Source organism: Mastigoproctus giganteus, chromosome 10 (genome assembly GCF_048544385.1).
Source record: "Mastigoproctus giganteus isolate SK-2022 chromosome 10, ASM4854438v1, whole genome shotgun sequence".
NCBI classification, from domain to species: Eukaryota; Metazoa; Arthropoda; class Arachnida; order Uropygi; family Thelyphonidae; genus Mastigoproctus; species Mastigoproctus giganteus.
This window is the reverse complement of record NC_143584.1, coordinates 13,677,175-13,749,263: the sequence shown is the minus strand read 5'-3', so window position 1 is coordinate 13,749,263 and position 72,089 is coordinate 13,677,175. Positions and strand designations below refer to the sequence as shown.

The 72,089-nt window shown below is 35.6% G+C and overlaps 7 protein-coding genes and 1 pseudogene across 7 annotated transcripts; 1 reads left to right on the top strand and 7 right to left on the bottom strand.

Annotated features, from left to right (window-relative positions):
* Positions 1-816: 816 nt before the first annotated feature.
* On the bottom strand, positions 817-1,227 carry LOC150078755 (histone H3.3 type 1-like). The gene has a single exon (XM_090382606.1). It carries the CDS (start codon positions 1,225-1,227, stop codon positions 817-819), a length of 411 nt encoding a protein of 136 aa, XP_090238732.1.
* Positions 1,228-8,602: 7,375 nt separating this feature from the next.
* Positions 8,603-9,013, bottom strand: LOC150078754 (histone H3.3 type 1-like). Its single transcript, XM_090383505.1, has one exon. It carries the CDS (start codon positions 9,011-9,013, stop codon positions 8,603-8,605), a length of 411 nt encoding a protein of 136 aa, XP_090239631.1.
* Positions 9,014-13,509: 4,496 nt separating this feature from the next.
* On the bottom strand, positions 13,510-13,920 carry LOC150078753 (histone H3.3 type 1-like; annotated as a pseudogene).
* Positions 13,921-20,710: 6,790 nt separating this feature from the next.
* On the bottom strand, positions 20,711-21,121 carry LOC150078752 (histone H3.3 type 1-like). The gene has a single exon (XM_090382563.1). The coding sequence runs from the start codon at positions 21,119-21,121 to the stop codon at positions 20,711-20,713; it is 411 nt and encodes a 136-aa protein (XP_090238689.1).
* Positions 21,122-31,839: 10,718 nt separating this feature from the next.
* On the bottom strand, positions 31,840-32,250 carry LOC150078751 (histone H3.3 type 1-like). Its single transcript, XM_090382666.1, has one exon. The coding sequence runs from the start codon at positions 32,248-32,250 to the stop codon at positions 31,840-31,842; it is 411 nt and encodes a 136-aa protein (XP_090238792.1).
* Positions 32,251-39,383: 7,133 nt separating this feature from the next.
* LOC150078750 (histone H3.3C-like) lies at positions 39,384-39,719 on the top strand. Its single transcript, XM_090382321.1, has one exon. It carries the CDS (start codon positions 39,384-39,386, stop codon positions 39,717-39,719), a length of 336 nt encoding a protein of 111 aa, XP_090238447.1.
* A 4,459-nt stretch (positions 39,720-44,178) lies between these two features.
* Positions 44,179-44,490, bottom strand: LOC150078749 (uncharacterized). Its single transcript, XM_090382320.1, has one exon. The coding sequence runs from the start codon at positions 44,488-44,490 to the stop codon at positions 44,179-44,181; it is 312 nt and encodes a 103-aa protein (XP_090238446.1).
* Positions 44,491-58,961: 14,471 nt separating this feature from the next.
* Positions 58,962-59,372, bottom strand: LOC150078748 (histone H3.3 type 1-like). Its single transcript, XM_090383581.1, has one exon. It carries the CDS (start codon positions 59,370-59,372, stop codon positions 58,962-58,964), a length of 411 nt encoding a protein of 136 aa, XP_090239707.1.
* Positions 59,373-72,089: the final 12,717 nt, after the last annotated feature.

Genomic DNA, 72,089 nt, shown 5'->3' with positions numbered 1-72,089 from the left:
CCAGCGATGCATGATTGTCCATGTAATGATGTTTTCAGAAACACATACAAGACTCTCTCGTTATAGTGGATATTCTCTGCTCCGTATAAACTGAAATTTGGGTACCTCCCCACGGAAATAACACTTACCACATTCACCAGAAGATTTCCTCCCTGACCATCTATTCACTGGACATTACTGATCGTGATATAATGAAAAATTGTGGATAAAAAACCCTTTAAACACTGTATACGGATATAACTCATATCAGACTGAAGAAGGATGGTTAAAGAACAGAAGTGCATCCGTCGAAATGGTGCGCGATTGGTCAACTTCCATCTATTGTTGTAGGAATAGATATTTTAATTCAATTGAATGAAGAACTATACAAATTATTGGAGCGAATGTTTAGTTGAAATTATTTTTTTTTGGCTGATGCTGTATAAGCAAATGATGCATTAAAGATATTTCTTGCATAATTTCTATTATTATTTATTGGTAATAGTGCTGGCATCATTTTCTCATAAGTAAAACTAATAAAATAGACGTATGATTTCTGGGGCGGTTTTCTTTCGCCGAAATCCATAATTTCATATTTAATATTCACTGGTTAAAAAAACCTCTAAAAATATTCAGATAGTCTTAAATTTTTTATAAATTGTAACTTAAATATATACTCTAATTGAAAAAGATTATAAAATATTTAGAAATATCAATGGTATGCTCAAATAGAGAAAGAATAGAAAATAAATGCAGAAATTTTATTTAGAAACGTACGTTCAGGCAATCCCTCTATCATAATATGGTGGCCCTGAAGAGGGCCGTTTTTGTTTTCGTTTAAGCACGTTCTCCTCGAATCCGTCTAGCCAGATGAATATCTTTAGGCGTGATGGTTACCCTCTTGCCATGGATTGCACACAAGTTGGTGTCTTCGAACAACCCCACTAAGTAAGCTTCGCTGGCTTCTTGTAGGGCATCGATGGCAGCACACTGGAAGCGAAGATCAGTTTTGTATTGCTGGGCAATCTCACGAACGAGGCGCTGAAATTGTACCTTTTTGATTAGAAGATCCGTTGATTTCTGGTAACGAAGAATTTCTCGAAGAGTAACGGTCCCTGGTAGGTGACGATGGGGTTTTTTCACTCCAGCTGTAGTAGGGGCACTATTGCGATCAGCTTTCGTCGCTATCTCCTTCCTTGGGGCCTTTCCTCCTGTGGATATACGTGCGGTTTGCTTAATACGAGCCATAGCGATGGAATAGTCCTGCAACTGCTGAAAACCAAGTGAACTGAAGATAGCAAATTCAGATCTATTTATACGCGATAAACAAGTGAACTCTTCCAAAGCCTGGTGGGAAGATTGAGTGGTAATTGGCTAATAGTTCTGCAGTCCATTAACCAATCAACAGTCCAGTAAGTACTCTAGAACCAACGTTTTCCACGTGGCACCCTACACGTTTGAACGAGAGTTTTCGCAATACGTGTCATATTTGTTAAACATTACTCTCAATGGATTATATTTTTATACAATAGTTATATATTATTAAAAATATTTACAATTTTATACAATCCTATTATACCATAGGAATATATTTTTAATTCTGATAATAAAATTATTTATTTTATTCTGCAAGTTAAGAGGAAAACAAATTCTTTACTTCGAATTCTTTATTTGTTTTATTTTGTCGAGCAATTCATTTTATCATTTGAAATACTTTTTTTATCCGTTAAATCCGTATATCTATGAATTATCCTAAAAATATATCCAATTCACACAGTAGCAATTGAAGTGCATCATAAACATAACGTTTCATCCGGTATTATTTCTGTTATTAGAATTTATAAATTAACCAACCCACTTTCATCCTCATATCGAGGACATTTCTTTTTACAATGAGTTTCACTGTATTTGATAATGTTTAAAAGAAGAATTTGAAATGCCCTTTGTGACAACGAGCCTACCAGTGGGTTTGAATGCAGCTACATTGTACAACTCTGTGTGCCTTCCTACTTTTTTAGATGATTGGAAAGGAATTCAATTTCCCCAACGCAATTTACGAAAGCAGTTCTTTTACCTGCTAAAGTGCCTTTGCAAGAAACATAATCCATGGGTATACCAGCGTTGCAAGGTATTCCTTTTACTAACGTTTAAAGAAATACATACAAAGCTCTAGTTATATTGGAAATTCTCTGTTCTGTATAAGGTGAGAGAAATAGGGGATGATGAACTTTTAGTCTCTCCATGCAAATGACACTTTCCATCTTCACCAGGAGATTTCCTCGGTGCCCATACACGAACTGAATATCTACTGCTTGCAACATAATGAAAACCTGCGGATAAAACAGAAAACACTTCAAGTTTAAATACTTCATGAAAAAATCTGAAATCCTGCAGAAGTTTGCTGAATGGGAGCGTGGAACCGTGACGTGTGTATGTAATTCTCTAAGAAACGATGCAACTTTTTTGAACATAAAAATTGTCAGTGAGAGAAAAGAAACTGTGATCTCTTGAAAAAAAGAAAACAATTTTCCCGATGCTCAGTTCGGTGTGTCCGATGAGCTTTCTATGCTCTGCAATCTCTCATTTTGGAAATAAAATACATTGAACAGGTTTGTCTTTGTTCGTTTCTATCTGTTCGGAGTCGAATTTAATTCTAATGTGAATTGTACGCATGTGCTTTTGTGAAAAACGCTGAATGTCATCAAACGAAATCATTAGAGAACTGCTAGGAGATCTGATTGAGGTGTTTCAGCAAACTGAGTGATTAAGGGATTCTTTCTCTTGGTAAGACTGCGCGTTTGACATAAATATAACATAAGTTTGTCCTAAATTAAAACTGAGGGAGGATGATTGAACAACCGATGTGCGGACGTTTGCCTACAGTCAACGGGTGGTTGACTGCACAGCAAACCCATCTGTTGTTGTGGAAATGGATATTTGGAATAAATGCAATTGAAGGAACGGATACGTGAAATGATTTTTTTTTTTTTTTTTTTTTTTTTTGCTGATGCTGTATAATCTTTCTTTCCAGAAATACTGATAAGATTGACGTCATCATTGTTGCAAATGTTTTGAAGATTTATGGGAAAGTTTTCTTATTTCAAAATTCATAATTATAAATTCCACATACCTTTATTTATTATCAATCATTAAGAAAGATTTTATATAAAAAGTAAGCTTCGCTGGCTTCTTGCAGAGCACCGATGGCAGCACTCTGGAAGCGAAGATCAGTTTTGTATTGCTGGGCAATCTCACGAACCAGGGGTTCAAATGGAACCTTTCTGATTAGAAGATCCGTTGACTCAAAAACAGTTTTGGTGATGTATAATATAACCATTATCCCATCTTAATATAACAGGTTTGTGCTATTTTAATGGTTGGGAAATACATTTGATAATGTATTATACAACTATTATCCTTTAATTAAGATGAAGTATTTTAGTGTTTTTCCAAAATTACAAATAATTTCATTCTTTAAAGAGAGTGTTGTTTGTTATAATCCTGTGTGACAAAATGAAAATGAAATCATTTTAAATGTACAGGAACATCGTCTTTCCTCAATATTTGTCATTTTAACAGAGAATGTCTCTTAAATTTTCAGCTGAGAATGAATTTTCTTTTCTTTCTAAATTGTGAATTATGCTAATTCACAATTCAGGCCTGATCCTTGCACGGTTGGAATGCTCAGATGTTTTTTGGAAAAGACGAAGAAACTTAAGTGATAAACAATTCCCTGGAAGTTTTCAATTCTGGATTTTGGATACTCTCGAATCTAGTGAGTACTTTTCGGAATTCTGTGGAATGATCAACGGATTCGCCGTCATACATGCTGAAGATACATTCACGGGTATCGCATACTTAAAAGAAAATTTGGAGCTGAAGAAGTCTTAAATTGTTTTGCCCGTATATGCGTTTCTGGCGTTTAAAGAAGAGTTTGCAGCAATAATGGGATTATTCGGTGACGAAGGATTGCCCCTATCTTTTTCACCGAAGGAATGGACTGAACTGCTAACAACACTACAAAACGAACATGGTACAAATAACCAAACTGAAGGTTGGAACCATACATTTACGAATTTGTGGGAATAAATGCATGCCCCAAGCACATGGGCGCTAAAAGTTAGAGTGAAACAAGAGCTTGCCTCCGGCAGAACAAAAATACAACAATTGGGAATGCCTGTGACCAAGAGAAAAGGAGTAATTTGGGAAAATTATAAGTCCCATTTAAACTCTTGTGGGAAAAATAGGTAAATAAAGGGAGAGACATACAATATTTCTTGTAAGCCATCAGTCGCCCAACCACTATAGATGTATTGTGAGGTTTGGATTTTGAGGTAATAATATTATGTTCGAAGTTTGTGCACTGGATAAACTGTATGCATATCTTTAGTCATGATGGTTACCCTCTTGGCATGGATTGCCCATAAGCTGGTGACCTCGAAGAACCGCACTAAGTAAGCTTCGCTGGCTTCTTGTAGGGCACCTATGGCAGCACTCTGGAAGCGAAGATCAGTTTTGTATTCCTTGGCTATCTCACGGAGACCCTGAAATGGAACCTTTCTGATTAGAAGGTCCGTTGACTTCTGGTAACGACGAATTTCTTGAAGGGCAACAGTCCCTGGCCTGTAACAATGGGGCTTCTTCACTCCACCCACAAAAAGGGCACTCTTGCGAGCAGCTTTTGCGGCTATTTCCTTCCTCGGTGACTCTCCTACTGTAGATTTGCGAGCAGTTTGCTTAATTCAGCCATAGCGATAGAAACTCTCATAGAACTTATGGAAAGCAAGTGAATTGAGGATGGCAAAATGCAATGCTTTTATAGGCGGCGAAGAGTAAACTTCCTTCCAAACTTGGTGAATGATGATTGCCTGCAGTCAGCTACTCTTATTGTAATATCTAATCTTCGTTTACAAGCTCTTAAAATAGTCTAGAATGAGAGTTCTCAAAGTTACGTCATAATTGGCCTCGTCCAGGTTTCCAAACAGTTTATCCAGTGCATAATTAATCTTATTTTTATCAATCACAACATTCTCAACTTATGGAGTTACTGTGTATGACAGAAAAATTATATTTTGAATTCTATTACAATAAAATTGTTATTATATTTATTCTGGGAATTTATTAATTTTTCTAAAAATTATTCTTTACATTATAACTTTCTTGCTGTAGAAAGTTACATTTAATGGGAAGATATAGAGATTTTCCTCGTGCTTAACGACTATAAACGTATTGGTCAACATATTTTTGGTGTTCATTTTACCTACCAGATTGCTTTTTTGATTAACAAAAGCCTGACTTTCAGGCGGGGTTTGCTAGAATTATTAAGAGAGCACACCTCTGAAGTCCCTAAGAGATTTCAATCTGAAATCCTTTCCTTTATATTCTTATTGATTGTAGGTAATCAAACATCGATGTGATGCTTCAGAAGTAGGTAGTTCCTAATAATTTAATGAAATATTAGACAACTTTTAAAGGGACAAAGGATGCGGTTTTTTTGCTTAAAATAGTTATGTTAAAGAAAAATCACAAACTGCTCATTCACTTCTCCAAAGTCTCTCGAATTTTGCTTTATTTTTCTCAGTTTCAATTAGCCGTCAATTAAATTTGCATTCTATGATATAATATTAATTTGCATAAATAGACTGTAGCAGCATGCATAGCAGCAGCACTGAATCAAGGCAGCTACTTTATATCGCGTCAGCAATGAAAAAATCCAAAACATTTCTACATCCCTTCTATAATTTTTCACATCCTCCAGTAAAGAAAGGCGTTTTGAGACCGAAAACAGAAAGGGACGTCGGGGGAATGCGCTGTTAATAATAACAGCCCAACTTCCTGAAATTCAGAAAGAGAAACGTAAACAAATCCCTAAAATGAGCACCATTTTCTTAATTCCAAAGGGATCAAATTTTGGGCGAACGTTTGGCAGAGGGAAACGTGCATAAAACTGTTGAAGAATTTGATGAATGTAGAGCAGCTGTATTTGAAATGACGAAGCAAAAAGCTATATAAGATGATTGGAAAGATTTCTAACTTTAAGAGCAAATATCATTGAGAATTTTGTCTTACATCGCACCAAGTTTATGTTTCTGATACACCAAAAGAAATCGCACTATCCTCTCTTGTGCCAATTGAGAAAAAAGGAAGACCGTAGCAACAACGACTTAGGCAGCAATATATTGGAAGTCTTTCTATCCTGCCGAAATACAGCCACTGAGGATGTTGGTTTGTTCATTTGTGATATTCTGAATGAACAGGTTCAATCCACTGTTTTCCAATAAACATTACCACACTTCATGATGATAATTCTCCCATACACTCAGCCAGTTGTGTCAAATCGTGGTTTGCGAATGATAAAATTGGAGCTAAGCGTTTCCCATGATCTTCCAGTAACAATTGGATCCGTATTAATTTGCTTGTCGTGTTCATTTGAGGGGTTGGTGCACTTTTTCTATTGACAAAAATACCTGTGCTATAATTATGAACAGAAAATGCCCGTGAAATGTTTATTCAGAAAACTAACCTTTGTGTCATTTATAAGGGATGGACAACTACATTTTGGTTTTTTTCCTTTGCTGACGCGATATGAACTCGTTCCTTGACTCATTTTCTACGATTAACATATTTAACACGAAACCAAATTCTTTACTTCGAATTCTTTCTTTGTTTTCTTTTGTCCAGAAATTCATTTTATCTTTTAGAATACTTGTTTTATCCTTTAAATCCGTATTCCTATGAATTATCCTAGAAATATATCCAATGCACACAGTAGCAATTGGAGTGCATCAGAAATATAACGTTTCATCCTGTATTACCTCTGTTATTAGAATTTATAAATTACCCAACCCACTTTCATCCTCATATCGAAGACATTTCTTTTTACAATGAGTTTGAAGGTATTTGATAATGTTTCAACAAACATGTGTAAAAAAGAAGAATTTGATATGCCCTTTGTGACAACGAAGCATACATTTCGGTTTTAAAGTAGCTACATCGTGCGTACCCCTCTGTGTGTCTTTCTACTTTTTTAGATGGTTAGAAAGTAATTTAGTTTCCACCATGGAATTTACGAAAACAGTTGTTTTACATGAAGTCTGCCTTTGAAAAATACATGAGTATATCAGCGTTGCAAGTTAGCTTATGTACTAATGTTTCCAGAAACACATACAAAGCTCTAGCTATGGTGAAACGTGTCTGATCCATATATGGTGAAAGAAATAAAGGATGATGAACTTTTAGTCTCTCCATGAAAATGACACTTTCCACCTTCACCAGGAGATTTCCTCGGTGACCATCTACTGCTTGCAACATAATGAAACCCTACGGATAAAACGGAAAACAATTCAAGTTAAAATTTTTACATCCGATGAACTTTTCACATTTTTTGGTAAACTTGGAGAATATAATTAGAAAAATTTTCAAATTTCCACATGGGTACCAACTTTCTTTGTTCATTGAGAACATTAATCTTCACACACATTTTCATACTCAAAGAGAACTTCTCTTTTCCATTTTAACATGAAAATATCTGAAATCTTGCCGACGTTTGCTGAATCGGAGCGTGGAACCATGACATGTGTATGTAATTCTCTATAGAAACGATGCAACGTTTCTGAACATAAAAATTGTCAGTGAGGGAAAAGAAACTGTCATCTCTTGAAAAAAAGAAAACAATTTTCCGCGATACTCAGTTCGGTGTGTCCGATGAACTTGCCATTCTGTTCACTCTCTCATATTGGGAATAAAATACATTGAAATGGTTTATCTTTTTTCGTTTCTATCTTTTCGGAGTGGAGTTTAATTTTAATGTGCATTGTATGCACGTGTTTTTGTGAAAAACGCTTAATATCACCTAACTAAATAATTAGACAACTGCTAGGAGATCTGGTTGAAGGGTTTCAGCAAACTCAATGATTATGGGATTATTTCTCTTGGTCAGACTTTCCGGTTGACATAAAAATAACAAGTTTGTCATAAATTCAAACTGAGGAAGGATGGTTGCACAATCGAGGTGTGGAAGTTTGCCTATAGTCAACGGCTGGTTGACTGCAGGGAAAACCCAGCTGTTATTCTGTAAATGGATAACTGGAATAAATGCAATGGAGGGAACGGGTAGTTGAAACTGATGCTGTATAATCTTTCTTTGCAGTAATATTAATAAGATTGACGTCATCAATATTTTAAAGATTTTGAAGATTTATGGGAAAGGTTTCTTATATCGAAATCCATAATTATAACTTCCACATTCTTTTATTTATTAACACACATTAAGAAATATTTTGTATAAAAATTTGCGTTTTATACCATTATGTTTAATTGTAGTTACCCTGAGATGATCGCGAGTTTATACAGACTGGTTTCGAATATTTTTGTCAAATATTTCATTCTCATTCTCAAAATATCCTATTTAACAATTTTTGTAATATATTCACTGCGTCGTTCCTTCTTAAAAAACTACTTTTTGCCTGTTTTGCAATTGAAATATGTTATTAAATATTAAGAAATATCAAAGAGAGTAAGAATAAAAGAACCGATTAGAATATAAATATTATATAGAAACGTACGTTCAGATAATCTCTTTATCAGGATATGGTGGCCCTGAAAAGGGCCATTTTTTCTTGGTTTAAGCACATTCTCCTCGAATCCGTCTAGCCAGATGAATATCTTTAGGCGCGATGGTTACCCTCTTGCCATGGATTGCACACAAGTTGGTGTCTTCGAACAACCCCACTAAGTAAGCTTCGCTGGCTTCTTGTAGGGCATCGATGGCAGCACACTGGAAGCGAAGATCAGGTTTGTATTGCTGGGCAATTTCACAAACGAGGCGCTGAAATTGAACCTTTTTAATTAGAAGATCCGTTGATTTCTGGTAACGAAGAATTTCTAGAAGAGTAACGGGCCCTGGTCGGTAACGATGGGGTTTCTTCACTCCATCTGTAGTAGGGGCACTCTTGCCAGCAGCTTTCGTCGCTATCTCCTTCCTTGGGGCCTTTCCTCCTGTGGACATACGTGCGGTTTGCTTAGTACGAGCCATAACGATGTAACAGTCCTGGAACTTCTAAAACCAAAGTGAATTGAAGGTAGCAAATTCAGATCTATTTATAAACAAGTCAACTCTTCCAAAGCTTGATGGGAAGATTAAACGCCGTGAGTGCTGATTGGTCAATACTACTGTAGCCAGTCGGGACTCCAGGGAGTACCGCATGACATCATACAAGCTTGTTGCACATTATGTAAACTGGATTATATGTTTGTGACAGTACTCTACAACGAGATTTTTCATGTGATATTTGTTAGACATTGGATAATTATTCTCTGTGACCGTTACATTATATTTTTAATTCTGAAAATAAATAATTTTTATTTTATTCTGAAAAATTATTTTGTTCTGCAAGTTGCCTGATTTTTATGTTAATTTTATCTTCTAACTTTTTTGAAGATATATGTGACATGAACATACAAATATTTTCCCCGTGGTTAACTGAATACTATGCGGATGAATCTGTGCGTTCATTTTGAGGATTATTTTTTGTTTGACTGAAAAAAAGCCTGAATTTCAGGCTTTTTATGTAAGTGCGACTTACATATTACCATCTTATGAAATACGTTTCACCTGATATGGATTATAAATTCAAAAACGGTTTTGATCATGTATTATATATAATCATTATCCCACCTTAATCTTACAGGTTTGTGTTATTTTAATGGTTGTAAAATACATTTGATAATGTATTATGTTATACAACTATTATCCTTTAATTAAAATGAAATATTTTACTATTCTTCAAAAATTAGAAATATTTTCATTCTTTAAAAATATTGTTTTTGATAATCCTGCAAGACGTATTGAAAAAGAAATCATTTTAAATGTACAGGAACATCGTCATTCCTCCATATATGTCGTTTTAAGATTTTACTTCTTAAAAATTTTTGCTTATTTTAATTTCATGGTGTCCGATTTTTGAATTAGTTTTTTAAACGGAATAGAAGATAATTCAAAGAAAGTAAATCGAAAAGAATAAATGATTAATTATAATGGAATTTTAGGTGTTAAGGAATTTGATTAATGATAAAAATACGTGCACGTTTAAGGAATCCCTTTATCGTGAATTTATGGCCCTAAAAAGGGCCCGTTTATTTTAATGCAGGTATCTTCGTTGTGTTTAAACATGGTCTCCGCGAATACGTCTCGCCAACTGGATAGCTTCAGGCTTGACCCTTGCACGGGTGGAATGCTTAGAAGTTTTTTGGAAAAGACGAATAAACTTCAACACTCTGGTAAGTGATAAACAATACCCTGGAAAGTTTCAATTCTGGATGTAGGATACTGTCGAATTAGCCGAAGTGCAGCAGCACTTGTTCTGAAACGATGAGGAGAGCTTTTTGGAACAGCTGTGGCTAATAGTTTTTCGGGTCTTCTTTCTTGGACGTCTCCTTCTTTAGGTCTAATAGAGGTGCGTTTAATACGAGCCATGATAATTTCAATACAACAGAAATTCTGGAAAAGAAGTGAAGGTGGACAGTTCTCTGGCTATTTATAAGAAAGCCACTCTAAACTGTCTTTGAAATCTGGAAAAATCATATGAGCACATATTAACTCTCTTTCACCAAAATGGGCATTATCATAATCATTAAATTTTTACTGTTCGATAAAGTAAATTTTCCCTGAAATAAAGTAGAAACTGGTTCAAGGAAGCTAGTTTATATTGCGTCAGCAATGTAAAAATCCAAATCATTTCTACATCCCTTTTTTAATTCCAAAGGGATGAAATTTTGGGGGAACGTTTGGCAGAGGGAAAGGTGCCTAAAACTGTTGATTTCTTTCAAGAATCTACAGCAGCTGTATTTGAAATGACGAAGCAAAAACCTATATAAGATGATTGGAAAGATTTCTTACTTTAAGAGCAAATATCATTCAGAATGTTGTCTTATATCGCATAAAGTTTATGATTCACAAATACAAAAAGAAATCGCATCATTCTCTCTAGTGCCAATTGAGAAAAAAAGGTAGACCATAGCAACAACGGTTTAGGCAGCAATATATTGGTAGGTTTTCTATTATACCATCATGTCGTCCGGGAGAAAGACACTCACTGAGGATGTTGGTTTGTTCATTCTTGATATTCTGAATGAACAGATTCAACCCATTGTTTACCAATAAACAATACCACACTTGATGATGATATTCTCCAATACACTCAGCTCGATCTGTCAAGTCTTGGTTTGCGAATGATAAAATTGGAGCTAAGCGTTTCCCATGATCTCCCTGTTGGTAACGATTGAATCCGTATTAATCTGCATGTCGTGTTCATTTGAGGGGATGAGTTTGCTTTTTTGATAGACAAAAATGCCTTGGTTATAATTATGAACAGAAAATGGCCGTGAAATGTTTATTCAGAAAACTAACTTTTCTGTTATTCACTGAAGGATTGGTAAATTTTAGAAGAGATGGACAACTACATTTTGGTTTTTTTTCCTTTGCTGACGCGATATGCACTAGTTCCCCGACTCATTTTCTGCTATTAACATATTTAAGAGGAAAACAAATTCTCTACTTCGAATTTTTTATTTGTTTTCTTTTGTCCAGGAATTCATTTTATCCTTTAGAATACTAATCCGTATATCTATCAATTATCCTAGAAATATATCCAATTCACACAGTAGCAATTGCAGTGCATCACAAACATAACGTTTTATCCTGTGTTACTTCTGTTATTAGAATTTACAAATTACCCAACCCGCTTTCATCCTCATATCGAAGACATTTCTTTTTACAAGGAGTTTCAAGTTATTTGATAATGTTTTAACAACCACGTGTAAAAAAGAAGAATTTGAAATGCCCTTTGTGACAATGAGCATATATTTTGTTTTTAAAGTAGCTACAACGTACAACTCTCTGTACCTTTCTACTTTGTTAGATCATTAGAAGGAATTTAGTTTCAACCACGCAATTTACGAAAACAGTTCTTTTACAAGCAGATTGCCCTTGCAAAATACATGGAATAAGAGCGTTCCAAGGTAGCCCATGTACTAATGTTTCCAGAAACAAATACAAAGCTCTAGCTATGGTGAAACTTCTCGGTTCCATATATGGTGAAAGAAACAGAGAATGATGAACTTTTAATCTCTCAATGGAAATGACTCTTTCCAACTTCACCAGGAGATTTCCTAGGTGCCCATCTACTGCTTGCAACATAATGAAAACACGGATAAAACAAGGAACACTTCAAGTTAAAATTTTTACATCGGATGATTCTTTGAAATTTTTTGGTAAACTTGGAATATATAATTAGAATAATTTTCAAATTTCCACCTGTGTAGCCACTTCTTTCCTACATTCAAAACATTAAACTTCACACACATTTCCATACTCAAAGAATTATAACACAACAGATTATTTCTCTTTTCCATTTTAACATGAAAAAATCTGAAATCTTGCCGACATTTGCTCGATCGGTGCGTGGAACCATCGCATTTGTATGTAATTCTCTACAGAAACGATGCAACTTTTCTGAACATAAAAATTGTCAATGAGAGAAAAGAAACTGTCATGTCTTAAAAAAAAGAAAACAATTTTCCCCGATGCTCAGTTCGGTGTGTCTGATGAGCTTGCTATGCTCTGCACTCTCTCATTTTGGGAATAAAATACATTGAAAAGGTTTATCTTTTTTCGTTTCTATCTTTACGGAGTGGAATTTAATTTCAATGTGTATTTTATGAATGTGTTTTTGTGAAAAACGCTGAATATCACCTAACTAAATCAATCGACAACTGCTAGGAAATCTGGTTGAGGTGTTTCAGCAAACTCAATGATAATGGGATTCTTTCTCTTGGTCAGACTCCCCGGTTGATATAATTATAACATAATTTTGTCATAAATTCGAACTGAGGATGGATGGTTGCACAACCGATGTGTGGAAGTTTGTCTACAGTCAACGGCTGGTTGAGTGCAGGGAAAACACAGCTGTTGTTCTGTAAACGGATATTTTTAATAAATGCAATGGAGGGAACAGATAGTTGAATTGTTTTTTTGCTGATGCTGTATAATCTTTCTTTCCAGTAATACTAATAAGATCGACGTCATAAATATTTTAAAGGTTTTGAAGATTTATGGGAAAGGTTTCTTATATCGAAATCCATAATTATCACTTCCACATACTTTTATTTATTAAAGATTTTGTATAGAAATTTGCGTTTTATACCATTATGTTTAATTATAGTAAGCATGTGATGATCGCGAGTTTATACAGACTGGTTTCCACAATGTTTGTCAAATATTTCATTCTCATTCTCAAAATGTCCTATTCGACATTTTTTGTAATCTATTTAATATATTCACTGCGCGGTTTCGTCTTAAAAAACTAGTTTTTGCCTTTTTTGCAATTGAAATGTGTTATTAAATATTAAGAAATATCAAAGAGAGTAAAAATAAAAGAACCGATTAAAATATAAATGTTATTTAGAAACGTACGTTCAGATAATCCCTTTATCAGAATATGGTTGCCCTGAAAAGGACCATTTTTCCTTCGTTTAAGCACGTTCTCCTCGAATCCGTCTAGCCAGATGAATATCTTTTGGCGTGATGGTTACCCTCTTACCATGGATTGCACACATGTTGGTGTCTTCGAACAACCCCACTAAGTAAGCTTCGCTGGCTTCTTGTAGGGCATCGATGGCAGCACACTGGAAGCGAAGATCAGTTTTGTATTGCTGGGCTACCTCACGAACGAGGCGCTGAAATTCAACCTTTCTGATTAGAAGATCCGTTGATTTCTGGTAACGATGAATTTCTCAAAGAGTAACGGGCCCTGGTCTGTAACAATGGGGTTTCTTTACTCCAGCTGTAGTAGGGGCACTCTTGCGAGCCGCTTTCGTTGCTATATGCTTCCTCGGGGCCTTTCCTCCTGTGGATATACGTGCGGTTTGCTTAGTACGAGCCATAACGATGTAACAGTCCTGGAACTTCTAAAACCAAAGTGAATGAAGGTAGCAAATTCAGATCTATTTATAAGCGATAAACAAGTCACCTCTTCCAAAGCTTGATGGGAAGATTAAACGTTGTGAGTGCTGATTGGTCAATAGTACTGTAGCCTGTCGGGACTCCAGGGAGTACCGCATGACATCATACAAGCTTGTTGCACATTATGTAAACTGGATTATATGTTTGTGACAGTACTCTACAACGAGATTTTTCATGTGATATTTGTTAGACATTGGATAATTATTCTCTGTGACCGTTGCATTATATTTTTAATTCTGAAAATAAATAATTTTTATTTTATTCTGAAAAATTATTTTGTTCTGTAAGTTGCCTGATTTTTATGTTAATTTTATCTTCTAACTTTTTTGAAGATATATGTGACATGAACATACAAATATTTTTCCCGTGGTTAACTGAATACTATTCGGATGAATCTGTGCGTTCATTGTGAGGATTATTTTTTGTTTGACTGAAAAAAAGCCTGAATTTCAGGCTTTTTATGTAAGTGCGACTTACATATTACCATCTTATGAAATACGTTTCACCTGATATGTATTATAAATTCAAAAACGGTTTTGATCATGTATTATATAATCATTATCCCACCTTAATCTAACAGGTTTGTGTTATTTTAATGGTTGTAAAATACATTTGATAATGTATTATATTATAAAACCATTATTCTCTAATTAAGATGAAATATTTTACTATTCTTCAAAAATTACAAATATCTTCATTCTTTTAAAATATTGTTTTTGGTAATCCTGCAAAACGAATTGAAAAAGAAATCATTTTAAATCTACAGGAACATCGTCATTCCTCCATATATGTCGTTTTAAGATTTTACTACTTTAAACTATTTGCTTATTTTAATTTCAGGGTGTCCGATTTTTAAATTAATTTTTTAAACGGAATAGAAGTTAATTCAAAGAAAGTAAGTCGAAAAGAATAAATGATTAATAATAATGGAATTTTAGGTGTTAAGGAATTTGGTTAATGATAAAAAGACGTGCACTTTTAAGGAATCCCTCTATTGTGAATTTGTGGTCCAAAAAAGGGCCGTTTATTTGAATGCAGGTATCTGCGTTGCGTTTAAACATGGTCTCCGCGAATACGTCTCGCCAGCTGGATATCTTCAGGCTTCACCCTTCCATGGGTGGAATGTTTAGAAGTTTTTTTGGAAAAGACGAATAAACTTCAAAACTCTGGTAAGTGATAAACAATACCTTGGAATTTTTCAATTCCGGATTTCGGTTACTGTCGAATTAGCCGAAGTGAACCAGCACTTGGTCTGAAACGAAGAGGAGCACATTTTGGAACAGTTGTGGCTAATAGTTTTTTGTGTCTTCTTTCTTGGACGTCTCCTCCTTTAGGTCTAATACAGGTGAATTTAATACGAGCCATGATAATTTCAATACAGCAGAAATTCTGTAAAAGAAGTGAAGGTGGACAGTTCTCTGGCTATTTATAAGAAAGCCACTCTAAACTGTCTTCGAAATCTGGTGCTTGCTGATTTCCATTCTGAATTTTAAGGCAATCATTGAATCTTTCTTATTTGATGACCATATATGGTATTCGTACTATGAACAGGATTAATGCATTTAAGCCTGAAAAAAATATATATAAGCAAAAAATGTTGACCACAGCGTTCGAGACTATTCTAAATAGTCTCCAACTAAAATGAAATTGATCCTTAAGATATTAAGAAAGAAACAATCAAAAAGTCCTTATTTTAAAATTCAATAAAGAAAAGTCTCAACAGAAAAAGGTTTTATATAAAAAAGGTGCACGTGGATAGAGTAATTAGGTAATTCTTTTAGAAATTTTGAGTAAGTTCTAATGGATGTTTGGATAACATATCTATAACCAAATATAAAGCAGTTGAGCAAGTTATAATCCTCAGCTGGGAGTTCTGATTTTGTTTTAATCCGGTTTTAAGTAATCCTACCTCAGATACAAGATTTAATAATTGAATTATGAACTGGAGTTATGCTTTCTGAAGAAAGGTTTCATTGAAAATATTTAAATTTCTCCTTGTATTTTACGATAATATGCATAGTCTATTCCTTATTTCCAAGCTTTCCCATTTATTAACCTGTCAACGGTTATCTGAAAATTAATCTGGGGTATTTGATAATTTCTTCTCTTCCCTAAATTTATAATTGCCAAAGGTTATTTCAAAATCTTTGTGCACTTGCTTCTAAAAACATTATTAAATATTTTCAAGGCTTTGTACGAAGTTCTCGATATGAGGAAAGAAGGCGTTTGGGTAAGTTATGAATTCAAATAACACCTGCAATAATATACACAACGTTGTGTTCCTGATACACCTTAATTGCTATTGTGCAAATGGGATGATATATCTGTGATAAATTCATAGCTTTTCAGAATTAAAAAATTATTTTAGAGAAGAAGATGAATTCAGTAACATGAGAAATCAAGTGGATGCATTGGTAAAGTGGTCGAAACAGAGCAGGATGGGTAAATAACTGGAAGCAAAATTAAAAATTATTTTTAGCACTGTTGTTTAATTCTCTTTCGAAATTGGTTTGACTGTTTTTAACTGTTGTCAACAACCGGACCACAAAAATAGGACTGAAAGAATTTGATGCGATTTCAAATATCAGTTGCTGTAGAATTTTCATGGACCAATCGAAGGAAAACTATAAAATCACTCCAAGAAAGATAACAAGTTTTTTTGTCCAAGAAGGTGTGCAGCAGATGAAAAAGAATTCGGGAAACTGCCGAAGAATTTGTTAGTGAAATTAATGATTTCCTTTCACAAAAATATTTCCAATATTTATCAAAGGAGCGAAGGAAAAGAGAAAATAAGAATCTCAGAAAAAATATTTTATACTGTACATAAAACTTGATCTACCAAAAATTTTAAGGAAAGATTCTTTAGCAATCACAGCATTCAATCCAAAGAGGTGACCGGGAGTAAAATTCTCATTCAACAAAAATATGAATTTTTAATTTGACATTGCAGGGTTGCATGAAGATCAGCATTGAAGGCCCGAATGATTAAGTGATGTGATTGATACGCATGCAGCGAGAAACCAAAGATGAAAAAGATCTTTATAATACTTAAACTTTTGAATATAATTTATATGATTTGAATATTAAACTGTAATTATTGTCAGTAATGTGGTTTTTGTGAGCTGAGTATTAGCGTGTAAATGTTAAATAATAAATATTTCCTATTTTGTTTTCTCATTATCTCTTTGTGTAGTATTCATAAATATACAGAGTTGTTTGTAACATATCCATGTGTTGTAAATATTAAATAATAATGCACATCCATCTAAATTTTCAGTGGAACGTCCCTTATAAAGTTATAAAATTTAGGGGTAAGGCAAAAGAAAACAAAAGCACGAAATTGAGAATAAGATTTTTAAAAAGAAGATACAGCTGCGATTATTATTAATAACAAATTTAAGATTTTCGAAATAGATAATATTGCATACCACGGGGAAGAAACTTGCACTGCTGTTCAACAAGAAATATCTGCTTTTTCTTCAATAAAAGCTTTAAACACTCCACCTGAAAAAATATACAATTCAGTGACATATCGATTAAGGGATAGAGACGGTTAATTCAAAATGGAATAACAGTGATAATATTTTCTAAATTGATGCATATTATTAATATTAAAAGGCAAGAAATGATTTGTGTTTTTATCCTCCCCAAGGAATTAGCAGAAACTCATCCCCCTTTGATTTCGGGGGGAATTCAAGACAGAACTAAAGCCCCAAAGAAATTGGCCGATTATTTAGTTGAAAATGATATTGCGAAAGAAAAACCACTTTTCTACCTTGCACGTTTGAAAGAAAGATTAAATAATTGCATATGCAGAAGTAATTAGTAATTTGTTTTCTTTACTATAAAATAGTAAAGTTAAAACGTGGGGCCTTTTTCGTTTTATTACATAAAAAAAGGGATATTTCTTCCGCGGATATTTTTTCCGTTTACTGGCAAATCTACTCCGAAGATAATGGAGAAAATTAAGAAAAACATTCCCAGACGCAAACTGCCTCTGGTAAAATCATATGGGCACGTATTAACTCTCTTTCACCAAACTTGGCATTATCATAATCATTACATTTTTACTGTTTGAAAAAGTAAATTTTCCCTTAAATATAGTAGAAACTGGTTCAAGGAAGCTAGTTTATATATGGCGTCAGCAATGAAAAAATCCAAATCATTTCTACATCCCTTGTATAATTTTTCACATCCTTCAGTAAAGAAAGGCGTTTTGAGACCGAAAACACAAAGGGACTTTGGAGGAATACTCTGTTAATAATAATAGCCCAACTTCCTAAAATTCAGAATGAAAAAAGTAAACCAACCCCTAAAATGAGCACCATTTTTTTAATTCCAAAGGGATGAAATTTTGGGCGAACGTTTGGCAGAGGGAAAGGTGCCTAAAACTGTTGATTTATTTGAAGAATCTACAGCAGCTGTATTTGAAATGACGAAGCAAAAACCTATATAAGATGATTGGAAAGATTTCTTACTTTAAGAGCAAATATCATTCAGAATGTTGTCTTATATCGCATAAAGTTTATGTTTCACAAATACAAAAAGAAATCGCATCATCCTCTACTGTGCCAATTGAGAAAAAAGGAAGACCATAGCAACAACGATTTAGGCAGCAAAATATTGGTAGGTTTTCTATTCTACCATCATGTCGTACGGGCGAAAGACAGTCACTGAGGATGTTGGTTTGTTCATTCTTGATATTCTGAATGAACAGGTTCAACCCATTGTTTACCAATAAACAATACCACACTTGATGATGATATTCTCCAATACACTCAGCTCGATCTGTCAAGTCTTGGTTTGCGAATGATAAAATTGGAGCTAAGCGTTTCCCACGATCTCCCATTGGGTAACGATTGAATCCGTATTAATCTGAATGTCGTGTTCATTTGAGGGGATGAGTTTGCTTTTTTGATAGACAAAAATGCCTTGGTTATAATTATGAACAGAAAATGGCCGTGAAATGTTTATTCAGAAAACTAACTTTTGTGTTATTCACTGATGGATTGGTAAATTTTAGAAGAGATGGACAACTACATTTTGGTTTTTTTTCCTTTGCTGACGCGATATGCACTAGTTCCTCGACTCATTTTCTACTATTAACATATTTAAGAGGAAAACAAATTCTCTACTTCGAATTCTTTATTTGTTTTCTTTTGTCGAGAAATTCATTTTATTCTTTAAATACTTCTTTTATCCTTTACATCGGTATTGGTTAGAATTATCCAAAAAATATATCCAATTCACACAGTAGAAATTGGAGTGCATCAGAAACATAACGTTTCATCCTGTATTACTTCTGTTATTAGAAAATATAAATTACCCAACCCACATTCATCCTCATATCGAGGACATTTCTTTTTACAATGAGTTTCAAGGTATTTGATAATGTTTTAACAAAAATGTGTAAAAAAGAAGAATCTGAAATGCCTTTTGTGACAACGAGCATATACTTTGGTTTTAAAGTAGCTACATCGTACACCTCTGTGTGCCTTTCTACTTTTTTAGATGGTTAGAAAGTAATTTACTTTCCACCATGCAATTTACGAAAACAGTTCTTTTACATGCAGACTGCCTTTGCAAAATGCAGGGAATACATGGGTATACCAGCGTTGCAAGATAGCCCATGTACTAATGTTTCCAGAAACACATACAAAGCTCTAGCTATGGTGAAATTTCTCTGTTCCATATAAATATAACATAATTTTGTCATAAATTCGAACTGTGGAAGGATGGTTACACAACCGATGTGCGGAAGTTTGCCTACAGTCAACGGGTGGTTGACTGCAGAGAAAACCCAGCTGTTGTTCTGTAAATGGATAATTGGAATATCGGAGTGGAGTTTAATTTTAATGTGTATTTTATGCATGTGGTTTTGTAAAAAACGCTGAATATCACCTAACTAAATCATTAGACAACTGCTAGGAAATCTGGTTGAGGTGGTTCAGCAAACTCAATGATAATGGGATTCTTTCTCTTTGTCAGACTACCCGGTTGATATAATTATAACATAATTTTATCATAAATTCGAACTGAGGATGGATGGTTGCACAACCGATGTGTGGAAGTTTGTCTACAGTCAACGGCTGGTTGAGTGCAGTTTTTTTTTGCAGGGTTTCCTTTGCAGAGGAAACCCAGCTGTTGTTTTGTAAATGCATATTTTGAATAAATGCAATGGAGGGAACAGATAGTTGAATGGTTTTTTGCTGATGCTGTATAACCTTTCTTTCCAGTAATACTAATAAGATTGACGTCATCAATATTTTAAAGATTTTGAAGATTTATGGGAAACGTTTCTTATATCGAAATCCATAATTATAACTTCCACATACTTTTATTTATTATCACTCATTGAGAAAGATTTTGTATAAAAATTTGCGTTTTATGCCATTATGTTTAATCATAGTAAGCATGTGATGATCGCGAGTTAATGGTTCGACTATTTTTCTCAAATATTTCATTCTCATTCTCAAAATGTCCTATTCGACATTTTTTGTAATCTATTTAATATATTCACTGCGCGGCTTCTTCTTAAAAAACTACTTTTTGCCTGTTTTGCAATTGAAATATGTTACTAAATATTAAGAAATATCAAAGAGAGTAAGAATAAAAGAACAGATTAGAATATAAAAGTTATTTAGAAACGTACGTTCAGATAATCCCTTTATCAGAATATGGTGGCCCTGAAAAGGGCCATTTTTCCTTCGTTTAAGCACGTTCTCCTCGAATCCGTCTGGCCAGATGAATATCTTTAGGCGTGATGGTTACCCTCTTGCCATGGATTGCACACAAGTTGGTGTCTTCGAACAACCCCACTAAGTAAGCTTCGCTAGCTTCTTGTAGGGCATCGATGGCAGCACACTGGAAGCGAAGATCAGTTTTGTATTGCTGGGCTACCTCACGAACGAGGCGCTGAAATTCAACCTTACTGATTAGAAGATCCGTTGATTTCTGGTAACGATGAATTTCTCGAAGAGTAACGGGCCCTGGTCTGTAACAATGGGGTTTCTTCACTTCAGCTATAGTAGGGGCACTCTTGCGAGCCGCTTTCGTCGCTATATGCTTCCTCGGGGCCTTTCCTCCTGTGGACATACGTGCGGTTTGCTTAGTACGAGCCATAACGATGTAACAGTCCTGGAACTTCTAAAACCAAAGTGAATTGAAGGTAGCAAATTCAGATCTATTTATAAGCGATAAACAAGTCAACTCTTCCAAAGCTTGATGGGAAGATTAAACGTTGTGAGTGCTGATTGGTCAATACTACTGTAGCCAGTCGGGACTCCAGGGAGTACCGCATGACATCATACAAGCTTGTTGCACATTATGTAAACTGGATTATATGTTTGTGACAGTACTCTACAACAAGTTTTCATGTGATATTTGTTAAACATTGGATAATTATTCTCTATGACCATAACATTATATTTTTAATACTGAAAATAAATAATTCCCAACCACGTGTTGTTTGGCTATTCCCAACCACGTGTTGTTTGGCATTACAAGAATGCAAAATGGGATGACCTGCGAGACTTCTTTTCTTCTTTTCCTTGGTCGGATTACTGTTTCAAAACTTCTGATGTCAACGTTTGCTCAGATCGTGTCAGTGAAATTATTCTTGCAGGAATGGAATCCTTTATCCCACACTCCACTTTAAAATCTCGTCCTTTATCTAAACCTTGGTTTTCCAATAAATGTGCTAAGGCTGTCCAAGAGAAGAATGTTGCATATCGTAATTGGCTTGTTTCTAATTCTTCAGTTTCATTTTCTGCCTACACCAAAGCTCGCAACAGTTGTAAAGCAGTTATTAACCAGTCCAAACTAGAGTTTGAACAGGCTAAGAGTAGAAAACTTGCTTCTTGCCCTAATGGTAGCCGAGCATTCTGGTCTCTTGCCAAAGCTATTGGCCGCAACTTTTGCCCATCTTTACTCCCACCTCTGTCCAAACCAGATGGTTCTGTTGCCACTTCAGCCAAGGATAAAGCTGACCTTCTAGCATCCCATTTTTTTTCCAGCTCATGTATTAATGATCTTGGTAAAACACCTCCCACCATTCCGAACACGCTCCATTCAATGCCTCCTGTGGTCTTCCGTCAAAAGGATATCAGAAGGATTTTGATGAATCTTGATGCTAAGAAAGCTCCAGGTCCTGATGGTATTTCTCCACTTGTTCTCAAAACCTGTGCTCCTGAACTTACTCCTATTTTTTGCCGCCTTTTTTCACTTTCTTATTCCAAAGGTGTTTTTCCTTCTGCTTGGAAATTTGCTCATATCCAGCCAGTTCCTAAAAAGGGTGACAAATCCCTCCCATCCAATTATCGTCCCATTGCAATTACTTCTACTCTTTCTAAAGTAATGGAGAAATCAATTAACCGCCAACTCTTAAACTACCTAGAAATCTTCCGTCTGATCAACGATCACCAGTATGGATTCCGTCAGTGTCGATCCACTGGAGATATTCTGGCTTATGTTACCCATTTATGGACTAATTCAATGGAAAGGTTCGGTGAAACACAAGTAGTTGCTCTTGACATCTCAAAGGCTTTTGATCGTGTTTGGCATAAAGGTCTTCTAAACAAGCTTCCATCTTATGGTTTGCCAACTGTTTTTAGTAATTGGTTATCCAGTTTTCTCTCTGATCGCTCACTGAGGGTGATGGTAGATGGCTCTCTGTCTTCTAACTTCTCTACTAATGCCGGTGTCCCCCAAGGTTCAGTTCTTTCCCCCACTCTTTTTCTCTTGTATATCAATGACCTTCTTCCATTGACTGGAAATCCTATCCATAGTTTTGCTGATGATAGCACATTGCATTCAACTTTCCATTTTGAGAAACCTTGTCCTGCTCAATCAGCTTCAACTTCTCGAAAATCTGCTACCAATTCCTTAAATGCCGATCTTCAGGTAATTCTCCAGTGGGGCAAAGACAACTTAGTTGATTTCAACCCTTCTAAAACTCAGTCTTGTCTTATATCTCGCAAAAAGGATTCTTCTACTCCAATGCTTATCTTTAGTGACACTCCGATTTCTAGGCAAAATGATATATCTCTTTTGGGGATTACCCTGACATCTAATCTCTCTTGGCACAAGCACATTACAAATATTGCTTCCTCTGCATCTAAAAAACTTGGTTTTCTCTTTCGCTCTCGGCGTTACTTTTCTTCCAAACAGCTGCTCACTCTGTATAAATCGCAAATTCGCCCTGCCATGGAATATTGTTCCCATATCTGGGGTGGTGCCCCCAAAACCTCTCTCCGGCTTCTTGATTCCATTCAGAAGAGGGCAGTTAGGTTAATTAATGATTCATCTCTAACAGAGTCTCTCCACCCGCTTTCTCATAGACGCACTGTTTCTGCTGCATGCCTCTTCTACAGATACTTCCATGGGCACTGTTCTTCTGAATTGGCTTCTATAATTCCTGCTCTCTCTTTCAAAACAGTCCGAACACGTGCCGCCACCAGCCAACATCCATTTACTGTCCAACTTCAAACCCACAGAACCAACTTTTCATCTTCCTCATTTATTCATTCAACTGCCGTTTTCTGGAACAACCTTCCTTCATACGTATTTCCTGAAAATTACAATCTACAGAAGTTCAAGTCCAATGTCAACAAATATCTTCTTTCGTCTTCTTAACCTCAAACCCAAGCACGGTACTAAGTACTATAGGTCCTAATACCTCTCGTGTTTGGGGTTCACATAAAAAAAAAAAAAATTTTTATTTTTTTCTGTAAGTTACCTGATTTTTATGTTAATTTTATCTTCTAACTTTTCGGAAGATACATGTGACATGAACTTACAAATATTTTCCCCGTGGTTAACTGAATACTATACGGATCAATCTGTGCGTTCATTTTTTGTTTGACTGAAAAAAAGCCTGAATTTCAGTATATTGTATAATGCCAATTTAAAGTGCGACTTACATATTACCATCTTATGAAATCCGTTTCATCCGATAAGGCTTATAAATTCAAAAACGGTTTTGATCATGTATTATATAACCATTATCCCACCTTAATCTAACAGGTTTGTGTTATTTTAATGGTTGTATAATACATTTGATAATGTATTATATTATACAACCATTAGCCTTTATTTAAGATGAAATATTTTACTATTCTTCAAAAATTACAAATATTTTCATTCTTTAAAAATATTGTTTTTGGTAATCCTGCAAAACGAATTGAAAAAGAAATCATTTTAAATCTACAGGAACATCGTCATTCCTCCATATATGTCGTTTTAAGATTTTACTACTTTAAACTATTTGCTTATTTTAATTTCAGGGTGTCCGATTTTTAAATTAATTTTTTAACGGAATAGAAGTTAATTCAAAGAAAGTAAGTCGAAAAGAATAAATGATTAATAATAATGGAATTTTAGGTGTTAAGGAATTTGGTTAATGATAAAAAAACGTGCACGTTTAAGGAATCCCTCTATCGTGAATTTGTGGTCCTAAAAAGGGCCGTTTATTTGAATGCAGGTATCTTCGTTGCGTTTAAACATGGTCTCCGCGAATACGTCTCGCCAGCTGGATAGCTTCAGGCTTGACCCTTGCACGGATGGAATGCTTAGATGTTTTTTGGAAAAGACGAATAAACTTCAAAACTTTGGTAAGTGATAAACAATACCCAGGAACTTTTCAATACGAGATTTCGGATACTGTCGAATTAGCCGAAGTGCAGCAGCACTTGGTCTGAAACGACGAGGAGCACTTTTTGGAACAGTTGTGGCTAATAGTTTTTTGGGTTTTACTTCTTGGACGTCTCCTTCTTTATGTTTAATACAGGTGCGTTTAATAGGGTAATTTCAATACAGCAGAAATTCTGGAAAAGAAGTGAAGGTGGACAGTTCTATGCTTATTTATAAGAAAGCCACTCTAAACTGTCTTTGAAATCTGGTTCTTGCTGATTTCCATTCTGAAATTTAAAGCAATCATTGAATCTTTCTTATTTGATGACCATATGTGGTATTCATACTATGAACAGGATCAATGCATTTAAGCCCGAAAAAAATATATATAAGCAAAAAATGTTGACCCCTGCCTTCGAGACTATTCTAAATAATCTCCAACTAAAATGAAATTGATCCTTAAGATATTAAAAAAGAGCAATCAAAAATTCCTTATTTTAAAATTCAAGAAAGAAAAGTCTCAACAGAAAAAGGTTAATATATAAAAAAGGTGCACGTGGATAGAGTAATTAGGTAATTCTTTTAGAAATTTTGAGTAAGTTCTAATGAATGTTTGGGTAACATATCTATAACCAAATATAAAGCAGTTAAGAGAATTTTCCACTGAGTTCAAGACTATTCTTACAAGTTATAATCCTCAGCTGGGAGTTCTGATTTTGTTTTAATCCAGTTTTAAGTAATCCTACCTCAGATACAACGTTTAATAATGGTATTATGAACTGGAGGTATGCTTACTGAAGAAAGGTTTCATTGAAAATATTTAAATTTCTCCTTGTAATTTTCGATAATATGCATAGTCTATTCCTTATTTCCAAGCTCTCCCATTTATTAACCTGTCAGCGGTTATCTGAAAATTAATCTGGGGTATTTGATAATTTCCTCTCTTCCCTAAATTTATAATTGCCAAAGGTTATTTCAAAATCTTTGTGCACTTGTTTCTAAAAACATTATTAAATACTTTCAAGGCTTTGTATGAAGTTCTCGATATGAGGAAGGAAGGCGTTTGGGTAAGTTATGAGTTCGAATAACACCTGCGATACAGTACACCACGTTGTGTTCCTGATACACCTTAATTGCTATTGTGCAAATGGGATGATATATCTGTGATAAATTCATAGCTTTTCAGAATTAAAAAATTATTTTAGAGAAGAAGATGAATTCAGTAACATGAGAAATCAAGTGGATGCATTGGTAAAGTGGTCGAAAGAGAGCAGGAAGGGTAAATAACTGGAAGCAAAATTAAAAATTATTTTTGGCACTGTTGTTTAATTCTCTTTCGAAATTGGTTTGACTGTTTATAACTGTTGTCAACAACCGGACCATAAAAATAGGACTGAAAGAATTTGATGCGATTTCAAATATCAGTTGCTGTAGAATTTTCATGGACCAATCGAAGCAAAACTACAAAATCACTCTAAGAAAGATAACAAGTTTTTTTGTCCAAGAAGGTGTGCAGCAAATGAAAAAGAATTCGGGAAACTGCCGAAAAATTTGTTAGACAAATTAATGAATTCCGCTCAGAAAAATGTTTCAAATATTGATCAAAGGAGTGAAGGAAAAGAGAAAATAAGAATCTCTGAAAAAATATCCGACTATTTTATACTGTACATAAAATTTGATCTAACAAAAATTTTAAGGAAAGGTTCTTTAGCAATCACAGAATTCAATCCAATGAGGTTGCCGGGAGTAAAATTCTCATTCAACAAAAATATTAAGTTTTAATTTGACATTGCAGGGTTGCATGAAGATCAGCATTGAAGGCCCGAATGATTAAATGATGTGATTGATACGCATGCAACGAGAAACCAAAGATGAAAAAGATCTTTATAATACTTAAACTTTTGAATATAATTTGTATGATTTGAATATTAAACTGTAATTATTGTCAGTAATGTGGTTTTTGTGAACTGAGTAAATGTTAAATAATAAATATTTCCATTTTGTTTTCTCATTATCTCTTATTGTAGTATTCATAAATACACAGAGTTCTTTGTAACATGTCCATATGTTATAAAACATTCATAAATTCTGAGCACTGCTTTTCAGCTGAATAAGAAAGAATTATCTGAGGAACAAGAAATATCTCATTTTCTTTTTCTTCACTACAAGCGATGCCTAATCGTACACCTGTGAACAAAAGAAATGAGTGACGTATGCCATAAGACATAGGGACGGTGAATATACCTCCTCCTCTTCTTGAAATATTGATTTAAAAAAAATTGTAGTGATGATATTCTCTAAAACATTTGACATAATCTCAGAAATAATCAATATTATAAATTCGAAAAGGCAAGAATTGATTTGTGTTTTAAACCTCCCCATGAAATTAGTAAAAGCTGATTCCCCTTTGAATTCGTGGCGAATTCGACACAAAACTGAAGCACCAATGAAATTGGCCGATTATTTAGTTGAAAATGATATTGCGAAAAAAGCACGTTTCTTCCTTGCACGTTTGAAAGAAAGATTAAATAATTGCACATGCAGTAGTATATTTAATTTCTTTTTTCTTAACTATGAAATCCTAAAATTAAAACGTGGGGCCTGTTGCGTTTGATTTCATAAGAAAAGAGATTCTTTTCCTATTCGGGCAAATCTAATCCAAAATAATGGATCAAATTGTGGGCACACATTTGGCGCAGTCATCGTTTCCTAAAACTGTTGATTTATTTGACGAATTTACAGCAGCTGTATCTTAAATGACGAAGCAAACAGCTGAACAAGATCATTGCAGAGAAAATCGTACTTTCAGAGCAATTATTATTCAAACTTTTTTCTACATCGCATAAAATTTATGTTTGATGAATACCAAAAGAAATCGAATCATCCTCTCTTTTGCCAATTGTGTAAAAAGAAGGCCATAGCACCAAAGTTCTGGGTAGCAATACATTGGGATTTGCTTCTATCTATCATCATGCCGTACTGGCGAATTACTGCCACTGATTACCATCATATTCTCAGTCAAAAATATCAGCCCTTATGCAAACATTGTTTCTCTATAAACAATACCATGCTTTAAGATGATAATTCTTCAATACACCAGGCTAGATATTTCAAATCTTGGTTTGTGGAACATAAAACTGGCGCTAAGCATGTCCCATGACCTAAGCTATCACCAGACAAAGAGTATTGAGCTACTGTGGGCATACTTAGAGAGGAGAGAGAGAGAGAGAGAATCATGTTTGCTCCACATTCATAAATTAAAGAGCTACAAACGCTCCTACATGAAAAATCTTCCAGTATTCCTCTGAAGACAATTAACAGGAACAGCATATAAATTTTGTTCATTCGAAGAAGAGGACATTGAATGGAAGCATGTAAACGTCCTTGATTTCAAGGAGTGGATATTGAATGCAGCTAGAAGGTTGGTAGTTTGTTCAATAGCAGAACACTTCTTGATATTGAATATCGATACTATCTGTACGAGAATGTTGGAGAGACTATAAGATTAAGAAATATTTTAGTTTTATTATCAGCAGTGATCCATCATATATTAAGGTAAAAGAATCAGAAGAATCTGTGATATAGCGCATTAATGTGGGATTTAGTCAGGGAAATAACTACGTTTCTTGTCGCAAAGGGGATTAACATTGGCTAAGACATTTGTTAAACTCGTTTTAACCTAAACTGGAACTGATGTTTATAACTGAAACGTCTACATGCGAAGTGTTCTGAGAAGTAATTATAGAGGCTAAGAAGTTTTCATGCCAACCTGAAATATTGCTCATTGTTTGGATTTCTACTCACAGTACGCTTTCGTATCCGTCATAGATTCTACGTTGGATGCGTAATTTCTGAATGTGCGAAAAACTTTGAGGACGAGCTTGATCCCATCACCCCTTCTCTATCCTTCCTAAAAACGATGTACATACCACAGTGAAATCATTCATCAATTTCCAGGCACCAACACGTTTCCCTTAACCCTTTTACATCAGCAGTAGTTATCCTAACTAGGAATTCACATCAATTTATTTTATTGAAAACACTTCTGATACATCGCTGTAGACACCGCTAACGACCGGAACTGATATATAGTTCACTTCTCTGACACCCCCCCCCCCAAAGATATTCCACATTGTTTCTCCAAGAATTAGCTTCCTGTTCTCTAGAAACATCGCTACCCTTAGAACATCTTACCAATATCAACAGTTCTGCAATTAACAACAAATCTTGAGATATGCGCAAGCATAGCTTTGACCAATATCATCACATAACGTGGATTTTTTAACAACGTGGCGGGGTTAAAGTTTGCCTACAGTCAACGGGTGGTTGACTGCAGAGCAAACCCATCTGTTGTTGTGGAAATGGATATTCCGAATAAATGCAATGGAGGGAACGGATACGTGAAATGTTTTTTTTTTTCTGATGTTATATATAAGAGTTCTTTCCAGAAATACTGATAAGATTGACGTCATCATTATTGCAAATGTTTTGAAGATTTATGGGAACGTTTTCTTATATCAAAATTCATAATTATAACTTCCACATACTTTTATTTTTTATCACTCATGAAGAAAGATTTTATATAAACATTCGCGTTTTGTACCATTATGTTTAGCTACAGTAAGCATGTGATGATCGGGAGTTTATACGACTAGTTTTGACAAATATTTCATTCTTACTCTCAAAATGTCATATATGACATTTTTTGCAATGTATTTAATATGTTGACTGCACGGTTTCATCATTAAAAAACTAGTTTTTCGTTTCTTTGCAATTTAAACATGTTATTAAGAAATATCAATGGTATGATCAAAGAGGGTAAGAACGAATTAGAAATGTTATTTAGAATCGGACGTTCAGGTAATCCCTTTATCACGATATCTTTGCCCTGAAAAGGATCATTTTTGTTTTCATTTAAGCACGTTCTCTTCGAATCCTCTAGTTAGCTGCATATCTTTAGTCATGATGGTTACGCTCTTCCCATGGACTGCACAGAAATTGGTGTCTTCGAACAATCCCACTAAGTAAGATTTGCTGGCTTCTTGCAGAGCACCGATGGCAGCACTCTGGAAGCGAAGAGTAGTTTTGTATTGCTGGGCAATCTCACGAACCAGGAGTTCAAATGGAACCTTTCTGATTAGAAGGCCCGTTGACTCAAAAACAGTTTTCGTGATGTATAATATAACCATTATCCCATCTTAATATAACAGGTTTGTGCTATTTTAATGGGTGGGAAATACAATTGATGATGTATTATATTATACAACCATTATCCTTTAATTAAGATGAAGTATTTTAGTGTTTTTCCAAAATTACAAATAATTTCATTCTTTAAAAATATTGTTGTTTGTGATAATCCTGTGTGACAAAATGAAAAAGAAATCATTTTTAAATCTACAGGAACATCGTCGTTCTTCAATATTTGTCATATTAACAAAGAATATCTCTTAAATTTCAGCTAAGAATGAATTTTCTTTTCTTTCTAAATTGTGAATTACGCTAATTAATATCGATACAACTGTAAATTTTTTTTTAAATTTCAGGGTGTCCAATTTTTAAATATAAATTTTTTAACAGAATAGAAGTTCATTCAAAGGAAATAAATCGAAAGGAACAAATGAATTATTAATAATGGAATTTTAGGTGTTATGGAATTTGGTTAATGATAAAAAGACGTGAACGTTTAAGGAATCCCTCTGTCCTGAATTGTGGTCCTAAAAGGGCAGTTTTTTGAATGCAGGTATCTTCGTTACTTTTAAACATGGTCTCTGCGAATACTTCTCGCCAGCTGGATATCTTCCGCCTTGATCCTTGCACGGTTGGAATGCTCAGAAGGTTTTTTGGAAAAGACGAAGGAACTTCAAAACTCTGGGTAAGTGATAAACAATTCCCTGGAAGTTTTCAATTCTGGATTTTGGATACTGTCGAATCTAATGATTTCTTTTGGGAATTCTGTGGAATGATCGACGGACTCGCCGTTATACATGCAGAAGATACATTCACGGGTATCGCATACTTGAGAGAAAATTTGGAGCTGAAGAAGTCTTAAATTGTTTTTCCCGTATATTCGTTTCTGGCGTTTAAAGAAGAGGTTGTAGCATTAATGGGATTATTCGGTGACGAAGGATTGCCCCTATATTTTCCTCCGAAGGAATGGACTGCACTGCAAACAACACTACAAAACGAACATGGTACAAATAACCAAAATGAAGATTGGAACCATACATTTACGAATTTGTGGGAACAAATGCATGCCCCAAGTATATGGGCGCTAAAAGTTAGAATGAAACAAGGGCAGGATATCGATTTTCGCAAACAAATCTGTTACTTGCCAGAGTGCGTTTGAAAAATTCGTAATCCTGGGAATACACGAGGATGCGAGCGATGCATGATTGTCCATCTACTGATGTTTTCAGAAACACATACAAGACTCTCGTTATAGTGGATATTCTCTGCTCTTATAAACTGAAATTTGGGTACCTCCTAACGGAAATAACACTTGACACATTCAGCAGGAGATTTCCTCCCTGACCATCCATGAACTGGACATTACTGCTCGTGATATAATGAAAAATTGTGGATAAAAAAACACTTTATACGGATATAACTCATATCAAACTGAAGAAGGATGGTTACAGAACAGAAGTGCATTCGTCGAAATGGTGGGCGATTGCTCAACTTCCATCTATTGTTGTGGGAATAGATATTTTAAATAAATTCAATGAAGAACTATACAAATTATTGGAGCTATTTTATAGGTGAAATTATTATTTTTGGCTGATGCTGTATAAGCAAATGATGCATGAAAGATTTTTCTTGCATAATTTCTATTATTATTTATTGGTAATACTGCTGGCATCATTTTCTCACAAGTAAAACAGACTTATGATTTCTGGGGAAGTTTTCTTTCGTCGAAATCCATAAATTCCATATTTATTATTCACTGGTTAAAAAAAACCTCTACAAATTTGCGTTTAAAAATCTTTTAAAATGTTCAGATACTTTTAATTTTTTTATAAATTGTAACTTAAATTTATACTCTAATAGAAATAGATTATAAAATATTTAGAAATATCAATGGTATATTCAAATAGAGAAAGAAGTAAAGAAAGAATAGAAAATAAATGCAGAAATGTTATTTAGAAACGTACGTTCAGGCAATCACTCTATCAGAATATGGTGGCCCTAAAAAGGGCCGTTTTTGTTTTCGTTTAAGCACGTTCTCCTCGAATCCGCCTAGCCAGATGAATATCTTTAGGCGTGATGGTTACCCTCTTGCCATGGATTGCACACAAGTTGGTGTCTTCGAACAGCCCCACTAAGTAAGCTTCGCTGGCTTCTTGTAGAGCATCGATGGCAGCACACTGGAAGCGAAGATCAGTTTTGTATTGCTGGGCAATCTCACAAACAAGGCGCTGAAATTCAACCTTTCTGATTAGAAGATCCGTTGATTTCTGGTAACGACAAATTTCTCGAAGAGTAACGGTCCCTGGTAGGTAACGATGGGGTTTTTTCAATCCAGCTGTAGTAGGGGCACTCTTGCCAGCAGCTTTCTTCGCTATCTCCTTCCTTGGGGCCTTTCCTCCTGTGGACATACGTGCGGTTTGCTTAGTACGAGCCATAACAATGGAACAGTCCTGGAACTTCTTAAAACCAAGTGAACTGAAGGTAGAAAATTCAGATATATTTATACGCGATAAACAAGTGAACTCTTCCAAAGCCTGGTGGGAAAATTGAACGCCATGAGTGGTGATTGGCTAATAATCCTGCAGTCCATTAACCAATCAACATTCCAGTAAGTACTCTAGAACCAATGTTTTCCACGTGGCATCCTACACGTTTGAACGAGAGTTTTCGCAATACGTGTCATATTTGTTAAACATTACTCTCAACGGATTATATTTTTATACAATAGTTATATATTATTCAAAATCTTTACATATTTTATACAATCCTATTATACCATAGGATTATATTTTTAATTCTGATAATAAAATTATTCATTTTATTCTGCAAGTTAAGAGGAAAACAAATTCTTTACTTCGAATTCTTTATTTGTTTTCTTTTGTCGAGCAATTCATTTTATCGTTTGAAATACTTTTTTTATCCCTTAAATCTGTATTTCTATGAATTATCCAAGAAATATATCCAATTCACATAGTAGCAATTGAAGTGCATCATAAACATAACGTTTCATCCGGTATTATTTCTGTTATTAGAATTTATAAATTATCCAACCCGCTTTCATCCGCATATCGAGGACATTTCTTTTTACAATGTGTTTCACGGTATTTGATAATGCTTAAAAGAAGAATTTGAAATGCCCTTTGTGAAAACGAGCATACTTGGGTTTGAATGCAGCTACATTGTACAACTCTGTGTGCCTTTCTACTTTTTTAGATGATTGAAAAGGAATTTATTTTCCACAACGCAATTAACAGAATAGTTCTTTTACTCGCTAGATTGCCTTTGCAAGAAACATAATCCATGGGTATACCAACGTTGCAAGATATTCCTTTTACTAACGTTTCCAGAAACACATACAAAGCTCTAGTTATAGTGGGAATTCTGTGTTCTATATAAGGTGAAAGAAATAAGGGATGATGAACCTTTATTCTCTCCATGGAAATGACACTTTCCATCTTCACCAGGAGATTTCCTCGGTGCCCATACACGAACTGAACATCTACTGCTTGCAACATAATGAAAACCTGCGGATAAAACAGAAAACACTTCAAGTTCAAATACTTCATGAAAAAATCTGAAATCCTGCAGAAGTTTGCTGAATGGGAGCGTGGAACCGTGACATGTGTATGTGATTTTCCATAGAAACGATGTACTTTTTCAGAGCAAAAAAATTGTCAGTGAAGAAAAGAATCTGTCATCTCTCGAAAAAAAAGGAAAACAATTTACCCCGATGCTCAGTTTGGTGTGTCCGATGAGCTTGCCATGCTCTGCACTCTCTAATTTTGGGAATAAAATACACTGAAAAGGTTTATCTTTGTTCGTTTCTATCTGTTCGGAGTCGAATTTAATTCTAATGTGGATTGTTCTTGTTAAAAACGCTGAATGTCATCAAACGAAATCATTAGACAACGGCTTGGAGATCTGATTGAGGTGTTTCAGCAAACTGAGTGATTAAGGGATCCTTCCTCTTGGTCAGACTGCGCGTTTGACATAAATATAACATAAGTTTGTCCTAAATTCAAACTGAGGAAGGATGATTGAACAACCGATGTGCGGAAGTTTGCCTAGAGTCAACGAGTGGTTGACTGCAGAGCAAACCCATCTGTTGTTGTGGAAATGGATATTTCGAATAAATGCAATGGAGGGAACGGATACGTGAAATGTTTTTTTTTTTTTCTGATGTTATATATAAGAGTTCTTTCCAGAAATACTGATAAGATTGACGTCATCATTATTGCAATTGTTTGAAGATTTATGGGAAAGTTTTCTTATATCAAAATCCATAATTATAACTTCCACATACTTTAATTTTTTATCACTCATGAAGAAAGATTTTATATAAAAATTCGCGTTTTATACCATTATGTTTAGCTACAGTAAGCATGTGATGATCGGGAGTTTATACAGACTGGTTTTCACAAATATTTCATTCTTACTCTCAAAATGTCATATATGACATTTTTTGCAATGTATTTAATATATTGACTGCACGGTTTCATCATTAAAAACTAGTTTTTGGTTTCTTTGCAATTGAAATATATTTTTAACTATTAAGAAATATCAATGGTATGATCAAAGAGGGTAAGAAGGAAAGAATGGATTAGAAATGTTATTTAGAAACGGACGTTCAGCTAATCCTTTTATCATGATATGGTGACCCTGAAAAGGATCATTTTTGTTTTCATTTAAGCACGTTCTCTTCGAATCCTCTAGTTAGCTGCTTATCTTTAGTCATGATGGTTACCCTCTTGCCATGGACTGCACAGAAATTGGTGTCTTCGAACAATCCCACTAAGTAAGCTTCGCTGGCTTCTTGCAGAGCACCGATGGCAGCACTCTGGAAGCGAAGATCAGTTTTGTATTGCTGGGCAAGCTCACGAACCAGGAGTTCAAATGGAACCTTTCTGATTAGAAGGTTCGTTGACTCAAAAACAGTTTTCGTGATGTATAATATAACCATTATTCCATCTTAATATAACAGGTTTGTGCTATTTTAATGGTTGGGAAATACAATTAATGATGTATTATATTATACAACCATTATCCTTTAATTACGATGAAGTATTTTACTGTTTTTCCAAAATTACAAATAATTTCATTCTTTAAAAAGATTGTTGTTTTTGATAATCCTGTGTGACAAAATGAAAAAGAAATCGTGTTTAAATCTACAGGAACATCGTCGTTCTTCAATATTTGTCATTTTAACAAAGAATATCTCTTAAATTTTCAGCTAAGAATGAATTTTCTTTTCTTTCTAAATTGTGAATTACGCTAATTCACAATTCAGGCTTGATCCTTGCACGGTTGGAATGCTCAGAAGTTTTTTGGAAAAGACGAAGAAACTTCAAAACTCTGGGTAAGTGATAAACAATTCCCTGCAAGTTTTCAATTCTGGATTTTGGATACTGTCGAATCTAATGATTTATTTTCGGAATTCTATGGAATGATCAACGGATTCGCCGTCATACATGCTGAAGATACATTCACGGGTATCGCATACTTGAAAGAAAATTTGGAGCTGAAGAAGTCTTAAATTGTTTTGCCCGTATATGCGTTTCTGGCGTTTAAAGAAGAGTTTGCAGCAATAATGGGATTATTCGGTGACGAAGGATTGCTCCTATGTTTTCCTCCGAAGGAATGGACTGCACTGCAAACAACACTACAAAACGAACATGGTACAAATAACCAAACTGAAGGTTGGAACCATACATTTACGAATTTGTGGGAATAAATGCATGCCCCAAGCACATGGGCGCTAAAAGTTAGAGTTTGCCTCCGGCAGAACAAAAATACAACAATTGGGAATGCCTGTGACCAAGAGAAAAGCAGTAATTTGGGAAAATTACAAGTCTGATTGAATATCTTGTGAGAAAAATAAGTAAATAAAGGGAGAGACATACAATATTTCCTGTAAGACATCAGTCGCCATATAAGATCTATAGAAATATTGTGAGGTTTGGACTTTATAGTAATAATATTATGTTCGAAGTTTGTGCACTGGATATACTGTCTACATATCTTTAGTCATGATGTTTAACCTCTTGCCATGGATTGCACATAAGTTTGTGACTTCGAACAATCGCACTAAATAAGCTTCGCTGGCTTCTTGTAGGGCACCTATAGCAGCACTCTGGAAGCGAAGATCAGTTTTGTATTCCTGGGCTATCTCACGAAAGAGGCCCTGAAATGGAACCTTTCTGATTAGAAGGTCCGTTGACTTCTGGTAATGACGACTTTCTTGAAGTGCAGCAGTCCCTGGCCTGTAACGATGGGGCTTCTTCACTCCACCCACAAAAGGGGCAATCTTGCGAGCAGCTTTTGCGGTTATCTCCTTCCTCGGGGACTCTCCTCCTGTAGATTTGCGAGCAGTTTGCTTAATTGAGCCATAGCGATAGAAGCAATCATAGAACTTATGGAAAGCAAGTGGATGGCAAAATGCATTGCTTTAATAGGCAGCGAAGAGTAAACTACTTTCCAAACTTGGTGAATTGATTAAACTTGGAGAAAGCTGATTGGCTGCAGTCAGCTACTCTTATTGTAATATCTAATCTTCGTTGTCTGCGTGGGTAGCACAGTGGTACCGCCACCGTCTTCCCCACACCGGGTGGAAAAGGCCCGGGTTCGAATCCCGTCGATGACGGGAGGAACTTTAGTGGGTTTTTTTCACTCCGTCGCTGAGTTAGTCGGTCTCAGGCGTAGATAGCAAGGTTTTTTCCCTCAGAAACTGGGGTTTTTTTCATCCAGCAAAACAGGCAAATCGACCAGAGAGCACGCAATTTACAGACACGAATACGGGTTAATGTATTTAATTACGGGAAACCCTAAAATAATAATTTGATTTGATTTGATCTAATCTTCGTTTAGACTCTCTCAAACTGGTCTAGAACGAGAGTTCTCGAAGTGACGTCATAAGTAGCCTCCTCCAGGTTCCCAGACAGTTTATCCAGTGCATAAATTGTTATTATTTTTATTGTGGGAATTTATTTATTTATTTATTTTTCTAAAAATTATTCTATACATTTTAACTTTCTAGCTGTAGAAAGTTATATTTAATGGGAAGATACAGAGATTTTCCTCGTGTTTAACGACTGAAAACCTTTTGGTCAACATGTTTTTGGTGTACATTTTACGTACCAGATTGCTTTTTTGATTGACAAAAGCCTGACTTTCAGGAGGGGTTTGCTAGAATTATTAAGAGAGCACGCCACTGGAGTCCCTAAGAGATTTCAATCTGAAATCCTTTCCTTTATATTCTAATTGATTGTACGTAATCAAACATCCATCTGATGCTTCAGAAATGGGTAGTTCCTAATAATTTAATGAATTATTAGACAACTTTTAAAGGGACAAAGGATGCGGTTTTTTTGCTTAAAATTGTTATATTAAAGAAAAAATCACAAACTCATCATTCACTTCTCCAAAGTCTCTCGGATTTTGCTTTATTTTTCTCAGTTTGAATTAGCCGTCAATTAAATTTGCATTCTATGATATTAATTTGTATAAATAGACTGTAGCAGCTTGCATTTCATATATATACTCAAAATTCCTCTTCCTAATTCCCATCTGAAAATTCTCCTAATCAGATTTGTAAGCAAAAGACATTCCAGATATCGCAAATAACATACTTTTTGTTCTCAAGTATTTTCGTGTAGCTAAACACTTGTTGCATTTTTAGAAGTATACTCGCTCTTTCACTATATGAGGCTGAAAATACTTTCTCAAAGTTAAAATTAATGAATCACCTGTGTTTTATTCGAAGTATGTTCCTCGTTATTAACATAAATTGTCGAAATACTGCTTTACTTTCAAGAAGCCAAACTGTAGTACAAATTTTTATTCTAAGAATATTTTCTTTGGATGAAAATAGAAGTCCTTTTCTATATGGGTCATTATCTTCATGCAATGTAGCAATATTAAAATCCCCAAGAGAGACTGACTGCCCAATTTATACTGCCTCGAACTCAATGGCCAAATTTCTTAACTGCTCTATATCTCAGAAAAACGGCCCGTGTCCTTCTAGCTCCAAAAAACTTTCTTCTTGGTTTCATTGAACAACTTAAGGTTACAACACCTGGTCTATTAACATATTTTCATCAATAATTATATAGGTTTCCTTGAGATACGACAACCAAGCTGTTAATTATAGATATTTCTGATGCGTGGCCCTTTATGAAAACAATGAAGTCCTTCAAACGGTTTTAACACTTTACCAAATTATAAATACACTCTATCTCTGGCATTCTTTGTCCATTCCAGTCCATTGAAATGTTTTCATAAGTTCACATCAAGTAGAACGAATCCATCATAGGATGGATGTCTACGATGTTCGTTTTTAGTTTCTCTTTTAAGAAAGAGAAAACATTTTTCGCCCCATATCTGTCCACGCCAAAAAAATTACCATTTGCTACCTGTGAATGCAACACATTTAGATGACAGATCTAAACTTCTTTCAGTAGTTACATTAACAATAATAAGGTTTTAAAATATATCCATCGTTTCAGTGCTATAATTATCTACGTATAGATTTCCCCAGAAATCTTCCTGAGGCTATAATTACCTACGCCTAGCCACAGGAATACAGATAACTGATAAAGTTATGTGCACTGACACACCACTAAATTACATAGACATCACGAAGCTAAATATCCTCCGGGGTGGAAGATTTAGGACTTCCATTACGTCTCAAATAAATTAAAGGCAGAAGAGGACGTATACCAGAACTCCTCTTATGAAATTAAAAAAAAAAAAACTGTATTTCCGATCAATTCTTTTATAATTTCGGGACTAGGCCTTTGAAATACACCTCAACTGTATATCAAAAATTAGGGAGCTTATTAAATTGTCCTTCCAGATTCAAGAAATTATTGTAAACACACTTTATTCCCAAGAAATTTCTGACTCTTACTAATCTCCTTACCACAATCCTGCACCTTATACTGCCTTCAAAGGATATTCCTGAACTGTTCGTCAGTGTTATGAATACCATACAGCATAAATTCATGCAGACATTGAAAAATAATTGCCCTTCACAATTTGTAAGCAATTTCCAATGGATGCTCGTATGGTTTTTAAGCTCATCAGCAGCTTAGGCCATATTGCTAAAAATGCTAAACATAAAGAAATGCTTAATCATTGACGGGATTCGAACTCGGGTATTTTCCACCTGGGATGGGGAAGATATTGATTACCCCGAATGCGCTACCTACGAGGACTCAATGGATGCCATCATTCATTAAGTACTGTATTAGAACTTGAATTAGCAACCTAAACTCATATAATTTACAGAACTATATCCCTTCATAAACAATAATGATTTCATTTATGAATGCCAGTGCAGCTACTACAGATCGGAAAGATGACTTTTCAAAGCTTCTTTTTTCACAAAATACTGAAACTATACTGACGTCACTTCTTTAACATAATCTCCAGCTACGATTCTAGAACATCAACCAATCAGCACTCGATTTCGAGAGCGGTGAATCCACCTGCTTCCTATAAATATTGACAGGAGAGGTTTATTTACAATTCGTTTTACTTTTTACAGTGTGATAGGATTGCTGGTATTGCTATGACTCTTAATAAGAAAATTGCTTGCAAATCCTCAAGACGAAAAGATCCAACTAAGCAGAAAGATGCTCGGAAGAGTCTCCCTGTTACAGGTGAAATGAGGAAGCCGCATTGCTACAGACCAGGTACTGGTGCTCTTCGGAAAATTCTTCGGTACCAGAAGTCAAAGGCTCATCGAAAGAGGACACTTCCATTCCAACGTCTTGTAACCGAATTAGCCTACCCCTTCAAAACCATTCTCCACCTGCAGAGTTCTGTTGTTCAAGCAAAGCGGGTAGTCACCATATCTGAAGATAATCAGCTGACTAGCCGTATTCGTGGGAACATGCATAAATGAAATGAAAATAAAATACGGCCCTTTTCAGGGCCTCAAATCATGATAGAGGGATTACCAGAACGTACAGATTAAAAAAAAGAATCGTTATGTTACTTGACGAGCCAATCCGGTTCCACTTCTGTCTGGAAAAGACAAGAAAGCATGATTATGGTAAATTCAGGAACAGTGGCTTAACAAGAAAAATTGGGCTCCCCTAAAAACATTTCTTTTGGACTTTTGGTAAAAATAAAAATTAACAATACATTGGTAAATGTGTATTTAAAATCTTTATCAATAAAATATAAAAACAAAAATAATATAAATATGAAAAATAAATGAAGTAATATATTGACTTGCGTGATTTAGAATGATTTCTTCTCGCAGAGAAGGTGCAAAATTTGTTTTGCACCTTCTCTGAATTTTTATTATGGAATTACCATCCATTTGGAGTAATTGTGTTGGAGTAAGAAATGCGAACAATCAAAACCAGAATTTAGTCTTTAATCTTTTCAGCTGTTTCTTTGTCACTAAGTCAATCACACGATAAAAACTTTAAATAACAGTTCTGCATTTTCAAATCGGTACTCCTCTTCCAGTTCATCCAAATATTTCTTAACAAATCTCCTCCGTTTATTTGCAAATTGTCAAGGTGTACCCCATTTCTTCGCAATAGATGATGTTGACGATATTATCAAATTCATTTCTTAATTTTTTTCACTTCATTTTGTCATGTTCCTCTGCCCAATTCGTTCTTTGCAAAATCGTTGATGTTGAATAAATACACAGCAAAAGTTTCAATTTTATTTTTAATCCCGACAGCTTCTGACTTTTCATCGTTTTTGATGATTGTATGGCGATTATCAAATCGGGAAATGTCAGTTTTATGCAATTATAGATGGCAGCCAACTAGACCAAGGAGTTGCATTGAATTTCTTTAATCCAATATCCTAATATCGCATTCAATTGTAACTTGAGATAATAGGACCTAACGTTGATACTGTGTCCAAAAAACAGACTTATACTTTGAACAACGCTGAAATAGTTGGACATTACCGGTACTCCATTAAATGCATCGAGTTAATAACTGGATTGAGATTGTGCGCCGCATAATATTCGTATAATACAATGCATTCGGTTGTAATTCTTCTAGGCAGGATTGTACTCCTGAATATGCAACATTCATTGTGTTTGCTCCATTGTACCCTTGCCCATGACATTTTGTATGATCCATATCATTTCAATTTATGGAGTTGAAATAATTGACGTTAATTCAGCACCTCATCCATCAGTAACGGTGAGAAAACCAAGGAACGTTTCTGTCATCTGTACGTGTAGTCATACGGATGTTTTACAATATGGACATAATGGTACACCAAGCTGAGTTGATCCATTTTTGAGATATCTTGAGTTATATCAGCAATGATGTAAACATCGGGCTTCTTTAATATCCTTAGTTAATCGTGTTAAATGTTGGCCGAATCATTGAATGCTTAGGCCAACGTTTAAGAAATAAGTAATGTTTCCGGTGAGTAAGTCCACCTGTCCATAACTCGGCCATACTCTGCTGACAACTTTACATCCGATAAAAAATTTCCAAAACGTAGGTATAACTTACCTACGTTTTGGAAATTGGCTTTTCGATAAAAGGAAATTTTTGTCTACATATTTTGTTCTCCTTGCTAGGATTCCTCTTACTCAGCTTTCATCAAACTAACACCAAAATCGGCTTAATATAATGCGCGTAAAATCCTGGAACAACCAACTAATAACTTTATTGAGTTCATTTATTGCTGAAATACGAAACAGATACGTCACTAACATAAATTCCGCACTGAAAAAAGAATGAATTAAGTTTTGTTTTGTTAATTTGTTTTAGTATTGTTAATGTTATAAATATAAGTTATTATTTTGTTCTTACAAGCTTCGTGGGTAGCACATTTGGTAGAATCGTCCACCTTCCCATGCGATATAAAGGGACCTGCATGTGAGTCCCATCGATGATGTGAGAAATTTTTATGGGCCTCTCCCAATGTTAGTCGTCTTGAATTGATACTTTCACAGGAAATTAGAGTCCCATCGTTTCCCACCAGCACGTGGCCTTAAATGATGTGACTTCTTCACTTCATCTGGGAAAGGAGTTCTTTTTGGAGCAGTGTTGATGTCTAACTCTCTGGATCACTTTTATTTGATTTGTCGTTTTCCAATTTCAATAAATTATCAGATTTGAAAACAAATTATTGACATGAAGAGTAATAAAAATTAACGCCTTCAAGGCTTTTATTATTTAACAGTACTTTAGCCTTCGGACTATGTGGAGAAGCCTTGTTCACCTAAACTAGATTGATGCAATAAACCCAGGAACGCAAATATCATTTCTAAAAGATATCATTTCTATATAAGCAAAAAATGATGATCACTGGGATCGAGAGGGCTCTAACTAGACTCCAAATGAAATAAAAGTTATCCTAAGATATTAAAGAAAGTAATATTTTCGGAAAGAGAAAATGAAAAACCGTTTTTTTTTTTTATTTTAAGAAAACTCTCTGGAACACCCAGATAGTTTACAATTTTATTTTAGCAAAGCTAATAATGTTAAGGTTGTAAAAATGAAAAGGTTGTTTTGGTTTTAATTATTACTAGAATTGAAGCAGTTACCAAGGTTGGCCATTGAGTTCATCTATATTCATACACATCGTTATTCTCTTTGAGGAAGTGTGTTTGTGTTTTAATCCGGTCTGTAAGTGATCAAGATTCAGGTAGAAGACTTAATCATGGTATTAAGGAATGTGCAATAAGATCGAAAAAATGAATGAGATATATTCTGGAAATTATAGGGAAGTCACCTAAGTTAGTGGGTCTAGAATGACTCCTTCTCCATTAAATTGGAGATTCCCATTGTTTCGTGCCATCACCGGGCCTTAAACGATGTCATTTCTTCACTTGACCTGAAGAAGGAGTTCTTTTGTAGCAGTTTTGGTGTCAATTGTGTGTGCGTGTAATAAAGGGGCATCGTCACCGTCCTCCCTCCCCACACCCGGTGGAAAAAGGCCTGCGTTCGAATTGGGTCCATGATGCGAGAGACCCTTTTTGGCTTTTTGCGGTCCCTGACGAATTAGTCGGTCTGAAGGGGTAGATAGCAAAGTTTTTCATCCAGCAAAGTAGGCAATCACATGCAATTTACAAACACAATGCACATGGGTATTTGAAGTGACTTTCTGGGTGAATCTAATACAATAATAATTTTTTTACAGGTGTCAATTGGATCCTTGCAGATCAGGATGAGAGAGAAATATCGGGATGCTGCAAAAGCTGATTTCTTTCATGATAAAAAGTAAATTTCCAGACAATATTCTCTAATGAAGAGGACTGAGCTGTTTAGGGTTATGTCCATGTCCGGGGAGGAAAAAAGCAGAGGCGTGAATCCACGTCAGATTGGTTTAAAATTTAAACAGTTTGTCACATCAATGAATAAAATTTGAACTCAGTCCTTTACAAATAATATAACAATCACCATCCTGCCATATTATCTTCAATAACGAAGTAATATATGTAATGGTGTGAGTCAAGCGCAACTATTGGAATTAGCAAAATTACCACTCTTTAAGCTCGTATCAATAACAACAGATGGAGCCAAAGCAATGTCAGAGCATCTTAACGGATTCATCGCATAGTGCCAAATGGATGGTGAATTCCCAGATTTTTTGAGTTACCACTGTGTCATCCACCAACAAGTGTTAGCCAGCAAAAGACTAAATACTAAAAGTGTTATGCACATTGCATTCGAAATTGAGAATTCCATCAGAGGACAATCTCTTCAAAGGAGACTTCAAAATGAACTTGATGAAAATGAACCAGATCTGATATTACACACAGAGGTCATGTGATTTCTACAGATTTTAATGGTTGTATAATACATTTGACAATGTATTATATTATACAATCATTATCCTTTAATTTGGATGAAGTATTTTACTATTCTTCAAAAATTACAAATATTTTTATTCTTTAAAAATGTTGTTAACGTTTTGGTAATCCTGCATGAAAAATTGAAAAAGAAATCATTTTAAATCTACAAGAACATCGTCATTCCTCAATATATATCGTTTTATGAGAGAATATCTCTTAAATTGTCAGCTAAGAATGAATTTTTGTCTTTCTGAATTGTCATTTACACTAATTAATATCGATATGGTACAACTAAAAAATTTCTGCTTATTTTAATTTCAGGGTGTTCCATCTTTAATATAATTTTTTAACGGAATAGAAGTTCGTTCAAAGAAAATAAATCGAAAAGAATAAATGAATTAGTAATAATGGAATTTTAGGTGTTATGGAATAAATGAATTAGTAATAATGGAATTTTAGGTGTTATGCAATTTGATTAACGATAAAAAACACGTGTACGTTTAAGGAATCCTTCTATCTTGAATTGTGGCCCTAAAAAGGGCCGTTTTTGAATATACAGTTATCTTCGTTGCATTTAAGCATGGTCTCCGCCAATACGTCTCGCCAGCTGGATATCTTCAGGCTTGATCCTTGCACGGTTGGAATGCTCATTAGTTTTTTGGAAAAGACGAAGAAACTTCAAAACTCTGGGTAAGTGATAAACAATAATCTGGAAATTTTCAATTCGGGGTTTCGGATACTGTCGAATTAGTTGAAGTGCAGCAGCACTTGGCCTGAAACGTTGAGAATAAGGTTTTGGAGCAGATGAGGCTAGTTGTTTTAGGGGCCTACCTTTTGGAACGATTCCTCCTTTAGGTTTTATACAGGTGCGTTTAATACGAGCCATGATGATTTCAATACAGCCGAAACCCTGAAAAAGAACTGAAGGTGGACTATTCTATGGCTATTTATAAGAAAGTCCCTTTAAACTGAATTCGAAATGTGGTGATTGCTCATTTCCATTCTGAATTTTAAACCAATCATTGAATCTGTCTTATTTGATGACCATATATGGGATTCGTACTATGAACCGGATTAATGCATTAAAGCCTGGAAAACATTATAGCCATAAAATATTGACCACTGGGTTCGAGACTATTCTGAATAGTCTATAACTTATATCCTATAAGCCTATATAGGTTATAGGCTTATAGGCCTATACCCTGTTCAAAGTTATTCATACAAGTTATCATAATCCTCCGTTGGGAATTCTGTTTTAATCCGGTTTTAAGTGATCAAGGCTCAGATACAGGATTTAATAGTGGTATTAAAGAATTTGAATGAATTGTTATCGCCCTCCAGCGAAGAAAACAACTGAATCAGGCTCCATTTTTGAAATTATATTTTCTGATTAAAGTAACCGTTAAAGCTCACTTATCGGAACTGGAGTTGTGTATTCTGAATTGTTGAAGAAAGGTTTCATTGAAAATATTTAAATCCATCCTTGTATTTTTCGATTATATGCAAATTCTATTCATTACTTCCAAGCTCTTCCATTTATTACCCTGTCAGCAGTTATGAGAAAATTAATCTGGTGGATTTGAAACTTTCCTCTTTTTCCCTAAATTTATAATTGACAAAGGTCATTTCAACCTCTTTGTGCACTTGCTTCTAAAAGCATTATTAAATACCTTCAAGGCTTTGTATGAAGTTCTCGATATCAGGAAGGAAGGCGTTTGGGTAAGTTATAAATTCTAATAACACCTGCGATGTTATATTCCTGATACACTTCAATTGCTATTGTGCAAAGCGGATGATATTTGTGTGATAAATTCATAGAAATACAAATTTAAAAAATTATTTTAGAGAAGAAGATGAATTCAGTAACATGAGAAATTAAGTGGATGCATTAGTAAAATGATCGAAAGAGAGCAGGAAGAGTAAATATCTGAAAATAAAATTAAAAATTATTTTTGGCACTGTTGTTCAATTCCCTTTCGAAATTGGTTTCACTGTTTATAACTGTTGTCAACAAAAGGACCATAAAAGTTGATGCGATTTCAAATATCAGTTGCTGTAGAATTCTCATGGACCGATTGAAAGAAAAATATAAAATCACTTCAAGAAACATAACCGAGTTTTTGTTTTGTCCGAGAAGGTGATAGAGCAGATAAAAGCAATTCGGGAAATTGCCGAATAATTTGTTGGTGAAATTAATGAATGCCTTTCAAAAAAATGTTTCAAATATTGATCAAAGGAGTGAAGGAAGAGAGAAAACAAAATTTATGTTTGGTTAGAGGAAAGAGGAGGCAAATCTGAATCCCAGAAAAAATATCCGACTATTTTCCCCCGCTAAGTTGTTTTTTTCCTATTCCAGCAAATATAATTCGAAAATAATGGAGAAAATTAAAAAATATATTCTCAGAATCAGACTTCCACGGGTAAAATCAAATCAGCACATATTAACTGTCTTTCACAAAAATGGGCATTATCATAAGCATTAAAGTTTTGCTGTTTGCAAAAGTAAATTTGTTTTCCCCTTAAATATGTCAATAGCAGAAACTAGTTCAAGGAAGCTACTTTATATCAAAGAAAAAATGCAGAGCATTTGTCCCATCCTTCAGTAAAAAGACACGTTTTCAATCTATAAACATTGAGGGACATCAGATGCATGTTCTTTTAATAATTATAGCACAACTTCCTGATATTCAGACTTTCGCCAATCAGAAAACCAGCCCCTAAAATAAGCAAAACTCGTCTGAATTCCAAAGGGATCAAATTGTGAGGGAATATTTGGCACAATCATCGGTGTTTAAATCTGTTAATTTATTTGAATATTTTATTCAAGCTCTATCTGAAATGATGAAGCAAAAAGCTGTACAAGATGATTGCAGAGAAAATCGTACTTTCAGAGCAATTATCATTCACAATTTTTTCTACATCGCATAAAATTTATGTTTGAAGAATAATAAAAGAAATCCCATCATCCTCTCTTGTGCTACTTCTGAAAAAAGAAAGGCCATAGCATCAAAGGTCTGGGCAGCAATATATTGGGATTGCTTCTATCCTACCATCATGCCATACGGGCGAATTACTGCCATTGATTACCATCGTATTCTCAGTCAAAAATGTCAACCATTATGCAAACATTGTTTCTCAATAAACAATACCGTGCTTTAAGATTATAATTCTTCAATACAACCGGCTAGATGTGGTAAATCTTGGTTTGGGGAAAATAAAACTGGCGCTAAGCCTTTCTCCCATGACCTACGCTATCACCAGCAAAGAGTATTGAGCTACAGTGGACATAATTAGAGAGTAGAGAGAGAGAGAGAAAAGCATGTTTCCTCCGGATTCATAAATTAAAGAGCTAGAACCGCTCCTACATGAAAAATTTCCAGTATTCCTCTAAAGACAATTAACAGGAACAGCATATAAATTTTGTTCATTCGAAGTAGAGGACATTGAATGGAAGGATGTAAACTTCCTTGATTTCAAGGAGTGGATATTGAATGCAGCTAGAAGATTGGTAGTTTGTTCAATAGCAGAACACTTCTGGATTTTGAATATCGATGCTATCTCTACCAGAATGTTGGAAATAACTACTTTTGTTTTCGAAAGGGGGATTAAATTTAGCTAAGCCATTTGTTAAACTCGTTTCAATGCAAATTGAAACTGATGTTTAAAAATGAAACTTCCACATGCGAAGTGTTCTGAGGAGTAATTATAGAGGCTAAGAAGTTTTTCATGCCAACCAGAGATATTGCTCATTGTTTGGACTTAAGGATTACTACTCACACCACGCTTACGCATCCATCATAGATTCTACGTGGGATGAGTAGCTTTTGAAGATAAGCTTGACCTCATCACCTCTTCTCCATCCTTCCTAAAAACATAGTAAATACCACAGGGAAATCATTTCTCAATTTCTGAGCACCAAAACGTTTCCGTTAGTCTTCTTAGATCAGCAGTAGTTATCCTAACTAGGAATTTACATTCATTCATTTTATTGAAAACACTTCTGATATATCGCTGCAGACACCGTTAAAGACCGGAATTCATATATAGTTCACTACTCTGACACCACTCCCTCCACCAAAGATATTCCACATTGTTTCTTCCAGAATTAACTTCCTGTTCTTTAGAAACATCGCTACCCCCAGAACGTCTTACCGATATCAACAGTCGGGCGACAAACAAATTTTGAGATGTAAGCAAGCATAACTTTGCCCAATATCATCACATAACGTGGATTATTTTAACAACGTGGATGAGTTAGTCAGTCTCAGGCGAGGGTAGCATGGTTTTCTCTCCCAGAATCTCTAGTTTTTCAGAAAATTTACCACAAAACACATGCAATTTACAGACAGAATATATTGAGCAATATGGCCTTTGAGACTGATACTTCTAAAACCCTACAACAACAACAATTCCTTAAAAAGTATACTTTTCGTAGTTCAAAAAATAAATTTGCGGAATTTAGGGTATTTTCTTATTCAAATTTAAAATTGGATATCCAGCGTTATTTTGGTTACGCCCATTACAGTAATAGTATGATCAGCGGAACCCCTTGCCATGCATCGCAACAAGTTCTTTAATCTTGATGGAAAGTACTGAATGTTTGATACGCGGTTCATCATAGTAAGTCTCTGTTATTCATTTACACACTCTTTCCAACATGAGTAGATTGTACAGTGTGTATCATTCTCCTTTAGAAATTTTAGAAAACGGAATTTCTTCTTGAAAAAAAAATCGATTTTATTACCAAAGAAAAATTTACATTCCCAATTGCAAGTACAGCGAATCATAAATACTCAATAATACAATCAAACAGCAACTGTTCGTCATTGGCATCCTTCCAGGATCACCTCAACAGATTTCTCAGTTGTCCATCTCCGATTCAGGCAACCCTCCTGGAGAAACCGATCCTCATTAGAAAAGTCAGTTTGGAAATCCCTCAATCAGCTGATGCCTAAAAGAAGAAAGAAATCCGTAATTAGTGAACTGGATCCGTAGATGGGATTGCCCTTACGGAGGGACATCAGGCCAATCAGATGAGTGCACCGTATACCTCCCCCTCCTAACGGACAAACGTCTGCGGCACTGGTGCCCCCACCCCATCGTCAGTTCGTCCAGTTCGTCCAGTTCGTCCGTCTGGAATAAGCCCACCCTCCATCCCATTCTTACAACGCAACAGTTTTTCGGTTTTTCGCCTTAACTACCCTCCCCCCGATGAGCTCCTTTGATGGACACGTTGGGTTTCCACTACGCGGCACCCCGTGTGGGAATAATGAACGTTCCCTCCATCCTCCTAACGAGCATCATCCGTACAGCAGGGTGCTGCTCAGTTGGAATCCAACACATCCATCGCTCACCACATTTATACTTTCTAAACAAAAAAGAAGAAAAAGCGTAATTACGAACTAATATTACCTAAAAGGTTCTAACTATCATAATATATAGTTTATAAAAGGTCTTAACTATCTTAAATTATTTGTTAATAACTAAATATCTGATTAACTGTCACTAATGAATATAAATTAATTATTAAATTATCTTCAAATCAATTTTATCTATCGGGGATAAAATACAGTTGAATAAATATCCTCGATTCGAATGATGGTTGCAATATTACGTTGCAGTCTTTGCTGTTTCCGAACAAACCGACATCAAAGCAGAGGTAACTTCCATCCTAGGGTATTTGATTTGATTACCCGCTTTCCACGGTGCAGTTCCTTTTGGATTAAGAAGAATCCTCGTAGATGGGGGTGATGCTTTAAATTTGAAGATCCGAAGTTGGTTTCGTGTACTTCAATGTCTAATCCAACCAGCAAAAACGTACGCCAATTTTTCTGATGCTGGAAGTAGTTTAACGGACTGTCCAATCAACAATCAGTTATTATGAAGGGTCACAATCAGTGGATTGTTCAGTTTCCCATTCGGTACAAGAATGAACAGAAAGTTATGAACAATGAAGACTACTTTAGTGTTGCAATAATTGATTTTATGACGAAACTGCAGTGGAAATTTCGAATTGATAATAATTAATTATATCGATGACTCCGTAATGAATCAAAAATATGTTATTAAAAGTCGTGGGCGAATTGTCTTAGGGTCTTCGGTTGCCTAAATTTATTTCATTAAATTAAATTTAGTCAGCATGGATTAACGTTGTCAGTTAAACGACTTTGAAATGGGGAAGATAGTGGGTGCGCGACGCATGGGTCACTCTATCGTGGAGGTAGTACAGAAATTAAGCTATCCTCGTTCAACAGTATCAAGAGTATATCGGAAACATGCCATTTCTGGAATAACATCTCATCGTTTGACAAAAATCTGTCTTTCCAGCCCCATCTAAAGTACATTAAACAAAAGATACGGAAATATTCTGCATGAGTCGCCAGAGTGACCAGGAGGGACTGGGGGCTAAGCAAGCGGACCCTGTCCCTCTACTACAAAACTACCTTCATCCCGGTAATCACATATGCTTCACCACTTTGGTACAAAAAGGTAACCACAGTGGTAAATAGAAGAACCTTGGACAGAATTCAGCGGTCAATAATTCTGACAATCACACGAGCTGTCTCCACAGTCAGAACGCACGCACTCCAGGTTCTGCCGGAGTCCTCCCGCTGGACTTGGAAATCATCTGTTCTGCCCTGACATATAATATGACAAAAGAAGTACCGTGCACTATCCTGAACTTCACGTTGGATCTCGCCAACAACAGGAAGCTTGAAAAAACCAGATTGCTCGACCACCTCCGACAGGAATGGCAAGATCGGTGGACAGAATGCAGTAAAGGGGAAATCACCAAGAAGTACCTCCCTGGCGTAAACAGAGTCTTTCCAAAACTCCCGAGTTGGTTCCAACCAGGGATCCACGTCACCTTTCTGCTCACAGGGCACGCGGGCCATTTTAATTCAAAACTATCTAGCTTCCGAATCACTGAGGATCCCCGTTGCCTCTGTGGCCACGAGGAAACATGGCAACATCTCATGTATGAGTGCGACCAGTATGAGGACCTGCGATGCAGGCTCATCACTGCTATCACCTACTTCCCGCAGAACATGGAACAGCATCTTCTCGACTCGGAACAAACATACAAAGCGCTTACCATTTTTGCACCGAAACTCTTTGCTAGAAGGCGAGCACTTATAGCAAACCACCATGCACAGCACCCAGAAGCTGATGATCAATCCCAAAACCAGGACTAGAGAAAACCGGAATACACAACAAAACTGTACCAAATAACCCACAACCACGAACATGACCATCATTTAACCTTGTCCACAAGGGAATCGACAACCAGGACGACCTATGTCTGAACCAGAAACAACCTGACACAGGACAAGATTCATCTATGACCCTGCGACTGGGATCTGACTCCTACATTGAAAAAGAACACCAAAGAAGATCCGGTTCAGATCGCTTGGACCCTCACGTGCTCACAACTGTCAATGCCTGATGGCGATCTGTATCGGGCTCCCTTGCCTGGTACCTTTACTCCCTTTCCCCTGGTGGGGAGGAGGAGACAGTGTTGTCTCCTCTCCATCCCAGCCAACCCTGATTCTTCTCCCGGTAGGGCTTGGGCTGCCTCACTGAAAATCCTGGGGTCGCCTTCTCTATCGTCCCCATACTTCTGTATTTTCCCCCCAGCCTTCAGCCTTCCCCCTACTCTGCCTAATACGCCAGCGTATAACCCCACACAAACTGCAAAAACTTAACTTCTTCTGAATTAAACTCCATATACCTCAATTGGCTTTTCTAATTCCAGCGCTCACCCCTACCGAGTCTCTTTTTTTAAATTTTTTTTTAGGCCCTAGTCACTGAAATCTCAGGAAACTGGGTGGCAGGGCCTGCCAGAGTAAAACTTCATTCTGTGTACCTGGTCTGCCTCCACGAGGCCAAGTGTGGACAACGTTGGGCCTCAGTAGGGGTCCAGCGGCTAAACGGCCAGATGAACAACGATACACAACACTACACATTTACAAAATCCGCACACTTTTAAATCTTTGGCCTTCCCAGTGAACTGGTACACGTACAATGAAAGCAACGCGGAGATGGGGGAACCCCCTGGTGCCGTTAGACAACAATACACTTTACATTTTACACTTCAACAAATGCTAGATTCCGATTAACATTGCGTAATTAGTGCGACTCCTGGAATGTAGAGCAATGGAAAACAGTCTCATAGAGAGGAGTCGAGGCCCGCACTCTACCATTCCGTTGGAGATTCCTGGGTGTGGCGAATGCCGGAGAACAGTTCCTTCCTGATTGTATCCTCCCAATAATGAAGATTGTTTGAGTCAGTGTCATGGCACGGAGCTCCTTTCATGTCTTGGCTTGGACCATTAGTCGTTATTGACAAAACCATGAATGCTGTGCAATACCAGGACAGCCTGGAGAATAATTCACAGCCAACATTATGGCAATACTTCAAGGAAAGCCCATATTTGTATCAGAAAGACAACACGCGTGCCATACTGCTCGGGTCGTAATAGAGTGGTCTGAGGACATGGGTGTGGAAAAGTTGGATTAGCCAGCCCAGAGTGATGATCTGAACCCTCTCGAGCATCTTTGGGATGTAGGAGATCGTCGGGTACGATTGGGATCGCCTAAAGAACGAGCCGGTGTGGAAGAACATATCACCTGACATTTATAAAAAGCTGGTTGGTGGTTTATAAAAAGAAGGTTGTTTTTTTTTTGTTTTTTGTCTAAATATAGGTGTCCGGATATTAATGGTAGGGCAGTGTATAATATTTATTGGTACATTTCTATTAAATACAATTATTGCCGCATTAAGTTTGTCCTCTATTAGAAGAGAATCAGTTACTCTATTGTGACGGATCTCTTGTGAATGGGGATGTCCTACTAATTTCCTTTTTATCTCAAATGGCTCCTACAAACATGCAATATCAATATTTTCCTAAATGAAACAGTTCTGACCTCGTCAGCCTTCAGTTCTTTTAGGTGTGACCTTTCTTTCCTCAGGGTCTGCATACTGAATCCTTACTTCTACAACTAATGACATTATCCCCAAATAATTTGGCAATGTTAGAAAGGTCTTTCTAACATTGGTTGCTTCATCAATTAGTGCCTGGATGAATGTTCCGCAAAGTCACTTCTGCTCATAGAAGCAAGAATGAAATCTTTTGCTGCCCGTTCTTAAACTGAAGCACCTATCTTATCAGAAGCTTCTCTTATAAGAGATCCAATTTATCAATTCCAATGATCTCAACGGTTTGAGCAAAACTCTTAAATGAATTTCCTCTTTGATGCAATCACATATTTCTCTGAATATTGTTTTATTAGGGTCCCCCAAATCCGAACTTACAAGCCACCATGCATGTCATAACATAAAACTTTAAAATGAGTTCTTGACTGATAATTGTTTTGTGGATAACCTTAAGTACCGAGAATGAATTTAGAAGAACAATCGGAATAACGGGACGTGCTTACTGCTTGCGATTGGATAGAATGAAACTGAGATGGAAAGAATTTTGAGAATTAAAAACTAGAATCCATAGAGGAAAATGCATTTATCTGAAGGAATTCGTCCTCAAGATGTGCTCGGTGTTAAAATCATACTTTTAATCAAAAATTCGAACGGAGAACTTTCACTGCGGAGATGATACTCCAGAGTTCATCGTTTGACCTCTTCGTTCCATCCACCGTATGGTTTTAGTAACAAGCAAATCGTTATAACCAACACTTTCCTCTTTGGGATCTCATTTTAATAAGTTCTAACAAATTTTTTAAGCTCACAACGTTTTACAGCTAAATTTCATTCTACCCAAAAAGGAAGTCTTAAAAAAAGTTATTCCAAATTCTCTTGTCAGAAGTGTTTGTTGTACTATAATTATAAAACATTAATAGTATGATCAAAGAAGGAGAGATAAAGTATGGATTAGAAATTAAGTGCAGAAATGTTATTTAGAAACGTACGTTCAGGCAATCCCTCTATCAGGAAATATTGACCCTGAAAAGGGCCTTTTTTTGGTTTTCATAAACTGTTTTCAAATTTTGCTAATTCATTGAAATTGGAAAACAAATTAGAGAACTCATTTCAGTGACTGGCTGAAATTTCCACACGATTAATCTCTGTTTTTCGTACTCTGGAAAAGAGTACGAAAAACAGAGATTTCGTACTCTTTTCCAGAGTACGAAATCATGTCAGTTATGTCAGGAATGAACAAAAAAAGTGGAGATCCAAGCAATGGAGACAGTATTTGGAGATAATTTGTGCCAAGGTACCCATCAAAAAATTTAATGAGTACTTTTCGGAATTCTGTGGAATGATCAACGGATTCGCCGTCATACCTGCTGAGACACCTTCAGGCGTATCACATACTTGAAAGAAATGGAGCTGAAGAAGTCTTAAATTGTTTTGAACGTACATGCGTTTCTGGCATTCAAAGAATAGTTTGCAGAAATAATGGGATTATTCGGTGACGAAGGATTGCCCCTATGTTTTCCTCCGAAGGAATGGACTGCACTGCAAACAACACTACAAAATGAACTTGGTACAAATAACCAAACTGAAGGTTGGAACCATACATTTACGAATTTGTGCGAACAAATGCATGCCCCAAGAACATAGGCGCTGAAAGTTAGAGTGAAACAAGAGCTTTCCTCCGGTAGAACCAAAATACAACAATTGGGAATGCCTGTGACCAAGAGAAAAGGAGTAGTAATTTGGGAAAATTATAAGTCAGATCGAAACTGTTGTGAGAAAAATGTTCAAATAAAGGGAGAGACATAATATTTCCTGTAAGCCATCGGTCACAATATAAGATCTATAGAAGTATTGTGAGGTTTGAATTTTAAGTTGGAACGTTTGTATTTTAAATTTAACTGAATAAAATAACTGATTGCTTACTCAACTTTAATAAATCAAATTTCAAATAATTCATTCAGCATCCCCTCCCCTTGGGTTTCCAATAAACGTACTAACGCAGCTGAAGATAAGAATGTTGCATAACGCGATTGGCTTATATCGAGATGTCCTTCTCCATTTTTTGTGTGGAGAGTCCGGCCAGACAAAATAGACGCAGTTTGTGTCCGGACCGTCAAAAATATGAAAAGATGGGAGCGAATAGCAGGAAGTGACCACAAAGTCATTAAACGCTTAGAGAGTTCTTTAGTTCAAATGAAAAGTGAGGGCTTCATTTCAAGGTAAGTAACTATAATGGAATGAGATTTAGAGAGTGTACAAGAGAAAGAAACATTCTTGGTTTATTATCAGCTGTGACTCATCGGTGATATTGCATTAATGTGGGATTTATTCAAAGAAGTACCTACTTTTGTTTTCGCAAAGGTTATTAAAATAGATGTCAAATAAATTTCATAATCAATCAATCACAACATTTTCAACTTATGTAGTTATTGTGTATGATAGAAAAATTACATTTTGAATTCTATTACAATAAAATTGTTATAATTTTTATTCTGGGAATTTATTTATTTTTCTAAAAATTATTCTGTACATTTTAACTTTCTAGCTGTAGAAAGTTATATTTAATTGGAAGATATAGAGATTTACCTAGTGTTTAACGACTGAAAACGTATTGGTCTACATGTTTTTGGTGTTCATTGTACGAACCAGGTGGCTTTTTTGATTGACAAAAGCCTGAGTTTCAAGCAGATTTAGCTAGAATTATTAATAGATCACGGCTCTGGAGTCCCTAAGAGATTTCAATCTGAAAACCTTTCCTTTATATTCTAATTGATTGTAGGTAATCAAACATCCATCTGCTGCTTCAGAAATGGGTAGTTCCTAATAATTTAATGAAATATTAGATAACTGTTAAAGGGGAAGGACAAAGGATGCGGTTTTTTTTTGCTTAAAATTATTATATTAAAGAAAAATTCGCACACTCATCATTCACTTCTCCAAAGTCTCTCGAATTTTGCTTTTTTTTTTCTCAGTTTGAATTAGCCGTCAATTAAATTTGCATTCTATGATATAATATTAATTTGCATAAATAGTCTGTAGTAGCATGCATTTCATATATATACTCAGAATTCCTCTTCGTAGTTCCCATCTGAAAATTCTCCTAATCAGATTTGTAAGCAAAATATATTCCAGGTATCGCAAATAACATACTTTTTGTTCTCAAGTGTTTTCGTGTAGCCAAACACCGACTAGTTACATTTTTAAAAGTATACTCGCTCTATCACTAGATGATGCTGAAAATACTTTCTCAAAGTTAAAATTAATGAATCAACTGCGTTTTATTCGAAGTATGTTCCTCGTTATTAACATAAATTGTCGAAATAGTGCTTTACTTTCCAGAAGCCAAACTGTAGTACAAATTTTTATTCTAAGAATATTTTCTTTGGATGAAAATAGAAGTCCTTTTCTATTTTGGTTCATTATCTTCATGCAATGTTGCAATATTAAAATCCCCAAGAGAGACTGATTGCCCAATTTATAACGCCTCGAACTCAATGGCCAAATTTCTTAACTGCTTTATATCTCAGAAAAACGGCCCGTGTCCTCCTAGCTCCAAAAGGGATAACACCATTGTATGTTCAAACGTTCATCAAAAAACTTTCTTCTTGGTTTCATTGAACAACTTAAGGTTACAACACTTCGTCTATTAACATATTATCATCAATAATTATATAGTTTTTCTTGAGGTACGACAAACAAGCTGTAAATTATAGATATTTCTGATGCGTGGCCCTTTTTTGAAACAATGAAGTCCTTCAAACGGTTTTAACACTTTTCCAAATTATAAATACACTCTAATTCTGGCATTCTTTGTCCATTCCAGTCCATTGAAATTTTTTCATAAGTTCACATCAAGTAGAACGAATCCATCGTAGGATGTATGTCGACGATGTTCGTTTTTAGTTTCTCTTTTAAGAAAGTGAAAACATTTTTCGCCCCGTATCTGTCCACGCCAGAAAAATTACCATTTGCCACCTGTGAATGCAACACATTTAGACGACAGATCTAAACTTTTTTCAGTAGTTACATTAACAATAATAAGGTTTTAAAATATATCCATCGTTTCGGTGCTATAATTATCAACGTATAGATTTCCCCAGAAATCTTCCTGAGGCTATAGTTCCTTAAGCCTAGATAATTATAGCCACAGGAATACAGATAACTGATAAAGTTATGTGCACTGACACACCACTAAACTACATATGACATCACGAAGCTAGATATCCTCGGGGGTGGAAGATTTAGGACGTCCATTACGTCTCAAATAAATTAAAGGCAGAGGAGGACGTGTACCAGAACTCCTCTTATGAAACCATAAAAACAACTGTATTTCCCATCAATTCTTTTATACTTTCGGGACTAGGACTTTGAAAAACACTTGAACTTTATATCAAAGATTAGGGACCTTAAGAGGAAAGCAAATTCTTTACTTCGAATTCTTTATTCGTTTTCTTTTGTCGAGCAATTCATTTTATCATTTGAAATACTTTTTTTCCCTTAAATCCGTATTTCTATGAATTATCCTAGAAATATATCCAATTCACACAGTAGCAATTGCAGTGCATCAGAAATATAACGTTTCATCCTGTATTACTTCTGTTATTAGAATTTATAAATTACCCAACCCACTTTCATCCTCATATCGAGGACCTTTCTTTTTACAATCAGTTTCAAGGTATTTGATAATGTTTTAACAACCATGTGTAAAAAAGAAGAATTTGAAATGTCCTTTGTGACAACGAGAATACATTTTGTTTTTAGAGTAGCTACATCGTACACCTCTGTGTGCCTTTCTACTTTTTGGATAGTTAGAAAGTAATTTAGTTTCCACCACGCAATTTACGAAAACAGTTCTTTCACATGCAGACTGCCTTTGCAAATTACATGGGTATACCAGTGTTGCAAGGTAGCCCATGTACTAATGTTTCCAGAAACAAATACAAAGCTCTAGCTATGGTGAAATTTCTCTGTTCAATATAACGTTAAAGAAATAGAGGATGATGTACTTTTGGTCTCTCCATGGAAATGACACTTTCCACCTTCACCAGGAGATTTCTTAGGTGCCCATCTACTGCTTGCAACATAATGAAAACTTACGGATAAAACAGAAAACACTTCAAGTTAAAATTTTTACATCCGATGACTTTTTCACATTTTTTGATAAACTTGGAGAGTATAATTAGAAAAATTTTCAAATTTCCACATGGGTAGCAACTTTCTTTGTTCCTTGAGAACATTAAAATTCACACACATTTTCATACTCAAAGATTTATAAGACAATAGAGTACTTCTCTTTTCCATTTTAACATGAAAATATCTGAAATCTTGCCGACGTTTGCTGAATCGGAGCGAGGAACCATGACATGTGTATGTAATTCTCTATAGAAACGATGCAACGTTTCTGAACATAAAAATTGTCAGTGAGAGAAAAGAAACTGTCATGTCTTGAAAAAAAGAAAACATTTTCCCCGATGCTGAGTTTGGTGTGTGCGATGAACTTGCCATTCTGTTCACTCTCTCATATTGGGAATAAAATACATTGAAAAGGTTTATCTTTTTTCGTTTCTATCTTTTCGGAGTGGAGTTTAATTTTAATGTGTATTGTATGCATGTGTTTTTGTGAAAAACGCTTAATATCACCTAACTAAATCATTAGACAACTGCAAGGAGATCTGGTTGAAGTTTTTCAGCAAACTCAATGATAATGGGATTCTTTCTCTTGGTCAGACTGTCCGGTTGACATAAATATAAAAAGTTTGTCATAAATTCAAACTGAGGAAGGATGGTTGCACAACCGAGGTGTGGAAGTTTGCCTATAGTCAACGGCTAGTTGACAGCAGAGAAAACCCAGCTGTTATTCTGTAAATGGATAATTGGAATAAATGCAATGGAGGGAACGGGTAGTTGAAACTGATGCTGTATAATCTTTCTTTACAGTAGTATTAATATGATTGACTTCATCAATATTTTAAAGGTTTGAAGATTTATGGGAAAGGTTTCTTATATCGAAATCCATAATTATAACTTCCACATTCTTTTATTTATTAACACTCATTAAGAAATATTTTGTATAAAAATTTGCGTTTTATACCATTATGTTTAATTATAGTTAGCCTGAGATGATCGCTAGTTTATACAGACTAGTTTCGAATATTTTTGTCAAATATTTCATTCTCATTCTCAAAATATCCTATTTAACAATTTTTGTAATCTATTCAATATATTCACTGCGTCGTTTCTTCTTAAAAAACTACTTTTTGCCTGTTTTGCAATTGAAATATGTTATTAAATATTAAGAAATATCAAAGAGAGTAAGAATAAAAGAACCGATTAGAATATAAATATTATATAGAAACGTACGTTCAGATAATCTCTTTATGAGGATATGGTGGCCCTGAAAAGGGCCATTTTTTCTTGGTTTAAGCACGTTCTCCTCGAATCCGTCTAGCCAGATGAATATCTTTAGGCGTGATGGTTACCCTCTTGCCATGGATTGCACACAAGTTGGTGTCTTCGAACAACCCCACTAAGTAAGCTTCGCTGGCTTCTTGTAGGGCATCGATGGCAGCACACTGGAAGCGAAGATCAGGTTTGTATTGCTGGGCAATTTCACAAACGAGGCGCTGAAATTGAACCTTTTTAATTAGAAGATCCGTTGATTTCTGGTAACGAAGAATTTCTAGAAGAGTAACGAGCCCTGGTCGGTAACAATGGGGTTTCTTCACTCCATTTGTAGTAGGGGCACTCTTGCCAGCAGCTTTCGTCGCTATCTCCTTCCTTGGGGCCTTTCCTCCTGTGGACATACGTACGGTTTGCTTAGTACGAGCCATAACGATGTAACAGTCGTGAAACTTCTAAAACCAAAGTGAATTGAAGGCAGCAAATTCAGATCTATTTATACGCGATAAACAAGTCACCTCTTCCAAAGCTTGGTGTGAAGATTTAACGTCGTGAGTGCTGATTGGTCAATACTAGTGTAGCCAGTCATGACTCCAGGGAGTACCGCATGACATCATACAAGCTTGTTGCACATTATGTAAACTGGATTATATGTTTGTGACAGTATTCTAAAAGGAGAGGTTTCATGTGATATTTGTTAAACATTGGATAATTATCCTCTATGACCATAACATTATATTTTTAATTCTGAAAATAAATAGTTTTTATTTTATTCTGAAAAATTATTTTGTTCTGTAAGTTGGCTGATTTTTATGTTAATTTTATCTTCTAACTTTTGGGAAGATATATGTGACATGAACATACAAATATTTTCCCCGTGGTTAACTGAATACTATGCGGATCAATCTGTGCGTTCATTTTGAGGTTTATTTTTTGTTTGACTGAAAAAAAGCCTGAATTTTAATATATTTTATAATGCCAATTTAAAGTGCGACTTACATATTACCATCTTATGAAATACGTTTCACACAATATGGATTATAAATTCGACAACGGTTTTCATTATGTATTATATAACCATTATCCCACCTTAATATAACAGGTTTGTGTTATTTTAATGGTTGTAAAATACATTTGATAATGTATTATATTATACAACCATTAGCCTTTATTTAAGATGAAATATTTTACTATTCTTCAAAAATTAGAAATATTTTCTTTCTTTAAAAATATTTTTTTTGATAATCCTGCAAGACGAATTGAAAAAGAAATCATTTTAAATCTACAGGAACATCGTCATTCCTCCATATATGTCGTTTTAAGATTTTACTACTTAAAAATTTTTGCTTATTTTAATTTTAGGGTGTCCGATTTTTGAATTAGTTTTTTAAACGGAATAGAAGATAATTCAAAGAAAGTAAATCGAAAAGAATAAATTATTAATTATAATGGAATTTTAGGTGTTAAGGAATTTGATTAATGATAAAAATACTTGCACGTTTAAGGAATCCCTTTATCGTGAATTTATGGCCCTAAAAAGGCCGTTTTTTGAATGCGGGTATCTTCGTTGCGTTTAAACATGGCTCCGCGAATACGTCTCGCCAGCTGGATATCTTCAGGCTTGACACTTGCACAGTTGGAATGCTTAGAAGTTTTTTGGAAAAGACGAAGGAACTTCAAAACTCTGGGTCAGTGATAAACAATACCCAGGAACGTTTCAATACGAGATTTCGGATACTGTCGAATTAGCCGAAGTGCAGCAGCACTTGATCTGAAATGACGAGTAGCACTTTTTGGAATAGTTGTGGCTAATAGTTTTTTGGGTCTTCCTTCTTGGACGTTTCCTTCTTTAGGTCTAATACAGGTGCGTTTAATACGAGGCATGATGATTTCAATACAGCAGAAATTCTGGAAAAGGAGTGAAGGTGGACAGTTCTCTGGCTATTTATAAGAAAGCCACTGTAAACTGTCTTCGAAATCTGGTGCTTGCTGATTTCCATTCTGAATTTTAAGGCAATCATTGAATCTTTCTTATTTGTTGACCATATATGGGATTCGTACTATGTACAGGAATAATGCATTCAAGTCTGGAAAAAAAAATATAGTCAAAAAATATTGACTACTGCGTTCTAGACTATTCTAAATAGTATCCAACTAAAATGAAATTGATCCTTAAGATATTAAGAAAGAGCAATCAAAAATTCCTTATTTTAAAATTCAAGAAAGAAACGTCTCAACAGAAAAAGGAGTATATATAAAAACGGTGCACGTGGATAGAATAATTAGGTAATTCTTTTAGAAATTTTGAGTAAGTTCTAATGGATGTTTGGGTAACATATCTACAACCAAATATAAAGCAGTTAAGAGAATTTTCCACTGAGTTCAAGACTATTCTTACAAGTTATAATCCTCAGCTGGAAGGTCTGATTTTGTTTTAATCCGGTTTTAAGTGATCCTACCTCAGAATCAAGATTTAATAATGGTATTATGAACTGGAGTTATGCATTCTGAAGAAATGTTTCATTGAAAATATTTAATTTTTTCCTTGTAATTTTCGATAATATGCATAGTCTATTCCTGATTCCCAAGGTCTCCCATTTATTAACCTGTCAACAGTTATCTGAAAATTAATCTGGGGTATTTGATAATTTCCTCTCTTCCCTAAATTTATAATTGCCAAAGGTTATTTCAAAATCTTTGTGCACTTGCTTTTAAAACATTATTAAGTACTTTCAAGGCTTTGTGTGAAGTTCCCGATATGAGGAAGGAAGGCGTTTGGGTAAGTTATAAATTCTAATAACACCTGCAATACGGTACACAACGTTGTGTTCCTGATACACCTTAATTGCTATTGTGCAAAGGGAATGATATATCTGTGATAAATTCATAGAAATTCAGTTTAAAAAATTATTTCAGAGAAGGGGATGAGATCACTGACATGAGAAATTAAGTGGATGCATTGGTAAAATGTTCGAAAGAGAGCAGGAAGGGTAAATAACCGGAAGCAAAATTAAAAACGATTTTTGGCACTGTTGTTGAATTCTCTTTCAAAATTGATTTGACTGTTTATAACTGTTGTCAACAACCGGACCACAAAAATAGGACTGAAAGAATTTGATGCGATTTCAAATATCAGTTGCTGTCGAATTTTCATGGACCAATCGAAGCAAAACTACAAAATCACTTTAAGAAAGATAACAAGTTTTTTTGTCCAAGAAGGTGTGCAGAAGATGAAAAAGAATTCGGGAAACTGCCGAAGAATTTGTTAGTGAAATTAATGATTTCCTTTCAGAAAAATGTTTCAAATATTGATCAAAGGAGCGAAGGAAAAGAGAAAATAAGAATCTCACAAAAAATATCCGACTATTTTATACTGTACATAAAACTTGATCTAACAAAAATTTTAAGGAAAGATTCTTTAGCAATCACAGCATTCAATCCAATGAGGTGATCCAATGGAGTAAAATTCTCATTCAATGAAAACATGAATTTTTAATTTGACATTGCAGGGTTGCATGAATATCAGCATTGAAGGCCCAAATGATTAAATTTTGTGATTGATACGCATGCAACGAGAAACCAAAGATGAAAAAGATCTTTATAATACATAAACTTTTGAATATAATTTGTATGATTTGAATATTAAACTGTAATTATTCTCAGTAATGTGGTTTTTGTGAACTGAGTATTAGCGTGTAAATGTTAAATAATAAATATTTCCTATTTTGTTTTCTCATTTTCTCTTATTGTAGTATTCATAAATATACAAAGTTCTTTGTAACATGTCCATATGTTAGAAAACATTCATAAATTCTGAGCACTGCTTTTCAGCTGAATAAGAAAGAATTATCTGAAGAACAATAAATATCTCATTTTCTTTTTCTTCACTACAAGCTATGCCTAATCGTACACCTGTGAACAAAAGAAATGAGTGACGTATGCCATAAGAGCATAGGGACGGTGAATATACCTCCTCCTCTTCTTGAAATATTGATTGTAGTGATGATATTTTCTAAAACATTTAACATAATCTCAGAAATGATCAATATTATAAATTCGAAAAGGCAAGAATTGATTTGTGTTTTAAACCACCCCATGAAATTACTAAAAACTGATTCCCCTTTGAATTCGTGGGGAATTCGACACAAAATTGAAGCACCAATGAAATTGGCCGATTATTTAGTTGAAAATGATATTGCGAAAAAAAGCATGTTTCTTCCTTGCACGTTTGAAAGAAAGATTAAATAATTGCACATAGTAGCAGTGGCATGGGATGCAAGAAAGCAAATGTATGAGCTTATGCACAATCAGCCAAAAAAAAAAAAAAATCACACCATTCCCTCCAAATGCCTGTCCAATTCATTCTTAAATTTATTCAAATTATCAACTTCCACAACGACAGATGGAAGTTTGTTCCAGCAATTAACCACCCGCTGGCTAAAGGCAAATTTCCGCACATCTATTCTACATCTGTCTTTTCTTAATTTGAATTTATGCCCCCTTAGGTTCGTAATCTGAACAAGTGGAAGGATCCCATCAGAATTCAGTCTGCTCAACCCATTCAAGGCCTTATACACCTCAATAAGCTCACTGCGCAGGTGTCTATTCTCCAGCCACTGCAATTTGCAGAACTTAAGCCTCTCTTGGTAAGTGGATCCCTTCATTCCCCTCACTAATCTTGTTGCTCTTCTCTGTACACGCTCAAGCAAATCTACATCCTAAAATGAGGCCTCCAGACCTCTACGCTGTACTCAAGGCACGGCCTGACCCTTGCCTTATACAGAGGGACAATCACCTCCTTCTCCCTGCTAGCAAAATTCCTATATATCATTGACAAAACCCCATGACCTGCCCTAGCAGCCTGTCTGCATTGCTCAGAAAACTTCATATCTGCCTGCACAATTACTCCCAGGTCTTTTTCATTTTCTACCACCTTAAGTGTAGTACCACACAGTTGGTACGTTTCTCTGGGGTTACTTCTACCCATATGCAGTACTTTGCATTTGTCAAGGTTAAACTTCAGTTGCCACTTCTTAGCCCATCTGCCCAAATTATCTAGATCCTGTTGCAGTAGCACACTGCCATTACTGTTATTAACAACCCTGCCAACCTTTGTGTCATCTGCAAACTTCGACATTAAGCCTGATATACCTTCATCAATATCATTGATAAATACACAAAACAACAGTGGACCCAACACCGAACCCTGTGGGACTCCATTAATAACATTAGTCCACGAAGAGCAGCACCCATTGATTACCACCCTCTGTCTTCTCCCACTTAACCATCCTTTTATCCATTCTAGCAACTTACCCTTAATACCATTCTGCTCCAATTTGTACAGTAGTCTTCCATGCGCAACAGTGTCAAAAGCTTTCCTGAAATCCAAATATATGATATCAAAATTATTTTTTGCGTCCAGTTCCTTTGTAACCACTTCATAATATCCTATCAAATTTGTCAGACAAGACTTTCCCTTAACAAACCCATGCTGTGTTTGAATTATTGCTGCAGTCTTGTCTAGATGATCCTGCAATGCATCTTTAACCAGCGACTCCATTATTCTACCCGGAACAGAAGTTAAACTAACTGGTCTGTAATTACTCGTGTCACCCTTCGATCCCCCTTTGTGAATTGGGGATTCATTTGCACATCTCCAGTCAGTGGGAACCTCCCCTGAGTCCAAGGATGCTCTGATAATTATGGCTAAGGGTTTGCTTAGTTGCTTTGCCGCCTCCTTTAATATAACTGGATAGATCCCATCCACCCCAGGTGCCTTTCTTACGTTTAACTTCAACAATTACTCTTCCACTTTGCTCTGAGTTATTACAAGATCATTAAGCACCCTTCTACAATTTGATAACCTTCTGCCATTTTCAAACCTTAATAACTCCTCATGTGTGAATGTAGATGCAAAATACTCATTCAGTTTGTTTGCTATCTGAGCAGGATCATCAACAGTCGAACCATCGATGTCAAGTGGACCAATCAGATTCATCCCCTTCCTTTTAGAGTTTACATAAGTATAGAAATCCTTGCTGTTTTTCTTAGCATCTTTTGCCAAGGATTTCTCGTAATCTGCCTTCGCCTTCCGAACCTCTTTTGTGACCTGATTACAGGTTACCTTATATCTGACATAGGCTTCTGAGTCGCTTGATAATTTATATGCATCCCATGCATTTTTCTTCTCTGTTACGAGTCTCATTAGTTTATTTGACAACCATTTAGGCCTAAACCTTGAACAATATTTCTTAATAGGTATGAAACTTTTAGTAGCTTCCACCATTAATTCCTTGAATGCTTCCCACTTAGAATTTACAGTTGGTAACATCGTCAGTTGATCCCACTGTACAGAATTTAAAAACTGTCGGAGACCACTGTACTCACCTTTATGGAAGCAAAAACCCTTTCCTTTACCCCTGATGGTAATTAAATCTTTAAGTAAATCCCAAATCAGTACACTGTGATCACTGCCACCTAGTGGTTCTTTTATCTGCAAATTCCTAATGCATGAATGATCAGTGCTGATAACCAGATCAAGAGTATTACTTCCTCTGGTTGCCTCTCGAACATGCTGCTCCAGAAAACAATCATCCAATAAATCCACAAAACTCTGACTAGTGTGTGAGTGCCCAACCCACAAGTTCCAGTCAATATCTGGGAAGTTAAAATCCCCCATTATAAGACATTCTGATTTACTAGCCCACTCTATTTCTCTGTACAATTGTTCATTGTACTCATTAGGCCTATAACACACTCCCACTCTTGCTTTCGCAGTGCTTATGTCACACCAAACTGACTCAACAGTGCACTGTTCATCTATATCAACTGGATGCACTTCTTTTGATTTTATGTTTTTCTTTATTAACAGCATAACACCTCCTCCCTTCCTATCCTGTCTATCCTTTCTGTACACATTGTACTCCCCAAATTCCAGTTCGGCATTCCTTATATTTGTGTGACACCACGTCTCTGATATCCCAAAAATATCCGCCTTTGATGTCATGACCAACACTTCAAATTCATCAAATTTATTTACTATACTTCTAGCATTGGTATACATGCAAGTATACATGAACCTATTCCTATTCCCAGCCACTCTAACATATCCCATATACCCACCTGTTTCACGATGACTAACATCCGTCCCTGAAACCCCCAACATCCCTCGCTCCAGGTCGCTACTTATTCTAATAGAAGTTGTGCAAGAATCACCTTCACCTCTGCCTACGGCTACTGTTAAACTATTAAACATGCAGTAGTATATTTAATTTCTTTTTTCTTAACTATGAAATCCTAAAATTAAAACCTGGGGCCTGTTTCGTTTGATTTCATAATAAAAGGGATTCTTTTCTCGGATATTTTTTCCTATACCGGCAAATCTAATCCAAAATAATGGATCAAATTTTGGGTGAACATTTGGCACGGGCATCAGTGCCTAAAACTGTTGATTTATTTGACGAAAGTACAGCAGCTGTATCTTAAATGACGAAGCAAAAAGCTGTACAAGATCATTGCAGAGAAAATCGTACTTTCAGAGCAATTATCATTCACAATTTTTTCTACATCGCATAAAAGTTATGTTTGAAGAATACCAAAAGATATCGCATCATCCTCTCTTGTGCCAATTGTGAAAAAAGAAGGCCATAGCACCAAAGGTCTGGGCAGCAATATATTGGGAATGCTTCTATCCTATCATCATGCCGTACTGGCGAATTACTGCCACTGATTACCATCAAATTCTCAATCAAAAATATCAGCCCTTATGCAAACATTGTTTCTCAATAAACAATACCATGCTTTAAGATGATAATTCTTCAATACACCAGGCTAGATATTTCAAATCTTGGTTTGTGGAACATAAAACTGGCGCTAAGCATGTCCCATGATCTAAGCTATCACCAGACAAAGAATATTGAGCTACTGTGGGCACAGTTAGAGAGGAGAGAGAAAGAGAATCATGTTTGCTCCGCATTCATAAATTAAAGAGCTAGAAACGCTCCTACATGAAAAAATTTCCAGTATTTCTCTGAAAGCAATTAACAGGAATAGCGTATAAATTTTGTTCATTCGAAGTACAGGACATTGAATGGAAGCATGTAAACTTCATTGATTTCAAAGAGTGGATATTGAATGCATCTCGAACGTTGGTAGTTTGTTCAACAGCAGAACACTTCTTGATTTTGAATATCAATGCCATCTGTAAGAGAATGTTGGAGAGACTGTAAAATTAAGAAATATTTCAGTTTTTATTATCAGCAGTGATCCATCATATATTAAGGTAAAAGAACCAGAAGCATCGGTGATATGGCGCATTAATGTGGGATTTAGTCAGGGAAATAACAACTTTTCTTGTCGCAAAGTGGATTACCATTAGCTAAGATTTGTTAAACTCCTTCAACGTAAATTGAAACTGATGTTTATAACTGAAACTTCTACATGCGAAGTGTTCTGAGAAGTAATTATAGAGGCTAAGAAGTTTTCATGCCAACCTGAAATATTGCTCAATGTTTGGATTTCTACTCACACTACGCTTTCGTATCCGTCATAGATTCTACGTTGGATGCGTAACTTCTGAATGTGCGAAAAACCTTTGAGGACAAGCTTGATGCCATCACCCGTTCTCTATCCTTCCTAAAAACGATGTAAATACCACGGTGAAATCATTCATCAATTTCCAGGCACCAACACGTTTCGCTAAACCCTTTTACTTCAGCAGTAGTTATCCTAACTAGGAATTCACATCAATTTATTTTATTGAAAACACTTCTGATACATCGCTGTAGACACCGCTAAAGACCGGAACTGATATATAGTTCACTACTCTGACACCCCCTCCCCCAAAGATATTCCACATTGTTTCTCCAAGAATTAGCTTCGTGTTCTCTAGAAACATCGCTACCCTCAGAACATCTTACCAATATCAACAGTTCGGCAACTAACAACAAATCTTGAGATGTGCGGAAGCATAGCTTTGACCAATATCATCACATAACGTGGATTTTTTAACAACGTGGATGAGTTTGTCGTTCTCGGGCAAGGATAGCTTTGTTTCCTCTCACAGAAACTCTTGAACCTGTTCAGGTTGCTGAAAAAGTGCATCTACATTCGCACGTGAGGAATTCTTCAGAGAATTGGAGCCTAGAAATTTCTGGTTTTTCTAGATTTTTACTACAGAAAACACACAATTCACATACAGATTATATTTAGCAATATGGCCTTTGACGCCGATACTTCGAAAATCCTACAACAACAACAATTGCTTTAAAAGTAAACTTTTCCTAGTTTGCAGCAACACTATTTTAAAATAAAAAAATATTTTCTTATTCAAATTGGATAACCCGTATTATTTTGGTTATCATCATTACAGTAACAATAGCAGTATCAGAGGAACACTATGGCACGCATCATAACAAGTTCTTTAATCTTGATGGAAAGTAGTGAATGTGTGATACGCTGTTCATCAATAGTAAGTTTCTGTTATTTATTTACACCCTCCTTTCCAGCATGAGTAGATTGTAAAGTGCATATCGGTGTGAAGGGAGATCATTCTCCTTTAGAAATTTTAGAAAATGGAAATTCTTAATGAAAAAAAAATCAATTTTATTAGCAACGAGAAATTTACATTCGTAATTGCAAGTACAGCGAATCATGGTACATAAATACTCAATAATACAATCAACAGCAACTGTACGTCACTGCTTTCTTCCAGCATCACTTCAACAGATTCCCGAGTTGTCCATCTCCGATTCAAGCAAGCATCCTGGACGAAGCGGTCCTCATTAGAAAAGTCAGTTTGGAAATCCGTCAATCAGCTAATGCCTAAAGGAAGAAAGAAATCCGTAATTAGTGAACTGGATCCGTAGACGGGATTGCCCTTACGGAAGGACATCAGGCCAATCAGATGAATGCACCGTATACTCCGCTCCTAACGGGCAAACGTCTGGGGCACTGGTGCCCCCACCCCATCATCGGGATCCAGTTCGTCCGTCTTGAATAAGCCCACCCTCCATCCCATTCTTACAACGCAACAGTTCGGTTTCTCGCCTTAACTACCCTCCCCCAGATGAGCTCCTTTGATGGACACGTTGGGTTTCTACTACGCAGCACCCCGTGTGGGAATAATGAACGTTCCCTGCAACCTCCTAACGAGCATCATCCGTACAGCAGGGTGCTGCTCAGTTGGAATCCAACACATCCATCGCTCACCACATTTATACTTCCTAAACAAAAACGAAAAAGCGTAATTACGAACTTATATTACTATAATACGGAAAAGGCTCTAACTATCATAATATATAGTTTCTAAAAGGTCCTAACTACCTTAAATTATTTGTTAATAGCTAAATATCTGAAACTAACTAATATAAATTAATTATTCCAATTATCTTAAAATCAATTTTATCTATCGGGAATATAATACAAGCAGGTCCCAGTTGAATAAATATCATCGGATCGATAGATGGTTGTAATATTACTTTGCAGTCTTTGTTGTTTCTGAACAAACCGACATCAAAGCAGAGGTAACTTCCATCCGAGGATATTTGATTTGATTACCCACTTCCCACAGTGCAGTTCGTCTTAAATTAAGTAGAATCCTCCTGAAGGTATCTCGTAGACGGGGTTATGTTTTAAAGTTGAAGATCCGAAATTGTTTTCGTGTACTTCAATGTCTGATCCAACCAGGTAAAACGTACGCCAATTTTTCTGATGCTGGAAGTAGTTTAATGGATTTGTCCAATCAACAATACATGATGATGAAGTCATATTCAGTGGATTGTTAAGTTTCTCATTCGTTATAAGAATGGAAAGAATATTTTGAACAGTGAAGACTAGTGTTGCAATAATTGAGTTCAGGACGAATCTGCATTGGAAATTTTAAATTGATAAGTAATTATATCGATGACTCCATAATGAATTAAAAATATGTCAGTAAAAGGCGTGCACGAATTTTGAACTTTGGTTGCCTAAATGTATTTCATTTAATATGGAATTTTTAATATAAATTGCTCTTCGAGTCTTTTAAATATATTATATTCATTCGTTGTAATTGTAATAGGGGCAGTATTCTCCATATAGTGCATGGAAGCCACGGGCCTTTGCTGCAGGGGCAAAAAACAAAAACAACCAAGTAGATACACAGAAAACACAAATTACATTCATCCCTACTCACACAGCTGAGCACGGATGTGAATTTATTCAAACTGCCAACCAGAACAACCCACGAGGGCAACCTGTTCCAGCGATCAACGACTCGCTGGCTAAATGGAAACTTCCTAAAATGTAATCTAAACCTGGAGCCCAATAATTTGAATTTATGACCTGGAATTGTTTATAACATATAGTGTATATGAAAGAACAGATTTCGTGGCATACCTCGTTCCTGGGCAACGCGACGCAATCACCCCTCTTATTAGTGGACAAACACATCGCTTGCCAGGTACATAGATACACTGCATTCAGGAAAGACGGTAATTCGGCGTCAGTATGGATTAACGCTCTGAGTTAAACAACTTTGAATTGGGGATGATAGTGAGTGCGCGACGCATGGGTCAAATTTGTCAAACATGTGACAAACTGTTTACATTTTAAACTAATCTGATATGGACCCATTCCCCTGCTTTTTTCTCCCCTGACAGATAGTCCAAACAGCTCAGTCCACTTCATTATAGAATAGTGAATGGAAATTAATGTTGTGTCATGAAAGAAATCAGCTTTTTCATCATTCTGATGTGCAAGGTTCCAATTGACACCTGTAAAAATTATTATTATATTAGGTTCACCCAGAAAGTCACTTCAAATACTCATGTGCATTGTGTTTGTAAATTTCATGTGTTCTCTTGTCGAGTTGCCTATTTTGCTGAACGATACACTTTGCTAACTGCCCCTGAGACCGACTAATTCGGTCACGCAGAGAAAAAAAGTCCATAAGAGTCCCCAGCATCATCGACCCAATTCGAACGCGGGCCTTTTCCACCAGGTGACGATACCACTCTATCATATGCGCAGACAATTGACACTAAAACTGCTACAAAAAGAACTCCTTCTACAGAAAAAGTGAAGAAGTCACATCGTTTAAGGCCCGCGCTGGCCTGATCCAATGGGAATCTGCAATGTAATATGGAAGTCATTCTAGAAGGACTAACACAGGTGTTGCATCACCTATGTTTATTGCATCACACACAATTCTTCCATCTTATTGCACATTCCTTAATACCATGATTAAATCCTCTACCTGAGCCTTGATCACTTATAAACCCGATTAAAACACAAACAGAATAATGATTTGCATGAATACAGATGAACCCAAAGGCCAAACTTGATAACTGCTTTAGTTCTAGTAATAAGTCAACCAAACAACCATTTCACGAAAGCCATCGAATGCCAAGTTGGTTAAAAAAAATTGTAAACTATACACGTTTACAGAGAGTTTTTTATTTTCACTTTCCTTAAATATTATTTTCCTTTTTGAGAATAACTTTTATTTCATTTGGAGTCGAGACCTGCAGAACCCAGTGATCATCTTTTTCTGCTTATAAAGTAATGATCTCTTTTAGAAATGATATTTATATTCCAGGGTTTATTGCATCAATCTAATTTAGAGGTGGACAAGGCTGCTCTACATAGTCCGAAGGCTAAATAATAAATGCCTTCAAGGCGATAATATTTATTACCCTTCATGTCAATAATTTGTTTTCAAATTTGATAATTTATTGAAATTGGAAAATGACAAATCAAAAAGAAGTTATGCACATCAACACTCCTCCAAATAGAGCTCGCTCATTTCACAAATAAAGTGAAGAAATCACATCATTTCATGCCACGTGCTGGTGTGAAACGATGGGACTCTCCAATTTACTGTGAAAGGAGTCAATTCTAGACGACTGACATTGTGAAAAGGCCCATGAAAATTCCACACATCATCAATGGGGCTCGAACGCAAGTCCTTTCCCTCGCGCAAGAAATGGGGCAATTCTACCAAACGTGCTACCCACGAAGCTTGTAAGAACAAAATAATAACTTATATTTATAACATTAAGAATAATAAAACATTAACAAAACAAAACTTAATTCGTTTTTTTCTTTCAGTGCGGAATTTATGTTAATGACGTTTCTGTTCGCATTTCAGCAATAAATGAACTCAATAA

Bases quoted from the DNA above. Each gene is read 5' to 3' on its own strand.
- LOC150078755 (XM_090382606.1), bottom strand. From the start codon at position 1,227: ATGGCTCGTATTAAGCAAACCGCACGTATATCCACAGGAGGAAAGGCC.
- LOC150078751 (XM_090382666.1), bottom strand. From the start codon at position 32,250: ATGGCTCGTACTAAGCAAACCGCACGTATGTCCACAGGAGGAAAGGCC.
- LOC150078748 (XM_090383581.1), bottom strand. From the start codon at position 59,372: ATGGCTCGTACTAAGCAAACCGTACGTATGTCCACAGGAGGAAAGGCC.
- LOC150078752 (XM_090382563.1), bottom strand. From the start codon at position 21,121: ATGGCTCGTACTAAGCAAACCGCACGTATGTCCACAGGAGGAAAGGCC.
- LOC150078754 (XM_090383505.1), bottom strand. From the start codon at position 9,013: ATGGCTCGTACTAAGCAAACCGCACGTATGTCCACAGGAGGAAAGGCC.
- LOC150078749 (XM_090382320.1), bottom strand. From the start codon at position 44,490: ATGGCTCGTATTAAACGCACCTGTATAAAACCTAAAGGAGGAATCGTT.
- LOC150078750 (XM_090382321.1), top strand. From the start codon at position 39,384: ATGACTCTTAATAAGAAAATTGCTTGCAAATCCTCAAGACGAAAAGAT.